General features: G+C 53.7%; 2 protein-coding genes, 1 long non-coding RNA gene and 1 other non-coding gene across 16 annotated transcripts; 2 read left to right on the top strand and 2 right to left on the bottom strand.

Moving 5' to 3' along the window:
- The first annotated feature begins 1,297 nt into the window (after positions 1-1,297).
- On the top strand, positions 1,298-14,535 carry LOC138915947 (uncharacterized). The gene is made up of 5 exons (XR_011422462.1): positions 1,298-1,542; positions 3,765-3,924; positions 4,996-5,272; positions 5,561-5,697; positions 10,593-14,535. It is a non-coding gene; the product is annotated as an uncharacterized lncRNA (long non-coding RNA).
- Positions 14,536-15,761: 1,226 nt separating this feature from the next.
- On the bottom strand, positions 15,762-20,090 carry LOC100067485 (kallikrein-4). 7 transcript variants are annotated; one of them, XM_070224766.1, is made up of 7 exons: positions 19,782-19,836; positions 19,129-19,200; positions 18,590-18,671; positions 17,645-17,801; positions 17,022-17,272; positions 16,799-16,935; positions 15,762-16,199 (listed from the first exon to the last, which is right to left on the bottom strand). In XM_070224766.1, the coding sequence occupies exons 4-7, from the start codon at positions 17,785-17,787 to the stop codon at positions 16,047-16,049; spliced, it is 684 nt and encodes a 227-aa protein (XP_070080867.1). In that variant the 5' UTR covers positions 17,788-17,801; positions 18,590-18,671; positions 19,129-19,200; positions 19,782-19,836; the 3' UTR covers positions 15,762-16,046. The 7 variants fall into 7 exon arrangements, 6 of the variants coding, with proteins under 6 accessions (XP_070080867.1, XP_023506040.2, XP_070080866.1 ...); XR_011422461.1 differs by lacking the exon at positions 18,590-18,671 and having other exon boundaries at positions 16,353-16,935; positions 19,782-20,052; XM_023650272.2 differs by lacking the exon at positions 18,590-18,671 and having other exon boundaries at positions 19,782-20,090.
- A 13,696-nt stretch (positions 20,091-33,786) lies between these two features.
- Positions 33,787-38,115, top strand: LOC100067532 (kallikrein-4). Of its 4 annotated transcripts, none has more exons than XM_070224768.1 (7): positions 34,033-34,087; positions 34,667-34,738; positions 35,042-35,279; positions 36,068-36,224; positions 36,598-36,848; positions 36,935-37,071; positions 37,672-38,115. In XM_070224768.1, the coding sequence occupies exons 4-7, from the start codon at positions 36,082-36,084 to the stop codon at positions 37,822-37,824; spliced, it is 684 nt and encodes a 227-aa protein (XP_070080869.1). In that variant the 5' UTR covers positions 34,033-34,087; positions 34,667-34,738; positions 35,042-35,279; positions 36,068-36,081; the 3' UTR covers positions 37,825-38,115. The 4 variants fall into 4 exon arrangements, with proteins under 4 accessions (XP_023506036.1, XP_023506038.1, XP_070080869.1 ...); XM_070224769.1 differs by having other exon boundaries at positions 36,050-36,224; XM_023650268.2 differs by lacking the exon at positions 35,042-35,279 and having other exon boundaries at positions 33,787-34,087.
- Positions 38,116-40,214: 2,099 nt separating this feature from the next.
- On the bottom strand, positions 40,215-52,583 carry LOC102147584 (uncharacterized). 4 transcript variants are annotated; one of them, XR_011422465.1, is made up of 6 exons: positions 52,405-52,583; positions 51,471-51,525; positions 50,021-50,180; positions 48,673-48,949; positions 48,213-48,349; positions 40,215-43,307 (listed from the first exon to the last, which is right to left on the bottom strand). It is a non-coding gene; the product is annotated as an uncharacterized protein (transcript). The 4 variants fall into 4 exon arrangements; XR_011422463.1 differs by having other exon boundaries at positions 51,108-51,525; positions 52,405-52,556; XR_011422464.1 differs by having other exon boundaries at positions 51,363-51,525; positions 52,405-52,550.
- Between the last annotated feature and the right edge of the window lie 3,713 nt (positions 52,584-56,296).

Raw genomic sequence — 56,296 nt, 5'->3', positions numbered from 1 at the left:
GTGCTGTGACTGTTGAAGTAGCAACCTGTGCACATGTCAAGTGAATTTCAGCTTAAAGGGCTGTCCATGTCAGTACCTAAGTTTGGAAGGCTGGTTGCTCATGTATGCACGTCCATGAACCAGTATGGCCACATTCATGTCATTGTATGACACTGAGTTTGGCTGAGATGTCCAGACTCTGGGACCAAGTCTGTGTGTCATAAATACTAGCGGCCACATCTGTTTATTATCTGTGACAGACGGGTGGCCTTGAATGACCGGTACCAAGTGACCACATGTCTGAACCTGTATCCAGTGTCCTTGCCTCCCTCCCAAATCACAGAAAACTCCTTACCCTCTTCTTTGCCACCCTCTCTCTTTAGGGACCTATAGCAAAGGAGCTGGGGAGACAAAAGGAGTACAGTTCTGCAGAAAAGATAAGTTTTCAAAGAAAGAGGGCAACGTTGAAAAAACTCATCAGGGACTCCTAGAGAAATTGAAGGAAAGGCATAGGTGAAGAATATGTAGGCAGAGCGGGGCGTAGCAAGGAGACAGAGGGTGAGGAAAAGGACCCTGTTCTCTGGGTTCCTGTACTCTTCTCCCAGTGGCACAAGACAGACAGGTCTGGGGAGGTGAGGAGTGTGTGCCGCGCTCTCAGCCTCGCCGCGGCCCTCTTGAATGTGTCAGTTTCAGTTGCGGTCCCTCCCTCCCTTTCCCACACTGGATGCTGTCTGAAGCCCACTGCCAAACCTGGTGTGACGGCAGGGCTCAGAGTCCCGAAGGAATGTGGCTGCGAGTGGGAACTCCTGGGTTCTGGACTGGGGGACGTGGAGGTTTGGGAGCCCAGACTCCGGGATCTTGGGGGAGGTAGAGGGTGAGAGTCTGGACTCCTGCATTTGAGTGGGTCCTGGGAGAGGGTCCCAGACTGCTGTATCCTGAGGAGGCAAGTGCTGCAGCCTGGGGCTAGAACAGCGTGTGTGCGAGCGTGCGTCTGTGTGTGTGTTTGCGCGCACGTGTTGGAACGCTTCTGTATCTGAGAGGTAGGAGCAGGGACTATCGGTTCCAGGCTGATAAGAGGTAGTAACTGGACGTCCAGGTTCCCCGACAGCGTGGGGACTCAAGGTTGCCCACTCTGGTCTTTCCAACTACTATGCACGCTCCGCGGGAAACCACGCACCTGCTCAGCTCCCCGCGGACTCAGCCAGGCCAGCACAAACTGCGCAAGCGCAATGGCTCCAAACACCCGCGCACCCTGTAGCGCATGCTCTGATGTCTGCGTTGTTAGCCTCATCCTGCCCCGCCATGACGTCATGTCGTCGCGACTAGCCACGCCCACAGCCTCACGACACGTGCGCGCCTCGGCGCTGCCCCCGTCTGCCCCCTTGTGGGCGTGGCGTGCGTGCCGTCTGACGTAGCCACGTGTCAGGTGAGGCGCCCGGAAGCGCTGCCCTGGGCGCGCCGGTAGCAGGGTGCTGGAGACCGACGAGACGACCGCCGGGGCTTCGGGACGGAGGGGACAGTGGCCTGAACGTGTGGTCTGCTGTAGGTCCTCCGCGCTGCCCAGTGAGTCTCCTCCACGTGTTGCGTTTTTGCCAAGGCCAGCGTGATCGCGGCCACAGCTTGTAACGAGGACCCCCCGGGCGCCTGATGGACACCGGGGTGTGTCCAGGCGTGGAGGGCGGGGCAGCGACTGCCGTGCGGTCGGAGCCGAGAGGGGGTTCCCAGGGATGAGAGAGGGATGTGGCGGGTTCAGGAGCGGGATGGGCTTGGGTTTGGATTTCGTTGGTCCAGGGAAAACGCCGGAGATAGGGTTAGGGGATGGAGTAGGAAGAGCAGTCAGAATGGGGGTGGAGTTGTGGTTGTGGTTGGAACTGGGAACAGGGCTGAGTAGAGTTGGATTGGCCCGGCCTGGATGATGTGGGGGCTGTTGTGGGAGGGCATGGTCCGGGGTTTGGTTTGATTTGGGATGGGAAGTACATGGGAGTTGAATCGGGAATGGTAGTAGTCTTGGAGATTAGGATCGGCTTGTGTGGCGATGGGAGGATGGGTTTGGGTTTGTGTTGCTTTTGAATGGGGAGGCTGTGGGGTTGTCTTGGGTTAGGTTAAGTTGGATGGGTTCACTTGCCTTGGCTTGGAGTTGTGTGGCATTATGGTTGGTTGGGTTGAGTTTAGTGGGTTGAATTGTTCTAGATGTTGGTTGATGTTGGGGAAGAGGATTAGGATGGGAATGAGGAACTGGATCCAGGGATTCTTCACGAAACCTGAGGCACATTTGTCCCCACAGGGTGACACTGGAGAACCTGGTCTGTGTGTGTGTGGGGAGAGGGGGTTCAGACCACTGACTGAATAGATTCCTTTGCCTCATTCCTTATGGGCTTAACTTGTGAGTGTCTGTGACCACTCTGTCTCTCTCACTGGGAGCTTCTCCTGTTCCTCAGCCGGGAGACGGGGAAGATCTGATCAATGGCTTGACATGGCGGGTGCTGGACCCACGTGAGCTGCTCTGGTTTTACTGAAAAAACTGAGATACCCAACTTATTGGAAACCTAGTATCTTATGCATTCAGGCTATTTCATTCCTTCCGTAGCCTTGGGGGTGGAGGTGAGGCATGTCCACATCCTGGAATCATGGGCAGGGCCTTGGCCAACATCCGGGTGTTGGTAGGGCAGGGGCGGGACCCTGGGGGTGTGAGACCATTTAAAGGCTCCCCAGGGAGGCTCCCCAGCTCCGAGCTCACTGCCTGCTCACCACGTGGTTCCTGGCCCTGTGCCTGGCTGTGTCCCTGGGATGGACTAATGAGTATCAGGAGATGCAGGAGTGGAGCGGCACTGAGTCTCATGCTGGTCTCACCTCCCCGTAAGTCCTTCCCCTCTCAGCTGGCACCCCAGCCTCATGCCACGCAGCCCACCATCCACCCTAGACCAGTGTACCAGGCTCTTTTCTATCTCTCCCATCCCCAGCCCAAAACATTCTGCCGCTCTCCACGCTGTCACATTCCTCACTCCCACACTGGGTCCCTGCTTCCTCCCAGTTACTCCCAGAACATTCTCCTTTACCAGACAGGCAGAGCCTGGGCCATCTCTGTGTTTCTCTTTGGGGTTCTCCAGTTCTTCCAAGGACGCGCCTCCTCCCTGGACCCTGGGACCTTGATCATCCCCTCCTGCCTCCTAGTTCTCTGGGGCCCAGTGCTCTGGCTCCTGAGCCCCCAAGTCCTTCCATGCCTCGGTGACGTTTCCCATCCAGCAGTCAGTTCTCAACACTGTCCCTTAAATATTGAGGCCTCCTCATGACCCTAAAACCCCACCCCGGGCATAGATGATTTCCCAGCCTGAGACTCCTTAAAACGCCCCAAATCCTTCTTCTCCCAGCCAATGGCGCTCTCCCTTGGGGTCATTAACACTGGTTTCTAGAACCCCTTCCCCCTCTCTGAACCCACACCTCCCCCACAGCTGCCTGTCCCCCAGCCAAAGGCCCCAAATCACCGACCCCCACCCTCGATGCCTGCCCCAGTGCTGTCCTGTCATCTCCTATCCTGATCCCTGGGGTCAGCTCTGCTGTCAGCATCAAGTCTCCCCACCCAGGACCAGCCGCCCACCCCCCAATCCCAGGGACGGCTCCAGAATTCCGGGTCCTTCCCAACACCCCTTGCCCATGTCCCCAGACCCCCAGCCTGGTCCTCTGCCCCCGTGTCACCCCAACCCCACAGCACGGCTGCCTCTCCTAGCCCAGTCCCCTGGCCCCGTAGGCAACACCCACCCTTCTGACCAAGGCAATCCCCTCTACAGATGTCGTGGGCCTCGTCCAGTCCCGGGTCATAGGAGACTGGGAGTGTGAGAAGCGTCCGAGACCCTGGCAGGTGGCTGTGTACTGTCACACTGACTTCCAGTGCGGGGGTGTCCTGGTGCATCCCCAGTGGGTGCTCGCAGCCGCCCACTGCAAGAGCGAGTGAGTAGGATCAGGGGGTCTGGCGGGGGGAGCGTCTGTGCTCCCACAGGAATGGTCAGCCAGGGCCGTTCTCCTGGGATAACCTCAGGGGAGGCTGGGGGCTGAGGGAGAGAAGGATGGCACTGGTCCAGGGCCCAGGGAGAGAGGCGGGGCTGGGACTGGACGGCCCCGGGGAAGCCCTGCCATGGCTGCCTGGTCTCTCTGTGTCTCCCCGTGCAACCGGCTCTCTGTCTTCCTGTGTCTCCCTCTGTCCTGTCTCTGTGTCTCTCAGTAACTGACTTTGTTGTGTGTCTCTCTGTGTGACTTTGATTTGTCTCTATCTCCCCCTCTCTTCTGTCTCTCCCTGTCTCTGTCCATCTCTGGGTCTCTCAGCTGCCATCCCTGTCACTGTGTGTCTCACCCTCCATCTCTCTGCCTCACTCCCTCTCTCCCATCACTGCTGAGCACGCTCACCCCCAGGATGGGACTGGGGGGGACCCCCAGAGAAAAGGAAGGGATCATCCCCAGCAGGTGGGATATGGGGGTGCTTCTCACGCTGCCCAGCCCCTCCCTCCAGGGCGTCGTTCATCCAGGGGGACACAGGGAAGGGCTGGTTTCAGCTGGCACTGGGTGGGGGCAATGGAGGAAGGTGGAAGGAGAAGGAGAAAGGGAGAAGGTGCTGGGGAGGGAGGGGACGCTGGCCTTGGGGGGGCCAGGCCACCCAGCTGCTGGGGAACCAGCCCCACAGCCCCAGCTGCCGCTGAGCCGCCTCAGGCCTCCCCTCCTCCCCTGCATCACCTCCTGCCCCCCCCACTCTGACTCCCCCTCCCTGGCCTCCTCTTCTCTGTTTCTCACTTGTTCTTTTTTATTCTTTTTCTGTCTGTATTTTTAACATTGTCACATCCCTTTATTTTCTCACTCACTGTCTGTTTTTTCTGTGACTCTGTATCTTTCTGGCTCGCTCTCTCTGTCTCTCTGTGTCTCTGTTTCTCTTTCTTGCTTTGGACCCTCCCCCAGGCTCCCCGGCCCCATCTCCCTTCCCCCTTCCCCCCCTCATTCCCTCCGTCCCCCTCTCTCCCCGGCGATGACCAGGTCTGGCTGGGGTGCTGTGACTCGTTTGAGGATAAAGACACAGTCCAGTTCCTCCAGGTCAGTGACAGCTTCCCACACCCTGACTTCAAGCTGAGCCTCTTGAAGCAGAACATCTTCATCCCAGGAGACGACTGCAGCCACGACCTCATGCTGCTCCGCCTGGTGCAGCCCACTCGGCTCACAGCCGCCGTGCAGGTCCTGGCCCTGCCCGCCCAGGAACCCGCACTGTGGAGCCTCTGCTGTGCCTCCCGCTGAAGCGGGACTGGATCAGATAAGTGTATGTTGGGGGCCAGACCTGCAGCCTGGAGCCCAGACTCCTGGGTCTGAGGGAGGAGGGGCTGGGGGCCTGGACCACTGGGTCTGAGGGAGGAGGGGCTGGGGCCTGGACTCCTGGGTCTGAGGGAGGAGGGGCTGGGGCCTGGACTCCTGGGTCTGAGGGAGGAGGGGCTGGGGGTTGCACTCCTGGGTCTGAGGGAGGAGGGGCTGGGCCTGGACTCCCGGGTCTGAGGGAGGAGGGCTGGGGACACATGGGTCGGCCACAGCACTTTATCTCCCTGGTTCATAGTGATGTACCCAGATGAACTTCCGTGTATGGACCTCACACTCCTGTCTAATGATGTGTGTGCCAAAAGCTCCCTCGAGATGGTGACAGAGTTCCTGTCGTGTGCTGGGCCCTTGGAGGTTGGCAAGGAAACCTGCGTGGTGAGCAGCCTCTCTCCTTGTGTGTCAGGAGGTGAGGGAGCTGTGGGGGCGGGAGGAGAGAGAGCAGAGCCAGGGAGGTGGCCGGTGTGATGAGAGGGGTGACCTCGTGTGGAAGGTGAGGCTGGGCAGACACCTGCGGCAGGTGAGGGTGAGCCACGTGCTGTCTGGGGGAAGAGCAGAGGGAACAGCAGAGGCCCCGAGGGATGTGGGCCTGGTGTGTGTGAGGACCAGTGAGGCCAGTGTGGGTGGAGCCCAGCGAGCAGGGGAGAGGGCGGGAGGTGACAGCTCGGGGAAGAAAGGGCCGGTCCTGCGGGGCCTCCTTGGGGCCAGGGGAGGACTTTGCTCTTCCTCTGAGGGACCCGGGAGGGGTGGGTGGTACTGAGCAGGAGCAGGACAGGGTCTGGGTTGGGTGTTCACAGGCCTCTCTGGCGTCCTTGTGGGGTCAGTGTCCAGGGGTGAGGAGAGGCAGCGGGCCTGGTAGGGTGTGAAGATGAGGCTGAGCACGGTGGTGGCAGAGACGAGGGGAAATGGGGTCCACTCTGGGTACCTCGAAAGGGAGCCCACAGGATTCGCTGACGGAGTGTCAGTGGGAGTGAGAGGCGGCGAGGACTAAGGATGATCCTGAGCTTTGGTCTGAGTGTCAGCTGAGCAGCCCCAAGGAGATGTCTACACCCCTCACCACACACACACACACACACACACACACACACACACTCTCACCAAGTCCTACTTGAGCCCAGCGTTTCCCACCCAACCTGCTCCTTCTCCTCCCCCTGGTTCCTCCGTCCACCAGCAGCTCTCCCTCTGGTCCCTCCCTCCATGCTCGTCCCTCCTGCCCCCTGACTCTCACTGACGTCCCTGCTTTCTGTCCCATCCTCCCAGCCCCAGATCAGGCCTTGTTCCCACCTGGACCCTCACCCCAGCCTTCTTCACACGCTCTCGGCCCTCAGTCTCTCTGTCCAGTCCGTCCCCACCTGGCCCAGGGGGTCATTCTAATCTCAGAACTGGCCTTGCCCCTCCCCTGCTCACCCACCTTCCATGGCTCCCCAGTGCCCTGGGGAGAGGAGGGTGTCATCAGAGAAAGCTTCCTGGGAGGGATGACAGCGGAGATGAGCCCTGAGGGAGGAAGTGTCCCGGAGATGGATCCTGTTCCTCCTCCCCCTGACCCGTCTGCAGGGACCATCCATGGGCAGAACCTGGACCCTGCATCCCATCCCCAGTGGCCAGGACGTGAGCCGCTCTCCCTTCCCTTGAAATCCCTGCCTACCTTCTCTGGGAGTGGTCTCTGGAGACAGCCGTCTCTTTCCCCATAGCTGGGGACTCGCCATGTATGATCTGTGAGCCCAGGTCTGAAAGCTGGGGTCCCACAGGCAGACCCCGGGTCCCCACTGACTCTTCTCGCTCTGTCTGCCCGCCTTGTGCAGTAGGGTGGCCCAGGGAGTGTGCTGGTCTGCAACGGGGTCTTTCTAGGAAACTATGCAACTGGGCCAGCCCCTAGATACCCCTTCTGTGAGCACAATCAAGTGCCCTACAGAAAACGCTGGAAACACTGGAAGGCTGCCTCTGGGGAGTGGACTGTGGGGACGAGCGGGAACACATGAGTTATTCGTTGAGGGTGTGAGTCAAAGCCTGAACATGTGAATGTGAACGGCGTGGAGGGGCCCGTCATGGAATGCTCACTGAGAGGTCCGTGAACTCGGGAATAAGGTTAACTCAGCCCTCGGCCCCTGAGGTCCAAAGGAGAGAATGAAGGGGGAAGTGAAACAGAAAGACACAGACGTAGAATGAGAGATACCAGGCAGAGAGCAGAGGAAGCTGAAGACAGCACAGCGCAGACCTGCAGAAACAAAGAGACGGAAGAGTGTGAAAGAGACCAAGACACTTGCAAGGGGGACAGAGAGAACAGGGAGGGCAGAGGGAGCCGTTGGGGAGCATCTGCGGCCTCTGGTTTGGGTCAGGTCCCCTCCCTGGGTCCATGGTCCCTGCTCCTGCTCCAGGAACCCTGTACGGGGCTGTGATCAGGCTGCCCGTGACACCCCACCCAGTGTGCCTGCTGTCCCCAGGCTAGGGATGCTCATAAGGCCCCCGGAGCCCCCACAGGAAGAGGCAGGCCGTCAGCCCCGCCCCGGACTCTGGAGCTGGCAGGTCGGGTGCTCTCTGCCTCCCACACCCGCTTTGTCCCAGCCTGGCTCTGAGGTCCCTGAAGGCCCCCTCTGCCGTCCTCTCCCCAACGCCCCCTCATTCTGTGCTGTCTCTCCGCCTCTCCCTCTCTGCCTACCCCTGCCGTTCTGTCTCCGTGGTCTCTGCCTCTCGGTCTCTGTGTCTGTCTCTGTCTGTCTGTCTCTCTCTCTGCCTCTCTGAGTCTCTATCCTTCCTCCGTCCACACTCATTTTTAACACCTGGCATGGACATCCTCCACATGCCCCTCCTCAAGGCTCAGTCTCTGTAGCTGCCCCTCTCCTGCCTGTCACTCTTGCTGCCCCACTTTCTTCCCTGAGTCTCCGGCCCCCACGTTCTAGGGCTGTCCTCTGAGATCTCAGAGCCAAGAGGGAGCATCCTGTTCCACGGCCCCTCCCTGCCCAGTATCTTCCGCGGGACCAAAGAAACAGACAAAGGGAAGAGTGGACATTCTTTGGGTCACAGTCCCCAAATTAGCCTGCGTTTCCGTGCTCATCTCCCGTGCGAACGTGAGGGCCACAGTTCTGTAACCTCCAGACCTGCATTCTGGGGGCTCTTATTCTCTGGCACGGGTATATGAGTGTGAGCTAGTGTGTGTGAGCATGTGCTCGTGTGTGCCCAGTGGTATCAGTTTTTGGCTTATGTTACGCCTAGATTCCCGTGTTCTTTTTCCAAAAGTTGTCTTGAAGTATGGTTTTTACAAATATTTGTTCTTCTTTTTTGAGGAAGATCAGCCCTGAGCTAACTACTGCCAATCCTCCTCTTTTTGCTGAGGAAGACTGGCCCTGAGCTAACATCCGTGCTCATCTTCCTCTACTTTATATGTGGGACACTTGCCACAGCGTGGCTGCCAAGCACTGCCATGTCCTCACCTGGGACCCGAACCAGCAAACCCCAGGCCACCAAAGCAGAACGTGTGCGCTTAACCGCTGCGCCACCGGGCCGTCCCCTAAATATTTGTTCTCTTCATTGCTTTGACTTCATTTATTCCTTCCCTCTCATGGATTCCAATGATATATATGTTATCTTTGCTGATCTTTTGTATCTGTCATTTCCACTCAAATATACTTAAAACATTTTTTTTTTAAAGATTTTATTTTTTCCTTTTTCTCCCCAAAGCCCCCCGGTACATAGTTGTATATTCTAGTTGTAGGTCCTTCTGGGTCTATGTGGGACACTGCCACAGCGTGGCTGGATGAGTGGTGCTAGGTCCACGCCCAGGATCTGAACCAGCGAACACCGAGCTGCTGGAGTGGAGCGTGCAAACTTAACCACTCAGCCACGGGGCTGGCACCCTCAAATATACTTTTAAAAAATCTGTTTCAGGGCTGGCGCCATGGCTGAGTGGTTCATGCACTCCACTTTGGTGGCTCAGGGTTTCGCCGGTTCGCATCCTGGGCGCGGACATGGCACCACTTGTTAGGCCACCTGAGGCAGCTTCCCACATGCCACAACTAGAAAGACGCACAAGTAAAATATACAACTATGTACTGGGGGGGATTAAAAGCAGAAAAAGAAAAAAGGAAGATTGGCAACAGTTGTTAGCTCAGGTGCCAATCTTTACAAAAAAAAAATAGTTCTGTTGCTGCCCAGCCTTAATAGAAGAGAATGAAAAAGAGATTGCAAAGGAAGGGCCAAGGGTAAGTAAAGTTAAACTTCTTGAGAAATCTGACCTATTTACCCTGAAGTTGCACGAGTGATGGAGTGATTCTGTCTCAAGAAACATATAAAGCCAAGAGGCTGTCTGAAGCCCCTGTGCTCGGGGACGGTGGCATTGCGAATGGGCTGCATGGCCCGGAGGTGGCAGGGCAGGAGAAGTTGGAAAGCTGCCTAAAGCTGTGGTTAAGAGGGTGTCCTGGTGCTGTCACCCACCAGCTGTGTGTCTTAGGTGCCCTTCCGCTGAAGCAAACCTGAGATTTGGCTTCTTGTGAAAGATATCCTTGTGAGGGGCCGGCCTCGTGGCCAAGTGGTTAAGTTCGCGCACTCTGCTTTGGTGGCCCAGGGTTTCACTGGTTCAGATCCTGGGCCTGGACATGGCACCGCTCATCAGGCCATGCTGAGGCGGTGTCCCACATAACACAACCAGAAGGACCTACAACTAGAATATATAACTATGTACTGGGGGGCTTTGGAGAGAAGAAGAAGAAAAAGAAGGAAAAAAAAGAAGATTGGCAACAGATGTTAGCTCACTTGCCAATCTTTAAAAAAAAGTATGTTATTACAATAGAGAGGCAGAGTAGGTAGCTCAAGAGAAGGATGCAATGTCGCCGAGCAAGGATACAGGGTGTTCTTGGCTTGAGTCCGCTCCAGCCTGAGCCCCGGGGAGCCCTGGAGGAGGAGTTGCACCCCCGGGTTGTTTCCACCTTGAAGAAGGGGGCTCTGCTTTTGTTCCCCGGGGCCCATCCGTCAGCCGCTGGCCGCCTTCAAGGGGGTGGGCGTCATCTCCTGGGGAGGGGTCACCACCAGCAGCACTACCGCGTGGACCCGGGATTGCGTCTTAGGCAGTCTGGGCCTCAGTTTCCCGAACTCGCAGATGGGAGATAATACCACTGTATTTCATCCGGTCTCCGACTTCCTTTTCAACATCTATGAAACTGGATGTGTTTGAGTTCAATAGCACGTTGTAGTTTCACTGGAAGCATTCTCTCCCTTAGTGGGGCCGGATGGGGTGGGCTGCGTCTCACAATGCTGTCTCACACCTCTTTTATTCTTCACAGCCCACCCCCTGACGGCCTCATCCTCATCTCCATTCTCACCTGGATTGCAGCCCCATCTCAATTCCATCCTCAAGCCCAACTGCATCTTCAGTTCCAGCTGCAGACCCATTCCCAGTCCAGGCCTGCTCTCCAACTTTGTGCCAAGCTCCTTTTCACAGGTGAAGAAAACGCGCTGCTTTTCTATTCAGGCCCGGTCCCCAAGATGAAGCGCCGCCCCCGAAATGAAGCCCCGCCCCTGAGCTGAAGCTCTGCCTCCGGTCCTGCCCGACCCAGGAAGGCCCCGCCCTGAGTCAGGCCACGCCCCCAGCCCTGCGCTCGCAGCAAAAGGCAGTGTGCACCCCTTGGGGATGCAACAGGAGCCGCACAGTGGAGTCCTTCTTCCTGCAAACGGCCATCTGCCAGGGCTGGCAGGGCGGGCTGCTCTCCGTGCCATTAATGATGAGAGTTTTCCCAGCATCGGCCTGGACTCCTGGAGGCGAAGTCAGAGCTCAAAGGGGAGGAATCAGGGCTTTGGGGCGGGGCCAGAGCTCAAGGGTCAGGATGAGGACCCAGGAAGCTTCAGGAGGGCGAGGTAGGGACAGAGTCTCTGGTCAAGAGAATGACCAGCGGGGACCCCTCTTCTGGACCTCGCCCCCTCCACACTTCATCTCTCTGCGCCCTCAGACACGTAGTTTCGAAACTCACCCCACTGCGCACATCATCTCACATTCACACCTTTCCCTCTTCCAGACCGGTCCTGCCGCTCAGGCGGGAGTTGTGGGAAGTCTCCCAGTCCACCGAGTCCTCAGGTGAGGCCAGGCGCATTGGCCAGGTCGGCCCACCCTCCCTCTCACTCCTTTCTCCCACTGTCTCCCAGGAGATCTCTGGGCAGGGAAAGGGCACCTCATCCTCGGCTCCGAGATTTTGGCCCTGAGACATGGAGCCTAGGGACGTAGAGAACGGGAGTGGGACACAGCCAGGAGGAGATGATAAAGAGTCAACAACAGGAAGTGGCAGCAGTGGGAAGATGGAGTGACGGTGACAAAAAAAAAAAATCAGAAAAACATGGAGTAAAACTCGGAAACATGGACACTAGGGGGGAGAGGGAGAGAGAGAAAGCAAAAGCGTCCAAGCTAGGCAGAACCAGGTGATGGCGACACAGCTTGAGAGGAGAGCTGGCAGGATGCTGAGTCTGGAGGGTACAGAGACAGAGAGGGACAGACTCAGAGACTCACAGACGGAGACACAGACGTCAGACACCCAGAAGGTGAGATGGGGGGCAGAGAGGCAGGACACAGCCACACACTTTCACTCACTCATGTGGCCCATCTGGCCTGGGCTGAGCTGCCATCTGCCACCAGTTCTTGGAGCCACACGGAGCTCCACGCGGAGTTATAAGCATCTCTTTGCCGGGCTGTCCCACCCCTAGGGCTGGTGGCCACATGCCTTAGCGGTCAGACAGTGCAATCTTTCGGTCCACGCTCCTCCGCCTACCACCTCCAGATCCGGGTGCCCAGAGCAGGGGTTGGGGCCAGGCACTGAGGGACTTCTGGCCCAGAACCCCAGGCTGCCCTCACCTCCAGCTAACACCCCATTCTTGATTCCTGGAGGTCTCCCCATCTCAGTGTCTCCTTTGCGTTAGGTTTATTCTCTGACACAGTGGCTCATTTATATTCATCCATTCTTCTTTTCTAATATCATCGTTTAAAGCTATAAATCTGTTGCTTTCCACAAGTTTTGCTGTGTAATATATATATATATATATTTTATCATTCAACTCTCAACATTTTAAAATTTCCATTAGGAGTTTTTCCAATATGATTTAATTTTCATCGTGAATTATTTAGAGAGGTGGTTGTGTTTTAACTTCTGCGTGTGTGGATATTCTGTCAATGTGCTCACTGAATTTTAATTTTCTTGCATCGTGGTTGGAGAATGTGACTATGACACGGAATCCTTTTTATGATACATAACTGTGTTGAAATCTCACACTTTTTGTGTGTGGTTTTTTTCCCCAAATCCCCCCAGTACATAGTTGTATATTCTAGTTGTGAGTGCCTCTGGTTGTGGCATGGAGACGCCGCCTCAGCGTGGCTTGAGAGCGGTGCCACATCCATGCCCACGATCCGAACCAGTGAAACCCTGGGCCACCGAAGCGGAGTGCACGAACTTAACCACTCAGCCACAGCACCAGCCCCATTTTTTTTTTGTTTAAATCTCACATTTTTAATGGGTGAATCAGTCCATTTGCCCCTGTAGTCTTACCAGTTTTTATATTAAGTACTATGAAGCTATTTTATTAGGAATATTCAGGTTTAGAATTGTTATATTTGTTATAAAGAACTTTTTATTGTTTTGTAGCAATCCACTATGTCTAATAATGGTTTCAGTGCGAATGCCTTATTTGACTGACATTAGTAAACCTACGGTACTTTTCTAAGGGGTAATATTTCTTTTCTTTTCATCCCTGCTTTCAACTTTTCTATGAGCTTTTAGTGTGTCTTTTGTAAACAGCATATAACAGTCTTTTAAATTGTAATCTGGGGGCTTGCCCCATGGCTGAGTGGTTAAGTTCACGTGCTCTGCTTTGGGCGCCCAGGGTTCAGCAGTTCGGATCCCGGGCGTGGACCTACACACTGCTCATCAGGCCATGCTGTGGTGGCATCCCACATGGAAGAACTAGAATGACTTACAACTATGTACTGGGGCTTTGGGGAGAAAACAAAAAGAGGAAGATTGGCAACAGATGTTAGCTCAGGGCCAATCTTCCTCACCAAAAAGCATACTAAAAAAAAAAATTCTAATCTGAGTTTTAACCACTTGCATTTATTGTTATTATTGATATATTTAGCACTATTGATATTATCTTACTTTTAAATTACTATTTATCCTGCTTTTTCCATGCATCCTAGCTTTTCTGGGTTATTTGATTTAGTGGGATTTTTCCCCCCTTATTTTATTTTTCTCTTTCTGCTTGTTTGGAATTTATTTCCCTATTTCTATTCTTTAGTGTTACTCTTGCTATTTTATCATGTTGTGTTTTCCTTATCATGTAATTCACAATATTTTCTAATTTCCGTTATGATTTCTTGTTTGAGCTGTGGTTTATTTAGAAGCATATTTTAAAAGCGAGAACACATGGGGCTTTTCTGGTTATCATTTTGTCACGATTTCTAGCTTAATCACAATCTGGTCAGACAACATCCTGTGCATATTGTAACTTTGAACTTGGTTGCGACTTGCTTCGTAGCTCAGTTTTCGTAAGGGCTGTGTGAAGTTTTTTATCGAGGGGTCATTTTTTATGAGGCAGACACAGTGTGGTGTGCAGGTTTCAAGTGTCCCCTTCGGGAGTTCTGACAGATGCATGCCCCCACGTAGTCCCTCACTCCTGTCAAGTTACAGAACATTTCCGCCACCTCAGGAAGTTCTCTCGTGTCACTTCCAAGTCTGTCTCCACAGCCACCCATCTCTTCCTGTCCCAGTAACCAGGCAACCTAGATTAGTTTTGCCTGTGCTCGAATTTCCTCTATAAATGGAATCGTACAGTGTACAGTAATGCATTACTTAACGACGGGGATAATTCTGAGAAACGCGTCACTAGGCGATTTCGTCGTTGTGCAAACATCACAGAGTGTTCTTCCACAAACCTAGATGGTATAGCCTACTGCACACCTAGGCTCTTTGGTGCTGATCTCATGGGACCAGCATCGGATATGTGGCCTGTCATTGACCGAAACATCACCCTGGGGCGCATGAGTGTATAATAGCTTGTGTCTGGCTTCCGTCACTCAGCACAATGCCTATGAGATGCTCCTATGTTGTCGTGCACATCAGGAGTTTACTTCTTCTTATTACGGAGGAGCATTCTGTTATGTGGATATGTGATGGTTTGTCCACTCACCCTTTCCTGGACATTTGGGTTGTTTCCAGTTTGGCTGTTGTGGATGAAGCTACTTTGAACATCCTTGGCAAGTCTATTTTTTTTTTCATTGCTCTGCTATAAATATCTAGGAGTGGACTTGCTGGTCGTGGGGTAGACGTATGTTTATCTTTCTAAGAAATTGCCACACTATTTCCCAAAGCGGTTGTACCATTTTACACTCCCCCCAGCACGGTATGAGAGCTGCAGCTGCTCGACGTATTAGCCAACACTCGGTGCCGTCATCCTTTTGATTTTAGCCATTCTGGTAGACGTGTGTTTCAGAAAGATTGCATATTCTTCAGATGCTGGGTGCAGTGTGCTACATATGACCATTAAGTGAAGTTTGTCAATCCTGTTGTTCAAATCATCTATGTCCTTATTCTTTTTTTTTTCCCCTGAGGAAGATTTGCCCTGGGCTAACATCTGTGCCAGTCTTCCTCTATTTTGAATGTGGGTCGCTGCCACAGCATGGCCACCAAAGAGTGGTGTAGGTCCATGCCCAGGAACCGAACCCAGGCCACCGAAGGGAGTGCACTCAACTTAACCGCTAGGCCACAGGGCCGGCCCCTCCTTATTCATTTTCATCTTGTGTGTTCTGCCATTTGCTAAGAGGCATCTTAAAATCCTCTTCTATGAACGGGGATTTGTCTATTTCCCTTTCAGTTATTTCATCCCTTATTTTTGAATATTTTTGAATATCCCTTATATTTTGAAGATAAGAGGTACATAAAAATGTGAATATCTTCTTACGAGTAGATTCATAAATAATATATTTATGAATGTATTCTTGAATATTAGTTCTTACCAGTATATTCTTATTAATATAATTTATCGATGAAGAGCATAATAACAATTCCTCGTGTTCTTGGGCCCTCAGTCTCCCCCATCTCTGCCCCTTGCTCTCCCTCTCTCTCACCCACAGCAGCTCTCGTCATGATCCTTCCCACCATTCTCCAGCTACAGCAGCAGGGTCCTGAGGCAGATATAAATTAAAAATTCTTAAAATGCCTTTAAGAAGACGAAACCAAAATTGGTCAACTAAACCCCATTAATTTGCCCTTGTCCGACTTGCCTTTTCAGAAATTGGACAACGTGCACAGAATCCATTTCTCTTAACCTCCTTGGTATGTCTCCTTCCTTTGGGACCCTGGGGCCCTTCTGGTCAAGACTCCCATTTCCCAGATGGGGAAACCGAGGCCCAAGGAAGAAAAGCTATTTGCTGGAGTCCTTTGAATGGGAATGGAAGCAAGGAAGACAGTTCGAACGGAGCCCGTGCTTCCTTAGACTTTATTTCTGGACTTAGGGGAAGGAACAAAAAAAGGTGAAAAACCAACTTTCTCTACCACTGGCAAGGCTGGTCAACATTGTGCCACCAGGGGGCGCTGTGGACAGGAAAAGACTTGGTGGGATTGGATTCCTGGGGCTGAGCGAGGAGGGGGCTGGGGGTCTAGACTCCAGGGTCTGATGGAGAAAGGCACTACGAACTCAGGTTCCTGAATTCCTTCAGCTGCATATATTCGGGCGTTCAGTTTCAGGGGTCCCAGCCTCAGGAGTTAACTGGCCTGGATGGTTTTCTGGATCCAGTCCGTGAACTTGCAGAGGTTGGTGTAGACACCTGGAACGTAGGGTTGGCCACACTGGGCTTGTCCGAAAGACACGAGGCCCTGCAGGTACCCGTTGCAGACCACGGGGCCCCCAGAGTCACCCTGTTGTTGGAGAGGGAATCCAAAACACGAGAGGTGGAGAGATGTGAGATGAGAGAGGAACCAAAGGAGACGGAGAGACAAAGACAGAAAAAAAACCTCAAAAAAGATAGCAACACACCCCTTAGGGGTTCCATTCCACAGCCCTGACCCCACCTGATTCTGCTCCTCTCGGTCCTAACAGCTGGCCGGTTCTCTTGGGTTTGCTGTTTTGTCTCTGTTTGTGTCTCTCCTCTGTCTGCCCCTCTGGATTGTTTCTCTGTCTCATCGACTTCCAGACTCTCTGTGCCTCTCTGCGTCTCTTTGTAGATTCTGTTTTTTTCCTATTTCTCTTTGCATTTCATCTCTGTGAGTCTGTCTGTCTCTCCGGGTGTATTCCTCTCTCTGTCTCTCTGTGTTCCCGCCTCCCTGTGTCTATTTCTGTTTCTGTCTTTCTCGGCTCCTCTTTATTCCTGTGTCTCTCTGTTCCTCCCCATCTCTCTCGCATTGTCGCTATCCCCCCGTGTCTCTGTTTCTCACTGCATGTCCCCTCGTGTCGCTGTCACCTTCCCTTCTCCGTCTGTCCCTGGGTCTCCCCGCTCTCCCCTTCCCCCATCTCTCACTTTGCAGGAGTCCTTTTGGTCCTGTCCTCCGCCAGCGCAGAACATGCTGGGGTGGTACAAGGCGTCATAGTGCGCACTGCAGCTCTCATCCGACACCACCGAGATATTCACGCACTGGAGCACGTTGGGCTGGCTGCCTGGGACGCAGAGCTCCGGGTCAGCCCCTCTGGCTGGGCGCAGAACCCTTCAGGGAGGGCAGACACACTCACCCTCCTCAGCTCACCGTTCTTCAGCAGACCCCAGCCCGAGACGAGGCAAGAATCCCCAGGGGTGGGGCACTGGGAGGCGATGCTGATGTTGCGGATGGTGGCCGACTGGATCACCGATTCTTTCAACTTGATGAGCATGAGGTCGTTGGCTAAAAAGGGCTTGTTGTACTCTGGGTGCTGTATGGAGAGGTTGGCGTCCATCATGCAGCTGCCTTCTTCGTGGTTGTCCTCAAGGCTGTGCAGGCCGAGCCCGATGGTGTAGGAGCTGAGGGCCACGGGGGGACGGGTGGGTTTGTAGCAATTACACCTTTATCTCCTTTCTGGCCCTCAACCACACCCCATCCTCCTTGCTAACAGCTCCTCGCCATGATCTCAAATCCTTGCTCACTGTCAATAATCCAGGGGCAAGGACGTGCCTTCATTTGCTAGTGACGCAGCAGCTGAGCTGGGATTTCAACCCAGGACTCGGAGTCTTTCCAAAGCAACAGCCTCCACCTCCCTCGCAGAGCCTTCCTTCACGGCGATTTGCACATTAGCACCCGGAGGCTGAGCCTGATGTTAGGGGCCCTCCCCTCACCTAACGTAACATCCAGGTCCCCCCAGGCCCCGCCCCCACCCCATGCTGCCCCGCACTCACTTCTGAAAACAGTGCGCGGCCGACAGCACCCATTGCGGGTGCACCAGGACGCCCCCGCAGAAGAACTCCTCTTCCGTGAACAGTGCGGCCTGCCAGGGCTGCGAGTAAGGGCTGCAGTCTTCGCCGTTTATGATCCGGCCCATGGAGGCCAGGCATCCTGGGGGCGGAGTCAGGGCTGGGGGCGGGCTCAGGGTGGAACCGGGGCTCCTGGGGGCGTGGTCACAATGCAGGGGCGTGGTTGGGGCTTCGTGGACAGTCAGGGCTGGGAGGTGGGCTCCGGGTGGAGCCAGGCTTTTGGGGGCGGGGTTATGGTGTAGGGGCGTGGTCAGCGCTGCATGGACAGAGACAGGACTGGGAGACGGGCTCAGGGTGGAACCAAAGCTTCTGGGGGTGGAGTCTCGATTCAGGGGGGCGTGGCCCAGGCTAGCGGGGAAGGCTCAGGAGGCGGGACTAAGGCTCCTGGGGGGGCGTCACAGCACAGGGGGCCTGACCAGGGCATGGTGCGGGGGCGTGGCCAGGGCCCTAGGGGTGGAGTCTGGGATCCTGAAGGCAGAGACCGGGTGTTTAGTGCTGTTATCCGGAATGGGGAGGCGTGCTCAGGGGATGAGGCCAGATCTCCTGGGGGCGGGTCAGGTTCCTTGGGGTGGGTTGGGACACAGGAGGCGGAGATCAGGGTACAGGAGATAGGGTCACTTGTCAGGGGGAGCGTGAGCTTTGGGTCTGTCACCCACCTCCGGGACCCACGTGCCATGTCTCTCTCTCTCTCTCTCTCTCTCACACACACACACAAGCAGCATGCCAGGCTCATGATCGTTGGGGCCACAGTCCCCCAGCACAAGCAGACCCCTTCACACAGGGTGGCAGAGGCAAGGGTGACACAGCCGGCTGCTCAAGGGGACAGTGTCGCTCCCTGTGGCCCTCAGAGTCGCGTCTTCCCCGTCTCACCTCCTCCGCAGTCGCACCTGCTACAAGCGGGCTCACACAGAGACCCCAGACATCGTCCCAGGACGTGAGTCCCCGAGGGGCCCTGGAAGCAGGCACAGATTCCCAGCAATGGGTGACTCTCCTAGAAGCACCGTCTCCCTTTGAGCGGCACCCTGGGGTTCCCACGTCCTCACAGCGCCCTCACACCAGTTGTCACTCCGCCAGATGCTCAGAGGCACAGACTGTCAGCGTCGTTCACCTAGTAATGCACCGACTCTCACAGTCGGTGATCGTGCACAGGTACGACCACATGCCCCGTCACACTGTGTCACACAGAGAGGCGTACAAAGCCACACATACACACAGGACACAGGTGGCACACATGCAAGCTCCCTGTGATACAAGGAATCACACATGTGCGACTGGAGAGCAACGGCCACACAGTGCAGTCACACACGCAGCTTTAGTCACAGCCGGGAGGACACTGAGTCACGCCTGCACAGTAACAAACACTGTGCCCTCAGGCACAGACAGTCACACACACACACACACTCAGATACCTGTGACACTGAGGAGTAGGCACCCCAGGAACCAGCCCCAGGGGCTTCCTGCTGTGGTCATCCTGTCGGCACCTGGGCATGAGGGTCATCTCAGGTGAGTCTGGGGGTCCTATAGCCCTTGTCTCTCCATCTGTCTCTTTCTCCCTCCCTCCCTGTCCCCCTGGGATATTATCGGGCAGACAAGGACCTATACCAACCCCCACCCCCACCCCAACATACACATTATAGGGGCTAGGGTCCTAGCCCAGAGATCCAGAACTTAGAGAGATGCAGAGACCAAGAGAGGAAAAAAGAGGGGAGAGAGAAGTAGAAAGAGAGAACAAGGTGGGGAGGAAGCGACAGGGAAAGTGTCTCTCCATCTGTAAATGGGGAGAGGTGGGAGGATGGAGACATGGCCCCTCGGGGATGGAGGGAAGATGGAGACAGGGCAGCTGAGAGAGACAAACAGAGAGTCAGAGTCCTGGAGAGAGAGATTCAGAGAAAGAGAGACTAGGGGAGACAGAGAGAGAATTGGAGAGATGCTCCTAACTAGAGAGAGGGTGAGAGGCTTCTGGAGAGGAGATGCAACATCCAGAGGCTGAGAGGCATAGTGACGTGGAACTGGAGGGAGAGTCGCTCTGGGGGCAGTGGGTGGGGACCACCGGGATGCTCACCTGGCTGCCTCGGGGCTCCTGGATGCTGCGCCCAGCTGAGCTCCCGCCTGCTGCCTCCTACCGGGTCCCCGTGGGGCTTATAAGCATCCCCAGCTGGGCCGGCCTGCCCCCAGGGACACATTCCTGGGGTCAGGTGCTGGGAGCTTCCAGCTCGGCGCTCAGGCTGCCTCGGGGCCAGGGGGCCAGAGGGGCTGGGAGGGGCTGGGAGCAGGGACCCAGCGAGGAGACCCTGGGCTCACTCCCCTTCTGTCTTGGTTCTTCGTTCTCTCTCAGCTTCCCCTCTCTCGCGCGCTCTCTCTCTCTCCCCCCTCCCCCTCCCTCCCTCCCTCCATCTTTCTCCTCTCTCTCCCTCTGTATTTCTTCTCTGTCTTTCTCTCTCCATCTTTCTTTCTCTCTCTCTCCCTCCATCTTTCTCTTTCCATCTTTCTTTCTTCTCTCTCTTTCCATCTTTCTCTTCTCTCTCCATCTTTCTCTCTCCCCCTCCATCTTTCTCTCTCTCTCCATCGTTCTCTCTCTCTGCCTCCATCTTTCTCCTCTCTCTCTCTTTCTCCTCTCTCTTTTTCTCCCTGTCTCTTTCTCTCTCCATCTTTCTTTCTCTCTCTCTCCATCTTTCTCCCCTCTCTCTCCCTCCATCTTTATCCTCTCTCTCTCTCCATCGTTCTCCCTCTCTCTTCGTCTCATTTTTCTCTCTCTCATTCAATCTCTCATTCTCGCTACCCCCCCCCCCAACACACACACACACTGTGCTTCCCCACCAAACTTTCCTGGCTTCAAATCCTGCATCGCCTTCAGCCGTGGAACCTCGGGTAGGTGGCTGCACCCCTGTGGGCCTCCACTTCCCCCTCCATAAAATCTGGATAGCCTTCGTTCCTCTCTCCCAAAACGCATCCGAAGAGATAACACGGGGAGGTGCCTTGACACAGTGTCAGGTGTGTGGGGGCGCCTGGTCCCTGGGAGCGTGACCAAGTCTTCACTAGTAAAGAATGGTCATCTCCCCGCTTTGCCCCGAGCTCTGCTGTCCACCCTCGACACACAGGAAGGAACAAGCAATTCTGGCGCTCCTGGGGCTCCCGTCCTAGTCAGGGAGACAGACAAACAGAAAAACTACAGGACAAGCAAATATCTGGTAGTCATGCGTGTGCAGAGAACACGGGTGATGTTAGAGAGTGACCAGGCCTGGGGGTGGGGTGACCATAGATAAGGTGGGGGTCCGGGAGTCTCAAAGGAGGGGACATTTGGGCTGAGAGCCATCATGCCCGCGAGCCTTGCAGGAAAAAGAGAGAACTCAGTGTGCGTGAGGCAGAGCGAGGTGGGGGCCGGGGAAGATCCTGCAGGATTTGCACGCCAGGGCGAGGAGTTTGTTCTTACTTTAAGTGCAATGGCTTTTAAGCACAGGGTAGGGAGGGAGACAGGATCTTATTGACTTTTGAAAAACATCCCCGAGTGGAGAATGATTGCAGGGGGCGAGATGGAGGCAGGGAGACCAGCGCAGAGGTGGGAGGCAGCCACAGCCCAGTGGGAGAGGCTGTGGTCCAGGGAGGAGGGAAATGAATGGGCACAGGGCTCGTTTTGGGGGTGGAGTCGAGGTCCAGACTGCTTGATGGGTGGAAATCAGGGGAGGGAGGGGGGAGGGAGGCAAGGGGGGCGCGAGGCTTGGTCTGTTGATGGCCCCTTTGGGGCCCGGCTTGTGGCCCCGTTTGTGGAGACAGAGCAAGGCAGCATGGAGACACCTGTGAGGAGCCAGGCGGTCAGATACAGGATGCGGAGGGCCAGGGAGAGGTCAGCGCAGGTGAGAAACCTCAGCCAGTCACCAGGGGGAGGCGGTGTTTAAGGCCATGGGGCCGGTGAGATCATCTGAGCAGCAGGTGTGGATGGCGCTGATGAGGGTTTGTGTGGACAGAAGATGAGATGAGGGGCTGTGGGGACAGGTGACGTGATGATGAAGCATGAGTGTCTGCGCCTCTCTCTGTCTCTCTCGGGCCTCATCCCTGTCTCTCTGGCCTGTTCCTGTCTCTCTCACTCTCTCTGATTTCTCTGTCTCCGGCTCTTTCTCAGTGTCTGTCTGTTCTCTGGCTCTGAGTCCATCTGTCTGCCTGTGTTCAGTCTCCTGGTGGCACAGACCACCCCTCCTCCCACACCCCTGCCCTGTTCCCGGGACCAGCTGCTCTGACCACAAGGACGGAGGAGGCCAGGGGCGTGGGGGCTGCGGGATGGGCTCAGGTCTCACAGCCGCCCAGACGTGACTAAGGTCTGGACGGTGGGAGGAGGCTGGTTGGGGCCAGTGTTGGGGGACAGGGCTGGGCAGCTGGAAGGAGGGAGAAGGGAGTGGCGTGGCGTCCCTCTGACCCTGTTCTGTGGCCTCTCCTGTGTCCTGTCCTGCCTGAGGCCAGGCAGACGGGACCCAGTTATCTGGGGATGGGTCCAGGACAGAGCTGTGGGGGAGTCACACCGTGGAGATGCTTCCAGCCTGGCCGGTGGGAATGGTTTGGGGTATGGCTCCTGGAATGGGACTCCAGAGTCAGAACCCAGGCTGGGGTTGGGAGTGGAGGGAGGCGGAGATGGAGAGAGACAGACGTGAACGAGGAGGCTGGGGCCAGAGATAGAGAAATAAAGTCACAGAAGGATGTAGATAGAGACAGAGAGAGATGGAGGCAGAGACAGGGGGACAGAGAGGAACAGAGACACAGGGGAGAAAACAGGGAGAAGAGACAAGGACAGAGAGAGACAAGAGACACAGAGAGATGAGAGACACAGAGAGATATAGAGACAAGACAAAGAAAGACAGACGCAGAGAGACAAGAGACAGAGATACAGAGAAACAAGGGACAAAGAGAAACAGAGACACAGAGACAAGAGGCAGAGACACAGAGACATGAGACTGAGAGACAGAGACATGAGACTGAGAGACAGAGATGGAGATGGAGAGGCACAGAGACTGACAGGAAGAAGGGATAAAGACAGAGAAAAACAGAGATAGAGACGCAGAATGAGACAGAGACAGATCAAGACACAGAGGGAGACAGAGATAGAGACAGAATAGAGAAGGACAGAGAGATGGGCACAGACAGGGGCAGAGACGGAGAGACAAGGACAAAGAAAGATTATTAAGCATTCTGGAAGTCACTTTAAAAATGGTGACAAAACATAGTTTTAATTTCCCGCAACTTGACTCAAACCCAGCCCCCAGGCCCCCCTCTTAATAAGTGGTACCCCACTCACGGCTCCCCTTTGAGTCTTCTCTCAGCCATGCCGGCCCATCTGCAGGTCCTTTGGGTGGCGCCTCCCCAATAGAATTCACACCTAGCCGGGCCTCCCCTCCACCCCGCCCCCCCCCCCCCCCCCCCCCCCGTCCAGCCTCTCCCTCCTCCACTTCGTCCCCCTCAGTCTGTTTCCCAGAGGGATGTGGCTTCTGTGAATGGCTCCAAGCCCCCTCCTGGCCTCCCTCCTCCTCTAGGCCGCCCCGTGGTCTGTTCCATGCACCTCCAACACTCTTCCCCTCACTCTCTCCCTCGACGACGCCCACCCCTCCTTTTAGCTCAGCTCAAATGCCATGGCCTCAGTGACATTCAGGGCTGCCCCTCTCCTGGGGGTGTTGGGTGTGTTTGTTTTCCTCTCACAGCATCCTTCACGTTTCTTCACCTTGGTACAACTGGAACCCACGTTATTGTTTGGGTGTTTATTTTTCTAACATGTGCCTCTCTCAGGAGCCTGGGAGCTCCTCGGGGACAGGCCCCTGTCTGTCCTGGTGACCGCTGAGAACTCGCTGCCTCTCGTGGGGAAGGCATCCAGTACGTATGCGCTGAACGGATGGATAGAGAGAGAAAGACAGACACGGGGACACAGAGACAGATGGACAGACAGAAAGAGAGAGCAGGAGACGAAGACATGAAGAGAGAAGAATCATAACAAACAACAATAATAGCTTACGGTTAATAATAGCTCTCTCTCCACTGCGACAGGAGCAAGGAACTTATTAACGTGGTTAATTAATTAATGATGTTGAATTAATGATACTTGTGTCAAGAGGTTACTGTGGCCCTATTTTAAGTGCTTGGTAGGTTTTAACTCAGTTTTTCATCACAGCAACACTATGAAGTAGATGCTCTTATTAGCTTTATTTTACAGATGAGGAAACTGAGGCACAGAGAGGTCAAGTCGTCCACCCAAGGTCACGGAAAGACTGAGGCTGTGATGTTTCTCATTGGCTGAGCTGTAGTGTTTCTCATTGGCTGAGCTGTGGAGTTTCCCATTGGCTGAGCTGCAGCGTTTCTCATTGGCTGGGCTGTGATGTTTCTCATTGGCTGAGCTGCAGCGTTTCTCATTGGCTGAGCTGCAATGTTTCTCATTGGCTGAGCTGCAGCGTTTCTCATTGGCTGAGCTGTGGTATTTCTCATTGGCTGGCCTGCAGTGTTTCTCATTGGCTGAGCTGCTGGACTGTTGCCAGGTGGGAGAGAAATCGTCCTTCCATAATAGTTTTACTTCCTCCCGAAGATGCAAGAGTATGTCTCTTCCTGTTTGGAGTAATTGACATATATGATAGGGCATGAGAGCTCCTCCTACAGGCCTTCTTAACTCCAACTTAGTTAAGGTTTCTTTTATTAATTCCCACAAATGGCATATTATTCAGCCTTAAAAAAGAAGGAAATCCTGCCATATGCGATAACATGGACCAACCTGGGGACATTATGCTAAGTGAAATAAGCCAGTCCCAGAAAGACAGACACCACATGATTACACTTATACGAGGTGTCTAAAGTAGTCAAACTTGTAGAACCAGAGAGTAGAATGGTGACCTCCAGGGTTTGGGTGAGGGGGAAATGGGGCATCGCTACTCAACAGGTATAAAGTTTCAGATATGCAGCACAAATAAGTTCTGGAGATCTGCTGTTCAGCATAGTGCCTGTGGCAACAATGCAGTATCGCACACTTAAACGTTTGTTGAGAGAATAGATCACATGTTAAGTGTTCTTACCACGATTTAAAAAAAATGCCCAGACTCTGCAAAGATTCTGCAGCGTGTATTTGGCTCAAGTGCTGTCTGTGGGTTGCCTGGGGCAGAGATTCAAGGGGATTGCAATGAATTTTACTCCATAACCAGAAGAGGCAGGAAATGACATGTTCCTTTTATGAAACCAGAAGCAATAAGGCCCTCCCCTCCCCTTTCAGAAAGCAAATCTGAAGCACGGCTTTCCCCTTTAAGAGAGGGATCTACTTTTAATCAAGTCGGCAGCTGGATCTGTTAAGCAAGGATGATGAAGTCGAGACTCGGTTTTGAACTAAGTTCTATGTCTTGTATTTTCTCACTTCTGGAGTCCGTGGTGCCCAAGGTGAATACCATCAGAATCCTCCGAGGTGTTGCTGCATCTGTTTTCACCTATTTCGAACTAGCCACGAACCCCCCATGTTTGGGTTAGCACCACATTTTGTGAAACATTGTTTCAGCTATTTGCAAAATAGTATCAATAAGAACAACAAAAGCAAACACTTAGGAAGGGCTTCCTATGAGCCAGCCACAGTTCTAGCTGTTTTATATTATTAACTCATTTAATCCTGCCAATATTCCATGAAACAAGTGCTGTATTTATTCCTATTTCACAGATGAGAAAGTGAGGCACAGAGAGACTCAGTAACTTGTCCAAGATCACCCAGATAGTGAGTAGCTGAGCAAGGATTTGAATCCTGACAGCCTGGGTTCCAGAGTCCGTCTCTTAGTCAGTGTAAAATCCAACTGACAGATTCATAATTGTTTCTATTACCATAAATGAATTGTTAGCAAGGGCATCAATACTTCCCTCCTCGGGGGCATTTGTTCACTCAGTGAATATTTACTGACCGCCTACTATGTGTCAGGTATTGTTCTTGGCACTGGAGATACAATGGTGACCGTGACAGGGATGTTTTGTCCTCATGGAGGAGTTTATGTTCCAGTGGAGGAGAAAAACACAAGGAACAAGTGAATCTTTAAATATGTCGCCTCGGGGCCAGCCCCGTGGCTGAGTGGTTAACGTTCTGCATGCTCAACTTTGGCGGCCCAGGTTCGTGGGTTCGGATCCCGGGCGTGGACCTTCTCTGCTCATCAGCCTCTCTGCTCATCAGCTATGCTGTGGTGGCGTCCCACATACAAAATAGAGGAAGATGGGGATGGACGTTAGCTCAGGGCGAATCTTCTTCTTCAAAAAAGAAATGTGTCGTGATTTTGTGGTAGATAAAATCATGCCCACCACCAAAGATGCCCTGGGAATATGTGATCTTCCTTGGGGACTTTTCAGCTATGATGAAATTAAAGATCTTGAGGTGGGGAGATTATCCCGGATTATCCTGGTGGGCCCAGCGTAACCACAAGGGTCCTTATAGGACAGGCAAGAGCATCAGAGTTAGACTAGCTGATGTGATGACAGAGCAGAGGTTGGAGTGATACATTTGCTGGCTGTGATGATGGAGGAAGGGGCCGCAGGCCAAAGGACACAGGCGGCCTCCAGAAGCTGGACAAGGCAGGGGAATGGGTTCTTTCCTAGCACCCCCAGAAGGAATCAGCCCAGTGAGACCGACATTGCCCTTCTGACCTTCAGAACTGTAAGAGAATAAATTTGTGTGTTTTTTTGTTTTCTGGTGAGGAAGATTGGCCCTGAGCTAACTTATGTGCCAGTCTCCCTCTATTTTGTACGTGGGATGGTGCCACAGTATGGCTTGATGAGCGGTGTGTAGGTCCGTGCCCAGGATCCGAACTGGTGAACCCCAGACCACCAAGTGGAGTGTATGAATTTAACCACTACACCACCAGGCCAGCCCCAAATTTGTGTTGTTTTAAGCCGGTAAATTTGTGGTGATTTCTTATAGCAGCAATAGGAAATTAATACAGATTTATATACTGATAAGTTTTATACTGATGATCAAGGAATATATACTGATAATAAGAGTATATATCAGGTTATATATCATATATAGATAATAGATATATAAGAGTACATATAATCAGAGTATATATGCTAATAATAAAGGTGAAGAAATGGAGCCGCTCTAGACAGGGGGTGGGGAGTGGGAGCCAGGGAAGGCTTCTCTGAGGAGGGGACATTTAAGAAGAAACCTGAATAAGGGCTGAGACTGGTAGATATCTAGGCAAAGAGCATTCTGGGTGGGAGCAGCAGCCAGTGCAAAGGTCCTGAGGTGGGAACATGCTCCACATGTCTAAGAGGCGGCAAGGAAGCAGGTGTGGCTGGAGTGAGCAAGGAGGAGAGGGTGGAAGATGAGATCAAAGCAGGAACAAAGGGGGACAGATGGTGCATGTGTGGGCCTTGGCAGCATGGAGAGGATTCTAGCTCCCACTCTGAGTGTGATCAGAAGTCCTTTGGATCAGTTTATATGGTAAATAGGTGTCTCCTCCAGCCCCCAACCAGTTTGCAAAGTGATTCCGGCAGTTTCCACTAAAGACACAATATCGCTTAAGCTTTTTTGTTTTGTTAATCTTTGACTCCTAATTCCTCCAGATCAGCACTGTCCAATCAAAATATAATGTGAGCTGCATAAGTAATTTTAAATTTTTTGGTAATAGCATTAAAAAAGGAAAAAGAGATAAAATATCACCTCACACCCACCAGAATGGCTACTATTAAAAAGACAAGAAACAACCAGTGTTGGAGAGGATGTGAAGAGACGGGAACCCTCTTACACTGCTGGTGGGAGTGCAAACTGGTGCAGCCACTATGGAAAGCAGTATGGAGTTTCCTCAGAAAATTAAGAATAGATCTACCATATGATCCAGCTATCCCGCTGCTGGGTATTCATCCAAAGAACATGAAAACACAAATGCATAAAGATACTTGCACCCCTATGTTCACTGCAGTATTATTCACAATAGCCAGACTTGGAAGCAACCTAGGTGCCCACCAAGGGACGAATGAATAAAGAAGATGTGGTATATATACACAATGGAATACTACTCTGCCATAAAAAATGATGAAATCTGGCCATTTGTGACAACATGGGTGGACCTCGAGGGTGTTATGCTGAGTGAAATAAGTCAGACAGAGAAAGACAAATACTGTATGATTTCACTTGTACGCGTAAGACAAATCAACAACAAACAGACACACAGATACAGAGACTGGATTGGTGTTTACCAGAAGGGGAGGGGGTGGGGGGAGGAGAAAGGGCTGATTAGGCACCTGTGTGTGGTGATGGATGGTAATTAGTCTCTGGGTGGTGAACATGATGTAATCTTTACAGAAATCGAAATACAATGATGTACACCTGAAATTTATACAATGTTATAAACCAATGTTACCTCAAAATTTTTAAATATAAATCAATAAATAAAAGACACTGGAATAGGTTAAAAAAAAGGAAAAAGAAACAAGTAAAATTTTAATTTTAGCAGTATATTTTATTTTAACCCAATATATCCAAATTATGATCATTCCAGCAGGGAACCCATCTAAAATTACCCAGAAGAGAGTTTGCATTCTGTTTTTAGACCAACTCTTGAAAATCCAGCGACTATTTCACACCCACAGCAGCGTCTCCATTCGAAGGGGAAATTTCCGTCGGAAATACTTGATCTCTAGTTAGAGTCTATAAAACCCAAAGTTGAAAGAGTGGATTCACGGACGCAGATCGTCCCAAACGTACTTAAAACTTTTCCAATAACGGGATCGAGTGACAGTGTTTGCATTGAAATTAGTTTCAATTAAGTAAAATTTAGAAGCCGGTTCCTTGGTCACACTTGCGACGTTTCAAGTGCCCCGTGGCTGGTGGCTGCTGTATGGGATGGTGCAGGTCTCAATCCGCCTCACGGGAATGTCCCTGTCATTTCGGGGGTCCCCCATCTTCCTCCGAGGAGTGATGACAGATAACTGGGCTTAGTTGGTGCTAGAAAAATGGGGCAATGTCCAAGCCTTTGGTCCATGGGGGCTGCTGTCTTAACTCCTGCTCCTCTGACATTTGCTGAGTCCCCCAGACCCCATTGCTGCAGACAGGCTGGGAGATGCCCCCACCGTAGTCCCCACGGCCACCGCCCATCTTGCCTGTGGTCAGACCACGTCCTCCGTGGCTCCCCAGCCTGGAGCGGGCTCCAACCGTCTCTCTCCCGTAAACCCTCCCCAAGGCCCCCCCTCTCCATCCTCCCGTTCTGGGTGGACCCCGGGATGCCCCACGCGGGGCTGGCCTCTCTCCCCTGGGACAGGAGCCCCGGGAGGGGAGACGCCCACATCAGGCTTTATGGGGCTTTTCCTACTGAATCCTCGGTTGCCCCTAATAAGGGAGGAAAACACCTCTCTCTGGGTCATACAGTCCGTCCCGGTGTAGCTTTAGGTGTTGAGTGAGACGGGGCGCGGTGTTACCCGCAGCGCACAGGCGTTTCTGGACTTCCACAGGCCAGTTCTCTAGCGGCCGCGCTGGACATTCCCGCTAAAACGTGGCCGAGCCACCCTGGGGCTTGGGGAGGATGACATTCCTAAGCAGGCGGCCTCGTTCCACTGCGCCTGGGAGATTTATGACGCTCTCTTGGGTTCATCCACCCCCGGGGGGTGGGAGGGAGGAGGGGCTCGCTCTTCCTGTCGTGCAGTCAGAGTGGACGCCCCGGGCTGGGGGCGGCCTCACATCATCCCCTCCTCAGCAACGCTCCGTGTCGTCTGTGGCCGAGGCTGCATGGTACCTGCAGGTGGGGGGGAGGGCAGACGGCTCAGGTGAAGAGCAATGGACCCAGGTGCATCCTGGGCGCCCATGACCTATGTTCCCCCAGAGATGGCGCAGCTGTCCCTCTGCTTCAGCTTCTGTTTCTTGACTTGCAGGAGGGAGGTGGCATAGCAGAGAGCTCAAGATGTGGTCTCTGGAGCCAGGAGCCCCGATTCACGGCCACTTTGCTGTGTGACCTTGGTTAAGTTGATTGACCTCTCTGTGGCTCTATTTCCTCTTGCATAAAATTTGGCATAATAATGAGTAGCTCACACGGTTATGAGGATTAAAACTAGTCAACATGCATAAAGCGGTTGTGATGGCACCTAGTAAAAGTGAGTAATATATAACCGTTCGATCTTTTATTATTTTTTAATTATGATCCCTAGCTCCTGAGATGTATGTCTGTTTCAGTGAGTACTTATCTTTAAGGCCTCCCCTTTCACTATGTTTCCAACTCTCTCCTGCCCTTTATCTGTCCATCTCTGTCTGTTTGTCCATCTCCATCTCTTCCAGCTTCAGTCTTTCCGTGACCTTGGGTGGACGACTTGACCTCTCTGTGCCTCAGTTTCCTCATCTGTAAAATAAAGCTAATAAGAGCATCTACTTCATAGTGTTGCTGTGATGAAAAACTGAGTTAAAACCTACCAAGCACTTAAAATAGGGCCACAGTAACCTCTTGACACAAGTATCATTAATTCAACATCATTAATTAATTAACCACGTTAATAAGTTCCTTGCTCCTGTCACAGTGGAGAGAGAGCTATTATTAAGCGTAAGCTATTATTGTTGTTTGTTATGATTCTTCTCTCTCCATGTCTTCGTCTCCTGCTCTCTCTTTCTGTCTGTCCGTCTGTCTCTGTGTCCCCGTGTCTGTCTTTCTCTCTCTATCCATCCGTTCAGCGCATACGTACAGGATGCCTTCCCCACGAGAGGCAGCGAGTTCTCAGCGGTGACCAGGACAGACAGGGGCCTGTCCCCGAGGAGCTCCCAGGCTCCTGAGAGTGGCAGATGTTAGAAAAATAAACACCCAAACAATAACGTGGGTTCCAGTTGTACCAAGGTGAAGAAACGTGAAGGATGCTGTGAGAGGAAAACAAACACACCCAACACCCCCAGGAGAGGGGCAGCCCTGAATGTCACTGAGGCCATGGCATTTGAGCTGAGCTAAAAGGGGGGGTGGGCGTCGTCGAGGGAGAGAGTGAGGGGAAGAGTGTTGGAGGCGCATGGAACAGACCACGGGGCGGCCTAGAGGAGGAGGGAGGCCAGGAGGGGGCTTGGAGCCATTCACAGAAGCCACATCCCTCTGGGAAGCAGACTGAGGGGGACGAAGTGGAGGAGGGAGAGGCTGGACCGGGGGGGCGGGGTGGAGGGGGGGAGACCCGGCTAGGTGTGAATTCTGTTGGGGAGGCGCCACCCAAAGGACCTGCAGATGGGCCGGCGTGGCTGAGAGAAGACTCAAAGGGGAGCCGTGAGTGGGGTGCCACTTATCAAGAGGGGGGCCTGGGGGCTGGGTTTGGGTCAAGTTGTGGGAAATTAAAACTATGTTTTGTCACCATTTTTAAAGTGACTTCCGGAATGCTTAATAATCTTTCTTTGTCCTTGTCTCTCCGTCTCTGCCCCTGTCTGTGCCCATCTCTCTGTCCTTCTCTATTCTGTCTCTATCTCTGTCTCCCTCTGTGTCTTGATCTGTCTCTGTCTCATTCTGCGTCTCTATCTCTGTTTTTCTCTGTCTTTATCTCTTCTTCCTGTCAGTCTCTGTGCCTCTCCATCTCTGTCTCTCTTTGTCTCTAAGTCTCATGTCTCTGTGTCTCTGTTTCTCTTTGTCCCTTGTCTCTCTGTATCTCTGTCTCTTGTCTCTCTGCGTCTGTCTTTCTTTGTCTTGTCTCTATATCTCTCTGTGTCTCTCATCTCTCTGTGTCTCTTGTCTCTCTCTGTCCTTATCTCTTCTCCCTGTTTTCTCCCCTGTGTCTCTGTTCCTCTCTGTCTCCCTGTCTCTGCCTCCATCTCTCTCTGTCTCTATCTACATCATTCTGTGACTTTATTTCTCTATCTCTGGCCCCAGCCTCCTCGTTCACATCTGTCTCTCTCCATCTCTGCCTCCCTCCACCCCCAACCCCAGCCTGGGTTCTCACGCTGGAGTCCCATTCCAGGAGCCATACCCCAAACCATTCCCACCGGCCAGGCTGGAAGCATCTCCACGGTGTGACTCCCCCACAGCTCTGTCCTGGACCCATCCCCAGATAACTGGGTCCCGTCTGCCTGGCCTCAGGCAGGACAGGACACAGGAGAGGCCACAGAACAGGGTCAGAGGGACGCCACGCCACTCCCTTCTCCCTCCTTCCGGCTGCCCAGCCCTGCCCCCCAACACCGGCCCCAACCAGCCTCCTCCCACCGTCCAGACCTTAGTCACGTCTGGGCGGCTGTGAGACCGGAGCCCATCCCGCAGCCCCCACGCCCCTGGCCTCCTCCGTCCTTGTGGTCAGAGCAGCTGGTCCCGGGAACAGGGCAGGGGTGTGTGTGGGGGGGTGGAGGGGTGGTCTGTGCCACCAGGAGACTGAACACAGGCAGACAGATGGACTCAGAGCCAGAGAACAGACAGACACCGAGAAAGAGCTGGAGACAGAGAAATCAGAGAGAGTGAGAGAGACAGGAACAGGCCAGAGAGACAGGGATGAGGCCCGAGAGAGACAGAGAGAGGCGCAGACACTCATGCTTCATCATCACATCACCTGTCCCCACAGCCCCTCATCTCATCTTCTGTCCACACAACCCCTCATCAGCGCCATCCACACCTGCTGCTCAGATGATCTCACCGGCCCCATGGCCTTAAACACCGCCTCCCCCCGGTGACTCGCTGAGGTTTCTCACCTGCGCTGACCTCTCCCTGGCCCTCCACATCCTGCATCCGACCACCTGGCTCCTCACAGGTGTCTCCATGCCGCCTTGCTCTGTCTCCACAAACGGGGCCCCAAAGGGGCCATCAACAGACCAAGCCTCGCGCCCCCCTTGCCTCCCTCCCCCCTCCCTCCCCTGATTTCCACCCATCAAGCAGTCTGGACCTCGACTCCACCCCCAAAACGAGCCCTGTGCCCATTCATTTCCCTCCTCCCTGGACCACAGCCTCTCCCACTGGGCTGTGGCCGCCTCCGCTGGTCTCCCTGCCTCCATCTCGCCCCCTACAATCATTCTCCACTAGGGGATGTTTTTTAAAAGTCAATAAGATCCTGTCCCCCTCCCTACCCTGTGCTTAAAAGCCATTGCACTTAAAGTAAAAGCAAATTCCTCTTCCTGGCGTGTGAATCCTGCAGGATCTTCCCTGGCCCCCCTCCTCGCTCTGCCTCACGCACACTGAGTTCTCTCTTTTTCCTGCAAGGCTCGCGGGCATGATGGCTCTCAGCCAAAATGTCCCCTCCTTTGAGACTCCCGGACCCCCACCTTATCTATGGTCACCCCACCCCCAGTCCCGGTCACTCTCTACATCACCCGAGTTCTCTGCACACGCATGACTACCAGATATTTGCTTGTTCCGTAGTTTTTCTGTTTGTCTGCCTCCCCAACTAGGATGGGAGCCCCAGGAGCGCCAGAATTTGCTTGTTCCTTCCTGTGTGTCGAGGGTGGACAGCAGAGCTCGGGGTACGGCCAGTATACGACTGCTTTTTGCTAGTGAAGACTTGGTCATGCTCCCAAGGACCGGGCGCCCCCCACACGCCTGACATTGCATCAAGGTGCCTCCCCGTGTTATCTCTTCGGATGTATTTTGGGAGAGAGGAACGAAGGCTATCCAGATTTTATGGAGGGGGAAGTGGAGGCCCACAGGGGTGCAGCCACCTACCCGAGGTTCCAAGGCTGAAGGCGATGCAGGATTTGAGGCCAGGAAAGTTTGGTGGGGAAGCACAGTGTGTGTGTGTGGGGGGGGGGGTAGCGAGAATGAGAGATTGAATGAGAGAGAGAAAAATGAGACGAAGAGAGAGGGAGAACGATGGAGAGAGAGAGGATAAAGATGGAGGGAGAGAGAGGGGAGAAAGATGGAGAGAGAGAGAAAGAAAGATGGAGAGAGAAAGAGACAGGGAGAAAAAGAGAGAGGAGAAAGAGAGAGGAGAAAGATGGAGGCAGAGAGAGAGAACGATGGAGAGAGAGAGAAAGATAAAGGGAGAGAGAGAAAGATGGAGAGAGAAGAGAAAGATGGAAAGAGAGAGAGAAGAAAGAAAGATGGAAAGAGAAAGATGGAGGGAGAGAGAGAGAAAGAAAGATGGAGAGAAAGACAGAGAAGAAATACAGAGGGAGAGAGAGGAGAAAGATGGAGGGAGGGAGGGAGGGGGAGGGGGGAGAGAGAGAGAGAGAGAGCGCGCGAGAGAGGGGAAGCTGAGAGAGAACCAAGAACCAAGACAGAAGGGGAGTGAGCCCAGGGTCTCCCGCTGGGTCCCTGCTCCCAGCCCCTCCCAGCCCCTCTGGCCCCCTGGCCCCGAGGCAGCCTGAGCGCTGAGCTGGAAGCTCCCAGCACCTGACCCGAGGAATGTGTCCCTGGGGGCAGGCCGGCCCAGCTGGGGATGCTTATAAGCCCCACGGGGACCCGGTAGGAGGCAGCAGGCGGGAGCTCAGCCGGGCGCAGCATCCAGGAGGCCAGAGGCAGCCAGGTGAGCATCCCGGTGGTCCCCACCCACTGCCCCCAGAGCGACTCTCCCTCCAGCTCCACGTCACTATGCCTCTCAGCCTCTGGATGTTGTATCTCCTCTCCAGAAGCCTCTCAGTCTCTCTCTAGTTAGGAGCATCTCTCCAATTCTCTGTCTCCCCTAGTCTCCCTTTCTCTGAATCTCTCTCTCCAGGACTCTGACTCTCTGTTTGTCTCTCTCAGCTGCCCTGTCTCCATCTTCCCTCCATCCCCGAGGGGCCATGTCTCCATCCTCCCACCTCTCCCCATTTACAGATGGAGAGACACTTTCCCTGTCGCTTCCTCCCCACCTTGTTCTCTCTCTTTCTACTTCTCTCTCCCCTCTTTTTTCCTCTCTTGGTCTCTGCATCTCTCTAAGTTCTGGATCTCTGGGCTAGGACCCTAGCCTCTATAATGTGTATGTTGGGGTGGGGGTGGGGGTTGGTATAGGTCCTTGTCTGCCCGATAATATCCCAGGGGGACAGGGAGGGAGGGAGAAAGAGACAGATGGAGAGACAAGGGCTATAGGACCCCCAGACTCACCTGAGATGACCCTCATGCCCAGGTGCCGACAGGATGACCACAGCAGGAACCCCCTGGGGCTGGTTCCTGGGGTGCCTACTCCTCAGTGTCACAGGTATCTGAGTGTGTGTGTGTGTGTGTGACTGTCTGTGCCTGAGGGCACAGTGTTTGTTACTGTGCAGGCGTGACTCAGTGTCCTCCCGGCTGTGACTAAAGCTGCGTGTGTGACTGCACTGTGTGGCAGTTGCTCTCCAGTCGCACATGTGTGATTCCTTGTATCACATGGAGCTTGCATGTGTGCCACCTGTGTCCTGTGTGTTTGTGTGGCTTTGTACGCCTCTCTGTGTGACACAGTGTGACGGGGCATGTGGTCGTACCTGTGCACGATCACCGACTGTGAGAGTCGGTGCATTACTAGGTGAACGACGCTGACAGTCTGTGCCTCTGAGCATCTGGCGGAGTGACAACTGGTGTGAGGACGCTGTGAGGACGTGGGAACCCCAGGGTGCCGCTCAAAGGGAGACGGTGCTTCTAGGAGAGTCACCCATTGCTGGGAATCTGTGCCTGCTTCCAGGGCCCCTCGGGGACTCACGTCCTGGGACGATGTCTGGGGTCTCTGTGTGAGCCCGCTTGTAGCAGGTGCGACTGCGGAGGAGGTGAGCCGGGGAAGACGCGACTCTGAGGGCCACAGGGAGCGACACTGTCCCCTTGAGCAGCCGGCTGTGTCACCCTTGCCTCTGCCACCCTGTGTGAAGGGGTCTGCTTGTGCTGGGGGACTGTGGCCCCAACGATCATGAGCCTGGCATGCTGCTTGTGTGTGTGTGTGAGAGAGAGAGAGAGAGAGAGAGACATGGCACGTGGGTCCCGGAGGTGGGTGACAGACCCAAAGCTCACGCTCCCCCTGACAAGTGACCCTATCTCCTGTACCCTGATCTCCGCCTCCTGTGTCCCAACCCACCCCAAGGAACCTGACCCGCCCCCAGGAGATCTGGCCTCATCCCCTGAGCCCGCCTCCCCATTCCGGATACCAGCACTAAACACCCGGTCTCTGCCGTCAGGATCCCAGACTCCACCCCTAGGGCCCTGGCCACGCCCCCGCACCATGCCCTGGTCAGGCCCCCTGTGCTGTGACGCCCCCCCAGGAGCCTTAGTCCCGCCTCCTGAGCCTTCCCCGCTAGCCTGGGCCACGCCCCCCTGAACCGAGACTCCACCCCCAGAAGCTTTGGTTCCACCCTGAGCCCGTCTCCCAGTCCTGTCTCTGTCCAAGAAGCGCTGACCACGCCCCTACACCATAACCCCGCCCCCAAAAGCCTGGCTCCACCCGGAGCCCACCTCCCAGCCCTGACTGTCCACGAAGCCCCAACCACGCCCCTGCATTGTGGCCACGCCCCCAGGAGCCCCGGTTCCACCCTGAGCCCGCCCCCAGCCCTGACTCCGCCCCCAGGATGCCTGGCCTCCATGGGCCGGATCATAAACGGCGAAGACTGCAGCCCTTACTCGCAGCCCTGGCAGGCCGCACTGTTCACGGAAGAGGAGTTCTTCTGCGGGGGCGTCCTGGTGCACCCGCAATGGGTGCTGTCGGCCGCGCACTGTTTTCAGAAGTGAGTGCGGGGCAGCATGGGGTGGGGGCGGGGCCTGGGGGGACCTGGATGTTACGTTAGGTGAGGGGAGGGCCCCTAACATCAGGCTCAGCCTCCGGGTGCTAATGTGCAAATCGCCGTGAAGGAAGGCTCTGCGAGGGAGGTGGAGGCTGTTGCTTTGGAAAGACTCCGAGTCCTGGGTTGAAATCCCAGCTCAGCTGCTGCGTCACTAGCAAATGAAGGCACGTCCTTGCCCCTGGATTATTGACAGTGAGCAAGGATTTGAGATCATGGCGAGGAGCTGTTAGCAAGGAGGATGGGGTGTGGTTGAGGGCCAGAAAGGAGATAAAGGTGTAATTGCTACAAAACCAACTCGTCCCCCCGTGGCCCTCAGCTCCTACACCATCGGGCTCGGCCTGCACAGCCTTAAGGACAACCACGAAGAAGGCAGCTGCATGATGGACGCCAACCTCTCCATACAGCACCCAGAGTACAACAAGCCCTTTTTAGCCAACGACCTCATGCTCATCAAGTTGAAAGAATCGGTGATCCAGTCGGCCACCATCCGCAACATCAGCATCGCCTCCCAGTGCCCCACCCCTGGGGATTCTTGCCTCGTCTCGGGCTGGGGTCTGCTGAAGAACGGTGAGCTGAGGAGGGTGAGTGTGTCTGCCCTCCCTGAAGGGTTCTGCGCCCAGCCAGAGGGGCTGACCCGGAGCTCTGCGTCCCAGGCAGCCAGCCCAACGTGCTCCAGTGCGTGAATATCTCGGTGGTGTCGAATGAGAGCTGCAGTGCGCACTATGACGCCTTGTACCACCCCAGCATGTTCTGCGCTGGCGGAGGACAGGACCAAAAGGACTCCTGCAAAGTGAGAGATGGGGGAAGGGGAGAGCGGGGAGACCCAGGGACAGACGGAGAAGGGAAGGTGACAGCGACACGAGGGGACATGCAGTGAGAAACAGAGACACGGGGGGATAGCGACAATGCGAGAGAGATGGGGAGGAACAGAGAGACACAGGAATAAAGAGGAGCCGAGAAAGACAGAAACAGAAATAGACACAGGGAGGCGGGAACACAGAGAGACAGAGAGAGGAATACACCCGGAGAGACAGACAGACTCACAGAGATGAAATGCAAAGAGAAATAGGAAAAAAACAGAATCTAAAAAGAGACGTAGAGAGGCACAGAGAGTCTGGAAGTCGATGAGACAGAGAAACAATCCAGAGGGGCAGACAGAGGAGAGACACAAACAGAGACAGAACAGCAAACCCAGAGAACCGGCCAGCTGTTAGGACCGAGAGGAGCAGAATCAGGTGGGGTCAGGGCTGTGGAATGGAACCCCTAAGGGGTGTGTTGCTATCTTTTTTGAGGTTTTTTTTCTGTCATTGTCTCTCCGTCTCCTTTGGTTCCTCTCTCAACTCACATCTCTCTCCACCTCTCGTGTTTTGGATTCCCTCTCCAACAACAGGGTGACTCTGGGGGCCCCGTGGTCTGCAACGGGTACCTGCAGGGCCTCGTGTCTTTCGGACAAGCCCAGTGTGGCCAACCCTACGTTCCAGGCGTCTACACCAACCTCTGCAAGTTCACGGACTGGATCCAGAAAACCATCCAGGCCAGTTAACTCCTGAGGCTGGGACCCCTGAAACTGAACGCCCGAATATATGCAGCTGAAGGAATTCAGGAACCTGAGTTCGTAGTGCCTTTCTCCATCAGACCCTGGAGTCTAGACCCCCAGCCCCCTCCTCGCTCAGCCCCAGGAATCCAATCCCACCAAGTCTTTTCCTGTCCACAGCGCCCCCTGGTGGCACAGTGTTGACCAGCCTTGCCAGTGGTAGAGAAAGTTGGTTTTTCACCTTTTTTTGTTCCTTCCCCTAAGTCCAGAAATAAAGTCTAAGGAAGCACGGGCTCCGTTCGAACTGTCCTCCTTGCTTCCATTCCCATTCAAAGGACTCCAGCAAATAGCTTTTCTTCCTTGGGCCTCGGTTTCCCCATCTGGGAACTGGGAGTCTTGACCAGAAGGGCCCCAGGGTCCCAAAGGAAGGAGACATACCAAGGAGGTTAAGAGAAATGGATTCTGTGCACGTTGTCCAATTTCTGAAAAGGCAAGTCGGACAAGGGCAAATTAATGGGGTTTAGTTGACCAATTTTGGTTTCGTCTTCTTAAAGGCATTTCAAGAATTTTTAATTTATATCTGCCTCAGGACCCTGCTGCTGTAGCTGGAGAATGGTGGGAAGGATCATGACGAGAGCTGCTGTGGGTGAGAGAGAGGGAGAGCAAGGGGCAGAGATGGGGGAGACTGAGGGCCCAAGAACACGAGGAATTGTTATTATGCTCTTCATCGATAAATTATATTAATAAGAATATACTGGTAAGAACTAATATTCAAGAATACATTCATAAATATATTATTTATGAATCTACTCGTAAGAAGATATTCACATTTTTATGTACCTCTTATCTTCAAAATATAAGGGATATTCAAAAATATTCAAAAATAAGGGATGAAATAACTGAAAGGGAAATAGACAAATCCCCGTTCACAGAAGAGGATTTTAAGATGCCTCTTCGCAAATGGCAGAACACACAAGATGAAAATGAATAAGGAGGGGCCGGCCCTGTGGCCTAGCGGTTAAGTTCAGTGCACTCCCTTTGGTGGCCTGGGTTCGGTTCCTGGGCATGGACCTACACCACTCCTTGGTGGCCATGCTGTGGCAGTGACCCACATTCAAAATAGAGGAAGACTGGCACAGATGTTAGCCCAGGGCAAATCTTCCTCAGGGGAAAAAAAAAAAGAATAAGGACATAGATGATTTGAACAACAGGATTGACAAACTTCACTTAATGGTCATATGTAGCACATTGCACCCAGCATCTGAAGAATATGCAATCTTTCTGAAACACACGTCTACCAGAATGGCTAAAATCAAAAGGATGACGGCACCGAGTGTTGGCTAATACGTCGAGCAGCTGCAGCTCTCATACCTTGCTGCAGGGAGTGTAAAATGGTACAACCGCTTCGGGAAATAGTGTGGCAATTTCTTAGAAAGATAAACATACGTCTACCCCATGACCAGCAAGTCCACTCCTAGGTATTTATAACAGAGCAATGAAAAAAAAATAGACTTGCTAAGGATGTTCAAAGTAGCTTCATCCACAGCAGCCAAACTGGAAACAACCCAAATGTCCAGGAAAGGGTGAGTGGACCAACCATGATATATCCACATAACAGAATGCTCCTCCGTAATAAGAAGAAGTGAACTCCTGATGTGCACGACAACATAGGAGCATCTCACAGGCATTGTGCTGAGTGACGGAAGCCAGACACAAGCTATTATACACTCATGCGCCCCAGGGTGATGTTTCGGTGAATGACAGGCCACATATCCGATGCTGGTCCCATGAGATCAGCACCAAAGAGCCTAGGTGTGCAGTAGGCTATACCATCTAGGTTTGTGGAAGAACACTCTGTGATGTTTGCACAACGACGAAATCGCCTAGTGACGCGTTTCTCAGAATTATCCCCGTCGTTAAGTAATGCATTACTGTACACTGTACGATTCCATTTATAGAGGAAATTCGAGCACAGGCAAAACTAATCTAGGTTGCCTGGTTACTGGGACAGGAAGAGATGGGTGGCTGTGGAGACAGACTTGGAAGTGACACGAGAGAACTTCCTGAGGTGGCGGAAATGTTCTGTAACTTGACAGGAGTGAGGGACTACGTGGGGGCATGCATCTGTCAGAACTCCCGAAGGGGACACTTGAAACCTGCACACCACACTGTGTCTGCCTCATAAAAAATGACCCCTCGATAAAAAACTTCACACAGCCCTTACGAAAACTGAGCTACGAAGCAAGTCGCAACCAAGTTCAAAGTTACAATATGCACAGGATGTTGTCTGACCAGATTGTGATTAAGCTAGAAATCGTGACAAAATGATAACCAGAAAAGCCCCATGTGTTCTCGCTTTTAAAATATGCTTCTAAATAAACCACAGCTCAAACAAGAAATCATAACGGAAATTAGAAAATATTGTGAATTACATGATAAGGAAAACACAACATGATAAAATAGCAAGAGTAACACTAAAGAATAGAAATAGGGAAATAAATTCCAAACAAGCAGAAAGAGAAAAATAAAATAAGGGGGGAAAAATCCCACTAAATCAAATAACCCAGAAAAGCTAGGATGCATGGAAAAAGCAGGATAAATAGTAATTTAAAAGTAAGATAATATCAATAGTGCTAAATATATCAATAATAACAATAAATGCAAGTGGTTAAAACTCAGATTAGAATTTTTTTTTTTAGTATGCTTTTTGGTGAGGAAGATTGGCCCTGAGCTAACATCTGTTGCCAATCTTCCTCTTTTTGTTTTCTCCCCAAAGCCCCAGTACATAGTTGTAAGTCATTCTAGTTCTTCCATGTGGGATGCCACCACAGCATGGCCTGATGAGCAGTGTGTAGGTCCACGCCCGGGATCCGAACTGCTGAACCCTGGGCGCCCAAAGCGGAGCACGTGAACTTAACCACTCAGCCATGGGGCAAGCCCCCAGATTACAACTTAAAAGACTGTTATATGCTGTTTACAAAAGACACACTAAAAGCTCATAGAAAAGTTGAAAGCAGGGATGAAAAGAAAAGAAATATTACCCCTTAGAAAAGTACCGTAGGTTTACTAATGTCAGTCAAATAAGGCATTCGCACTGAAACCATTATTAGACATAGTGGATTGCTACAAAACAATAAAAAGTTCTTTATAACAAATATAACAATTCTAAACCTGAATATTCCTAATAAAATAGCTTCATAGTACTTAATATAAAAACTGGTAAGACTACAGGGGCAAATGGACTGATTCACCCATTAAAAATGTGAGATTTAAACAAAAAAAAAATGGGGCTGGTGCTGTGGCTGAGTGGTTAAGTTCGTGCACTCCGCTTCGGTGGCCCAGGGTTTCACTGGTTCGGATCGTGGGCATGGATGTGGCACCGCTCTCAAGCCACGCTGAGGCGGCGTCTCCATGCCACAACCAGAGGCACTCACAACTAGAATATACAACTATGTACTGGGGGGATTTGGGGAAAAAAACCACACACAAAAAGTGTGAGATTTCAACACAGTTATGTATCATAAAAAGGATTCCGTGTCATAGTCACATTCTCCAACCACGATGCAAGAAAATTAAAATTCAGTGAGCACATTGACAGAATATCCACACACGCAGAAGTTAAAACACAACCACCTCTCTAAATAATTCACGATGAAAATTAAATCATATTGGAAAAACTCCTAATGGAAATTTTAAAATGTTGAGAGTTGAATGATAAAATATATATATATATATATTACACAGCAAAACTTGTGGAAAGCAACAGATTTATAGCTTTAAACGATGATATTAGAAAAGAAGAATGGATGAATATAAATGAGCCACTGTGTCAGAGAATAAACCTAACGCAAAGGAGACACTGAGATGGGGAGACCTCCAGGAATCAAGAATGGGGTGTTAGCTGGAGGTGAGGGCAGCCTGGGGTTCTGGGCCAGAAGTCCCTCAGTGCCTGGCCCCAACCCCTGCTCTGGGCACCCGGATCTGGAGGTGGTAGGCGGAGGGGCGTGGACCGAAAGATTGCACTGTCTGACCGCTAAGGCATGTGGCCACCAGCCCTAGGGGTGGGACAGCCCGGCAAAGAGATGCTTATAACTCCGCGTGGAGCTCCGTGTGGCTCCAAGAACTGGTGGCAGATGGCAGCTCAGCCCAGGCCAGATGGGCCACATGAGTGAGTGAAAGCGTGTGGCTGTGTCCTGCCTCTCTGCCCCCCATCTCACCTTCTGGGTGTCTGACGTCTGTGTCTCCGTCTGTGAGTCTCTGAGTCTGTCTCTCTCTGGCTCGTATCTCTCCCTCTGTCCCTCTCTGTCTCTGTACCCTCCAGACTCAGCATCCCGCATGCTCTCCTCTCAAGCTGTGTCGCCATCACCTGGTTCTGCCTAGCTTGGACGCTTTTGCTTTCTCTCTCTCCCTCTCCCCCCTAGTGTCCATGTTTCCGAGTTTTACTCCGTGTTTTTCTGATTTTTCTTTTTGTCACCGTCACTCCATCTTCCCACTGCTGCCACTTCCTGTTGTTGACTCTTTATCATCTCCTCCTGGCTGTGTCGCACTCCCGTTCTCTACGTCCCTAGGCTCCATGTCTCAGGGCCAAAATCTCGGAGCCGAGGATGAGGTGCCCTTTCCCTGCCCAGAGATCTCCTGGGAGACAGTGGGAGAAGGGAGTGAGAGGGAGGGTGGGCCGACCTGGCCAATGCGCCCGGCCTCACCTGAGGACTCGGTGGACTGGGAGACTTCCCACGACTCCTGCCTGGGCGCCAGGACCGGTCTGGAAGAGGGAAAGGTGTGAATGTGACATGATGTGCGCAGTGGGGTGAGTTTCGAAACTACGTGTCTGAGGGTGCGGAGAGATGAAGTGTGGAGGGGGCGAGGTCCAGAAGAGGGGTCCCCGCTGGTCATTCTCTTGACCGGAGCTTCCGGCCCTGCTTCACCCTCCTGAAGCTTCCTTGGTCCTCATCCCGCCCCTTGAGCTCTGGCCCCGCCCCAGAGCCCTGATTCCTCCCCTTTGAGCTCTGACTTCGCCTCCAGGAGTCCAGGCGGACGCTGGGAAAAGTCTCATCATTAATGGCACGGAGAGCAGCCCGCCCTGCCAGCCCTGGCAGATGGCCGTTTGCAGGAAGAACGACTCCACTGTGGGGTTCCCGTTGCATCCCCAAGGGGTGCACACTGCCATTTGCTGCGAGGGCAGGGCTGGGGGCGTGGCCTGACTCAGGGCGGGGCCTTCCTGGGTGGGGCAGGACCGGAGGCAGAGCAGCATCTCAGGGGCGGGGCTTCATTTCGGGGGCGGCGCTTCATCTTGGGGGCGGGGCCTGAATAGAAAAGCAGGGCGCTTTTCTTTGGCTGTGAAAAGGAGTTTGGCACAAAGTTGGAGAGCGGGCCTGGACTGGGAATGGGTCTGCAGCTGGAACTGAAGATGCAGTTGGGCTTGAGGATGGAATTGAGATGGGGCTGCAATCCAGATGAGAATGGAGACGAGGATGAGGCCGTCAGGGGGTGGGCTGTGAGGAATAAAAGAGGTGTGAGACAGCATTGTGAGAAGCAGCCCACCCCATCCGGCCCCACTAAGGGAGAGAATGCTTCCAGTGAAACTACAACGTGCTATTGAACTCAAACACATCCAGTTTCATAGATGTTAAAAAGGAAGTCGGAGACCGGATGAAATACAGTGGTATTATCCCCCATCTGCGAGTTCGGGAAACTGAGGCCCAGACTGCCTAAGACGCAATCCCGGGTCCACGCGGTAGTGCTGCTGGTGGTGGCCCCTCCCCAGGAGATGACGCCCACCCCCTTGAAGGGGGCCAGTGGCTGACGGATGGGCCCTGGGGAACAAAAGCAGAGCCCCCTTCTTCAAGGTGGAAACAACCCGGGCGTGCAACTCCTCCAGGGCTCCCCGGGGCTCAGGCTGGAGCGGACTCAAGCCAAGAACACCCTGTATCCTTGCTCGGCGACATTGCATCCTTCTCTTGAGCTACCTACTCTGCCTCTCTATTGTAATAACATATTTTTTTTTAAAGATTGGCACGTGAGCTAACATCTGTTGCCAATCTTCTTTTTTTTTCTTCTTTTTCTTCTTCCTCTCCCCAAAGCCGCCCAGTACATAGTTATATATTCTAGTTGTAGGTCCTTCTGGTTGTGTTATGTGGGACGCGGCCTCAGCATGGCCTGATGAGCGGTGCCATGTCCAGGCCCAGGATCTGAACCAGTGAAACCCTGGGCCACCAAAGCAGAGTGTGTGAACTTAACCACTCGGCCACAAGGCCGGCCCCTCACAAGCGTATCTTTCACAAGAAGCCAAATCTCAGGTTTGCTTCAGCGGAAGGGCACCTAAGACACACAGCTGGTGGGTGACAGCACCAGGACACCCTCTTAACCACAGCTTTAGGCAGCTTTCCAACTTCTCCTGCCCTGCCACCTCCTGGCCATGCAGCCCATTCGCAATGCCACCGTCCCCGAGCACAGGGGCTTCAGACAGCCTCTTGGCTTTATATGTTTCTTGAGACAGAATCACTCCGTCACTCGTGCAACTTCAGGGTAAATAGGTCAGATTTCTCAAGAAGTTTAACTTTACTTACCCTTGGCCCTTCCTTTGCAATCTCTTTTTCATTCTCTTTTATTAAGGCTGGGCAGCAACAGAATTATTATTTTTTTTGGTAAAGATTGGCACCTGAGCTAACAACTGTTGCCAATCTTCCTTTTTTCTTTTTCTGCTTTTAATCCCCCCCAGTACATAGTTGTATATTTTAGTTGTGGGTCTTTCTAGTTGTGGCATGTGGGACGCTGCCTCAGTGTGGCCTAACAAGTGGTGCCATGTCCGTGCCCAGGATCCGAACCGGCGAAACCCTGAGCCACCAAAGTGGAGTGCATGAACCACTCGGCCATGGGGCCAGCCCCGAAAAAGATGTTTTAAAAGTATATTTGAGGGGGCCAGCCCCGTGTCTGAGTGGTTAAGTTCACACGCTCCGCTGCAGGCGGCCCAGTGTCTCGTTGGTTCAAATCCTGAGCGCGGACATGGCGCTGCTCATCAGATCACGCTGAGGCAGCGTCCCACATACCACAACCAGAAGGACCCACAACAAACAATATACAACTATGTACCGGGGGGCTTTGGGGAGAAAAAGGAAAAAATAAAATCTTTAAAAAAAAAATGTTTTAAGTATATTTGAGTGGAAATGACAGATACAAAAGATCAGCAAAGATAACATATATATCATTGGAATCCATGAGAGGGAAGGAATAAATGAAGTCAAAGCAATGAAGAGAACAAATATTTAGGGGACGGCCTGGTGGCGCACCGGTTAAGTGCGCACGTTCTGCTTTGATGGCCTGGGGTTTGCTGGTTCGGGTCCCAGGTGAGGACATGGCAGTGCTTGGCAAGCCACGCTGTGGCAGGTGTCCCACATATAAAGTAGAGGAAGATGAGCACGGATGTTAGCTCAGGGCCAGTCTTCCTCAGCAAAAAGAGGAGGATTGGCAGTAGTTAGCTCAGGGCTGATCTTCCTCAAAAAAGAAGAACAAATATTTGTAAAAAACATACTTCAAGACAACTTTTGGAAAAAGAACACGGGAATCTAGGCGTAACATAAGCCAAAAACTGATACCACTGGGCACACACGAGCACATGCTCACACACACTAGCTCACACTCATATACCCGTGCCAGAGAATAAGAGCCCCCAGAATGCAGGTCTGGAGGTTACAGAACTGTGGCCCTCACGTTCGCACGGGAGATGAGCACGGAAACGCAGGCTAATTTGGGGACTGTGACCCAAAGAATGTCCACTCTTCCCTTTGTCTGTTTCTTTGGTCCCGCGGAAGATACTGGGCAGGGAGGGGCCGTGGAACAGGATGCTCCCTCTTGGCTCTGAGATCTCAGAGGACAGCCCTAGAACTTAGGGGGCCGGAGACTCAGGGAAGAAAGTGGGGCAGCAAGAGTGACAGGCAGGAGAGGGGCAGCTACAGAGACTGAGCCTTGAGGAGGGGCATGTGGAGGATGTCCATGCCAGGTGTTAAAAATGAGTGTGGACGGAGGAAGGATAGAGACTCAGAGAGGCAGAGAGACAGACAGACAGACAGAGACAGACACAGAGACCGAGAGGCAGAGACCACGGAGACAGAACGGCAGGGGTAGGCAGAGAGGGAGAGGCGGAGAGACAGCACAGAATGAGGGGGCGTTGGGGAGAGGACGGCAGAGGGGACCTTCAGGGACCTCAGAGCCAGGCTGGGACAAAGCGGGTGTGGGAGGCAGAGAGCACCCGACCTGCCAGCTCCAGAGTCCGGGGCGGGGCTGACGGCCTGCCTCTTCCTGTGGGGGCTCCGGGGGCCTTATGAGCATCCCTAGCCTGGGGACAGCAGGCACACTGGGTGGGGTGTCACGGGCAGCCTGATCACAGCCCCGTACAGGGTTCCTGGAGCAGGAGCAGGGACCATGGACCCAGGGAGGGGACCTGACCCAAACCAGAGGCCGCAGATGCTCCCCAACGGCTCCCTCTGCCCTCCCTGTTCTCTCTGTCCCCCTTGCAAGTGTCTTGGTCTCTTTCACACTCTTCCGTCTCTTTGTTTCTGCAGGTCTGCGCTGTGCTGTCTTCAGCTTCCTCTGCTCTCTGCCTGGTATCTCTCATTCTACGTCTGTGTCTTTCTGTCTCACTTCCCCCTTCATTCTCTCCTTTGGACCTCAGGGGCCGAGGGCTGAGTTAACCTTATTCCCGAGTTCACGGACCTCTCAGTGAGCATTCCATGACGGGCCCCTCCACGCCGTTCACATTCACATGTTCAGGCTTTGACTCACACCCTCAACGAATAACTCATGTGTTCCCGCTCGTCCCCACAATCCACTCCCCAGAGGCAGCCTTCCAGTGTTTCCAGCGTTTTCTGTAGGGCACTTGATTGTGCTCACAGAAGGGGTATCTAGGGGCTGGCCCAGTTGCATAGTTTCCTAGAAAGACCCCGTTGCAGACCAGCACACTCCCTGGGCCACCCTACTGCACAAGGCGGGCAGACAGAGCGAGAAGAGTCAGTGGGGACCCGGGGTCTGCGTGTGGGATCCCAGCTTTCAGACCTGGCCTCACAGATCATACATGGCGAGTCCCCAGCTATGGGGAAAGAGACGGCTGTCTCCAGAGACCACTCCCAGAGAAGGTAGGCAGGGATTTCAAGGGAAGGGAGAGCGGCTCACGTCCTGGGCACTGGGGATGGGATGCAGGGTCCAGGTTCTGCCCATGGATGGTCCCTGCAGACGGGTCAGGGGGAGGAGGAACAGGATCCATCTCTGGGACACTTCCTCCCTCAGGGCTCATCTCCGCTGTCATCCCTCCCAGGAAGTTTTCTCTGATGACACCCTCCTCTCCCCGGGGCACTGGGGAGCCATGGAAGGTGGGTGAGCAGAGGAGGGGCAAGGCCAGTTCTGAGATTAGAATGACCCCCTGGGCCAGGTGGGGACGGACTGGACAGAGAGACTGAGGGCCGAGAGCGTGTGAAGAAGGCTGGGGTGAGGGTCCAGGTGGGAACAAGGCCTGATCTGGGGCTGGGAGGATGGGACAGAAAGCAGGGACGTCAGTGAGAGTCAGGGGGCAGGAGGGACGAGCGTGGAGGGAGGGACCAGAGGGAGAGCTGCTGGTGGACGGAGGAACCAGGGGGAGGAGAAGGAGCTGGTTGGGTGGGAAATGCTGGGCTCAAGTAGGACTTGGTGAGTGTGTGTGTGTGTGTGTGTGTGTGTGTGTGTGTGTGTGGTGGGGGGTGTGAACATCTCCTTGGGGCTGCTCAGCTGACACTCAGGCCAAAGCTCAGGATCATCCTTAGTCCTCGCCGCCTCTCACTCCCACTGACACTCGGTCAGCGAGTTCTGTGGGCTCCCTTTCGAGGTATCCAGAGTGGACCCCATCTCCCCTCGTCTCTGCCACCACCCTGCTCAGCCTCATCTTCACACCCTACCAGGCCCGCTGCCTCTCCTCACCCCTGCACACTCACCCCACAAGGACGCCAGAGAGGCCTGTGAACACCCAACCCAGACCCTGTCCTGCTCCTGCTCAGCACCACCCACCCCTCCTGGGTCCCTCAGAGGAAGAGCAAAGTCCTCCCCTGGCCCCAAGGAGGCCCCGCAGGACCGGCCCTTTCTTCCCTGAGCTGTCACCTCCCGCCCTCTCCCCTGCTCGCTGGGCTCCACCCACACTGGCCTCACTGGTCCTCACACACACCAGGCCCACATCCCTCGGGGCCTCTGCTGTTCCCTCTGCTCTTCCCCCAGACAGCACGCGGCTCACCCTCACCTGCCGCAGGTGTCTGCCCAGCCTCACCTTCCACACGAGGTCACCCCTCTCATCACACCAGCCACCTCCCTGGCTCTGCTCTCTCTCCTCCCGCCCCCACAGCTCCCTCACCTCCTGACACACAAGGAGAGAGGCTGCTCACCACGCAGGTTTCCTTGCCAACCTCCAAGGGCCCAGCACACGACAGGAACTCTGTCACCATCTCGAGGGAGCTTTTGGCACACACATCATTAGACAGGAGTGTGAGGTCCATACACGGAAGTTCATCTGGGTACATCACTATGAACCAGGGAGATAAAGTGCTGTGGCCGACCCATGTGTCCCCAGCCCTCCTCCCTCAGACCCGGGAGTCCAGGCCCAGCCCCTCCTCCCTCAGACCCAGGAGTCCAGGCCCAGCCCCTCCTCCCTCAGACCCAGGAGTGCAACCCCCAGCCCCTCCTCCCTCAGACCCAGGAGTCCAGGCCCCAGCCCCTCCTCCCTCAGACCCAGGACTCCAGGCCCCCAACCCCTCCTCCCTCAGACCCAGTGGTCCAGGCCCCAGCCCCTCCTCCCTCAGACCCAGGAGTCTGGGCTCCAGGCTGCAGGTCTGGCCCCCAACATACACTTATCTGATCCAGTCCCGCTTCAGCGAGAGGCACAGCAGAGGCTCCACAGTGCGGGTTCCTGGGCGGGCAGGGCCAGGACCTGCACGGCGGCTGTGAGCCGAGTGGGCTGCACCAGGCGGAGCAGCATGAGGTCCTGGCTGCAGTCGTCTCCTGGGATGAAGATGTTCTGCTTCAGGAGGCTCAGCTTGAAGTCAGGGTGTGGGAAGCTGTCACTGACCTGGAGGAACTGGACTGTGTCTTTATCCTCAAACGAGTCACAGCACCCCAGCCAGACCTGGTCATCGCCGGGGAGAGAGGGGGACGGAGGGAATGAGGGGGGGATGGGGGAAGGGAGATGGGGCCGGGGAGCCTGGGGGAGGGTCCAAAGCAAGAAAGAGAAACAGAGACACAGAGAGACAGAGAGAGCGAGCCAGAAAGATACAGAGTCACAGAAAAAACAGACAGTGAGTGAGAAAATAAAGGGATGTGACAATGTTAAAAATACAGACAGAAAAAGAATAAAAAAGAACAAGTGAGAAACAGAGAAGAGGAGGCCAGGGAGGGGGAGTCAGAGTGGGGGGGGCAGGAGGTGGGGCAGGGGAGGAGGGGAGGCCTGAGGCGGCTCAGCGGCAGCTGGGGCTGTGGGGCTGGTTCCCCAGCAGCTGGGTGGCCTGGCCCCCCCAAGGCCAGCGTCCCCTCCCTCCCCAGCACCTTCTCCCTTTCTCCTTCTCCTTCCACCTTCCTCCATTGCCCCCACCCAGTGCCAGCTGAAACCAGCCCTTCCCTGTGTCCCCCTGGATGAACGACGCCCTGGAGGGAGGGGCTGGGCAGCGTGAGAAGCACCCCCATATCCCACCTGCTGGGCATGATCCCTTCCTTTTCTCTGGGGGTCCCCCCCAGTCCCATCCTGGGGGTGAGCGTGCTCAGCAGTGATGGGAGAGGGGGAGTGAGGCAGAGAGATGGAGGGTGAGACGCACAGTGACAGGGATGGCAGCTGAGAGACCCAGAGATGGACGGAGACAGGGAGAGACAGAAGAGAGGGGGAGACAGAGACAGATCAAAGTCACACAGAGAGACACACAACAAAGTCAGTTACTGAGAGACACAGAGACAGGACAGAGGGAGACACAGGAAGACAGAGAGACAGTTGCACGGGGAGACACAGAGAGACCAGGCAGCCATGGCAGGGCTTCCCTGGGGTCGTCCAGTCCCAGCCCTGCCTCTCTCCATGGGCCCTGGACCAGTGCCATCCTTCTCTCCCTCAGCCCCCAGCCTCCCCTGAGGTTATCCCAGGAGAACGGCCCTGGCTGACCATTCCTGTGGGAGCACAGACGCTCCCCCCGCCAGACCCCCTGATCCTACTCACTCGCTCTTGCAGTGGGCGGCTGTGAGCACCCACTGGGGATGCACCAGGACACCCCCGCACTGGAAGTCAGTGTGACGGTACACAGCCACCTGCCAGGGTCTCGGACGCTTCTCACACTCCCAGTCTCCTATGACCCGGGACTGGACGAGGCCCACGACATCTATAGAGGGGATGCTGGGTCAGGCGGGTGGGTGTTGCCTATGGAGCCAGGGGACTGGGCTAGGAGAGGGAGCTGTGCTGTGGGGTTGGGGGAACACTGGGGCAGAGGACCAGGCTGGGGGTCTGGGGACATGGGCAAGGGGTGTTGGGAAGGACCCGGAATTCTGGAGCCGTCCCTGGGATTGGGGGGTGGGCGGCTGGTCCTGGGTGGGGAGACTTGATGCTGACAGCAGAGCTGACCCCAGGGATCAGGATAGGAGATGATAGGACAGCACTGGGGCAGGCATCGAGGGTGGGGGTCGGTGATTTGGGGCCCTGGTCTGGGGGACAGGCAGCTGTGGGGGAGGTGTGGGTTCAGAGAGGGGGAAGGGGTTCTAGAAACCAGTGTTAATGACCCCAAGGGAGAGCGCCATTGGCTGGAAGGAGAAGGATTTGGGGCGTTTTAAGGAGTCTCAGGCTGAGAAATCATCTATGCCTGGGGTGGGGTTTTAGGGTCATGAGGAGGACTCAATGTTTAAGGGACAGGGTTGAGAACTGACTGCTGGATGGGAAACGTCACCGAGGCATGGAAGGACTTGGGGGCTCAGGAGCCAGAGCACTGGGCCCCAGAGAACTAGGAGGCAGGAGGGGATGATCAGGGTCCCAGGGTCCAGGGAGGAGGCGCGTCCTTGGAAGAACTGGAGAACCCCAAAGAGAAACACAGAGATGGCCCAGGCTCTGCCTGTCTGGTAAAGGAGAATGTTCTGGGAGTAACTGGGAGGAAGCAGGGACCCAGTGTGGGAGTGAGGAATGTGACAGCGTGGAGAGCGGCAGAATGTTTTGGGCTGGGGATGGGAGAGATAGAAAAGAGCCTGGTACACTGGTCTAGGGTGGATGGTGGGCTGCGTGGCATGAGGCTGGGGTGCCAGCTGAGAGGGGAAGGACTTACGGGGAGGTGAGACCAGCATGAGACTCAGGGCCGCTCCACTCCTGCATCTCCTGATACTCATTAGTCCATCCCAGGGACACAGCCAGGCACAGGGCCAGGAACCACGTGGTGAGCAGGCAGTGAGCTCGGAGCTGGGGAGCCTCCCTGGGGAGCCTTTAAACGGTCTCACACCCCCAGGGTCCCACCCCTGCCCTACCAGCACCCGGATGTTGGCCAAGGCCCTGCCCATGATTCCAGGATGTGGACATGCCTCACCTCCACCCCCAAGGCTATGGAAGGAATGAAATAGCCTGAATGCATAAGATACTAGGTTTCCAATAAGTTGGGTATCTCAGTTTTTTCAGTAAAACCAGAGCAGCTCACGTGGGTCCAGCACCCGCCATGTCAAGCCGTTGATCAGATCTTCCCCGTCTCCCGGCTGAGGAACAGGAGAAGCTCCCAGTGAGCGAGACACAGTGGTCACAGACACTCACAAGTTAAGCCCATAAGGAATGAGGCAAAGGAATCTATTCAGTCAGTGGTCTGAACCCCCTCTCCCCCACATACACACACAGACCAGGTTCTCCAGCGTCACCCTGTGGGGACAAGTGTGCCTCAGGATTCGTCAAGAATCCCTGCATCCAGTTCCTCATTCCCATCCTAATCCCCTTCCCCAACATCAACCAGCATCTAGAACAATTCAACCCACTAAACTCAACCCAACCAACCATAATGCCACACAACTCCAAGCCAAGGCAAGTGAACCCACCCAACTTAACCTAACCCAAGACAACCCCACAGCCTCCCCATTCAAAAGCAACACAAACCCAAACCCATCCTCCCATCCCCACACAAGCCGATCCTAATCTCCAAGACTACTACCATTCCCGATTCAACTCCCATGTACTTCCCATCCCAAATCAAACCAAACCCCGGACCATGCCCTCCCACAACAGCCCCCACATCATCCAGGCCAGGCCAATCCAACTCTACTCAGCCCTGTTCCCAGTTCCAACCACAACCACAACTCCACCCCCGATTCTGACTGCTCTTCCTACTCCATCACCTAACCCTATCTCCGGCGTTTTCCCTGGACCAACGAAATCCAAACCCAAGCCCATCCCGCTCCTGACCCCGCCACATCCCTCTCTCATCCCTGGGAACCCCCTCTCGGCTCTGACCGCACGGCAGTCGCTGCCCCGCCCTCCACGCCTGCACACACCCCGGTGTCCATCAGGCGCCCGGGGGCTCCTCGTTACAAGCTGTGGCCGCGATCACGCTGGCCTTGGCAAAAACGCAACACGTGGAGGAGACTCACTGGGCAGCGCGGAGGACCTACAGCAGACCACACGTTCAGGCCACTGTCCCCTCCGTCCCGAAGCCCCGGCGGTCGTTTCGTCGGTCTCCAGCACCCCGCTACCCCCGCGCCCAGTGCAGCACTTCCGGGCGCCTCACCTGGCACGTGCCTACGTCAGACGGCACGCACGCCACGCCCACAAGGGCGCAGACAGGGGCAGCGCCAAGGCGCGCACGTGTCGTGAGGCTGTGGGCGTGGCTAGTCGCGACGACATGACGTCATGGCGGGGCAGGATGAGGCTAACAGCGCAGACATCAGAGCATGCGCTACAGGGTGCGCAGGTGTATGGAGCCATTGCGCTTGCGCAGTTTGTGCTGGCCTGTCTGAATCCGCGGGGAGCTGAGCAGGTGCGTGGATCCCCGCGGAGCGTGCATAGTAGTTGGAAAGACCATAGTGGGCAACCTTGAGTCCCCACGCTGTCGGGGAACCTGGACGTCCAGTTACTACCTCTTATCAGCCTGGAACCGATAGTCCCTGCTCCTACCTCTCAGATACAGAAGCGTTCCAACACGCGCGCGCAAACACACACACAGACGCGCGCTCACACACACGCTGTTCTAGCCCCAGGCTGCAGCGCTTGCCTCCTCAGGATACAGCAGTCTGGGACCCTCTCCCAGGACCCACTCAAATGCAGGAGTCCAGACTCTCACCCTCTACCTCCCCCAAGATCCCGGAGTCTGGGCTCCCAAACCTCCACGTCCCCCAGTCCAGAACCCAGGAGTTCCCACTCGCAGCCACATTCCTTCGGGACTCTGAGCCCTGCCGTCACACCAGGTTTGGCAGTGGGCTTCAGACAGCACCCAGTGTGGGGAAGGGAGGGAGGGACCGCAACTGAAACTGACACATTCAAGAGGGCCGTGGCGAGGCTGAGAGCGCGGCACACACTCCTCACCTCCCCAGATCTGTCTGTCTTGTGCCACTGGGAGAAGAGTACAGGAACCCAGAGAACAGGGTCCTTTTCCTCACCCTCTGTCTCCTTGCTACGCCCCGCTCTGCCTACATATTCTTCACCTATGCCTTTCCTTCAATTTCTCTAGGAGTCCCTGATGAGTTTTTTCAACGTTGCCCTCTTTCTTTGAAAACTTATCTTTTCTGCAGAACTGTACTCCTTTTGTCTCCCCAGCTCCTTTGCTATAGGTCCCTAAAGAGAGAGGGTGGCAAAGAAGAGGGTAAGGAGTTTTCTGTGATTTGGGAGGGAGGCAAGGACACTGGATACAGGTTCAGACATGTGGTCACTTGGTACCGGTCATTCAAGGCCACCCGTCTGTCACAGATAATAAACAGATGTGGCCGCTAGTATTTATGACACACAGACTGGGTCCCAGAGTCTGGACATCTCAGCCAAACTCAGTGTCATACAAGGACATGAATGTGGCCATACTGGTTCATGGACGTGCATACATGAGCAACCAGCCTTCCAAACTTAGGTACTGACATGGACAGCCCTTTAAGCTGAAACTCACTTGACATGTGCACGGGTTGCTACTTCAACAGTCATAGCACAGACTTCACATGTATATGTAAATATGGATGGTTAAGGTGGGTGCATGCACACACACACACACACATATGCATGGAGCTTTGGACATAAAAGCGCAGACATAAATTCACAGTCTCCAGTGGATGTCTGGACAACCAATGTCGCAGATGCACACACTTGTACACAGGGTCCAGGCGTATAAGGTGGGGTCCTTAATAACACAAGGGAGAGGCATCATTATGCACTCAGGCCCCTAAAGACATGTTCACAAACATGAGTCTATAATATGGTGGTTATAATCCAGAATTTGTCTTCAGGGTGCTTCTGTTTCCTTATCTGTTAAATGGGAGTTGTTGTAAGGGTTAAATGGATGTGTGTGTGTTTGTGTGTGTGTGTGTGTGTGTGCGCGTGTGTTATAATGCCTGGAACATAGTAACTGCTTAACAAGTTTAGTTACTTTAATCAAGAATACATGATATTTTATGAGACATGTATTTGGATTTTTATGTTGTGGGCAGAAATACGGCCAAAGTCAGACATACATGATAAGATAGTTAAGGTCAAAACTTGATTCATCCACAAGCCGCTTAGTGGTGATTCAAAGTTGCAGGCACAAACCCAGAAGCCGAGCATTCAGATGTGGACCCTGGACACAGGGCTGGCCGTGAAGGTGAAACACACATAGCGAGAGACACAGGCAGCCAGGACGGGACATATCCATCCATCTCTAGATGAGCCCTCACATCAGACACTTGGTGTTCAAAGTCACTCATTGGGTTTCACCTATGGGGACACGGTTCACACGTGCAGGCAGGTAGTAGACAAGTAGAGCCTTGCACATCTACCACCCACACACACACATAGGACTGGACTATGCACAAGAACCAAAGAGATTTTCAAGGTCAAAGGACTATGAGCTTCTGTTCTGGGAAATATGGGGGTATCCTCTCAAGGTCAAAGCCACATTTACACACACATACAGCAACATTAGGGCAGGAATTGCACATAGAGATCAAATGACCACATTCTGCCCCCTGTTGTTGGAAACTGCACCTAGGACAGCAGTGAGCAGGGGACACAGATGTGGTGGGTGAGGGGTATGAGGGAGAAAGAGTGAGATTGTCTTGCGGGGAGAGGTGAAGGCTGGAAGCCAAATGACTTTGGGAGAAAAGTCTCCGTGGGTCTGTCACGTGTCTTCAGAGCAAAGGATGAATACATTTTCACTCTGGACTGTCTATCAAGGTTGTTTGTCTGTCAAGCAGCCTTGCATGGTGGTATCGCCCCCAGAGAAAGCTTGTTTACTGTCCAAGATAATAAAGATAATATCTCCCCACAAAAGATCTGTTTACTGTCCAGGACAATAAATATAATATGTCCCTCCACAGCAGTTTTGTTTGTGGCCCAGGATAATAAGATATTATCTCCATCGGGGGACAAAGGTTAGGAGACCTTGCTGGCAGCCCCCTTACAAGATTGATTCCTAAGCTCAAATGCTCAGCTGTGGCACAAACCACAGAATCCAACTTGGCTGCTCCGATCACCCCTGTGGGTTGGCTGGGCAGGGTTCCACCGGGATGGTTCATCTCTGCATGAGTGTTGACTGATTTTGCTCGGGAAGTTGAATTAGGCTGGAGGGTCCTCAATGGCCTCACTCACACATCTTAGCCCTTCAGCCGGGATATTTGGAAAGCTGGGGCTTCTTTCTGCTCAGACCCTTTCATCCTCGGTCTCATCACATGGTCTTCCCTGCAGACAGTTAAACTTCTTTGTTTTTTTTTTTTAATTGAGTTAATGATAGGTTACAATCAGTTGACCTTCTTTTACATGGCAGCTCAGGGCTCCAAAAGGAGGAAAATGGAAGCCACATGGCCCCCTAAGGGCTATTCTTGGAAACTACACAATGTCACTCCCAGCCATATTAGCTTGGTCAAAGTAAGATACTTTCATTTCAGCCTAAACGACCCCCTTTAGCACTTCTTGTAGAGTAGCTCTCCTAGTAATAAACTCCCACATCTTTTGTTTACCTGGGAGTGTTTTAATTTCACCTTCACTTTCGAAGAATACTTTTGCCGTGTATAGAATTCTTGATTGACTTTTGCTTTAAAGGCTCTAAATACATCATTCCACTGTCGTCTGGCCTTCATGGTTTCTGATGAGAAATAGACAACTAATCTTATTGAGGATCTCTCGGATGTGATGAGTGGCTTGTCTTTCTACTTACAGGATTCTCTCTTTGTCTTGGGCTTTCAACAATTTGACTAAAATGTGTCCTGGTGTGAATCTGTTTGAGTTGATCTTGCTTAGAATTCACTGAGCTTCTTCGATGTACAAATTCATGTCCTTCACCAATTTGCAAAGTTTGGCCATTATTTC

This window comes from Equus caballus, chromosome 10, assembly GCF_041296265.1.
Source record: "Equus caballus isolate H_3958 breed thoroughbred chromosome 10, TB-T2T, whole genome shotgun sequence".
Taxonomy (NCBI): Eukaryota; Metazoa; Chordata; class Mammalia; order Perissodactyla; family Equidae; genus Equus; species Equus caballus.
Note: the sequence above shows the minus strand (reverse complement) of the source record. Positions and strands in the feature narration are given on the sequence as shown.

What these genes read in the sequence shown, in the direction of transcription:
- LOC100067485 (XM_070224765.1), bottom strand. Translation starts at nt 19,902, where the DNA reads ATGTGTCCCTGGGGGCAGGCCGGCCCAGCTGGGGATGCTTATAAGCCC. An exon ending in AGGAGCCCCGAGGCAGCCAG is followed by an intron (nt 19,201 to 19,781) that starts GTGAGCATCCCG and finishes CCTCATGCCCAG; the next exon opens with GTGCCGACAGGATGACCACA. An exon ending in CCTACTCCTCAGTGTCACAG is followed by an intron (nt 17,820 to 19,128) that starts GTATCTGAGTGT and finishes GCCCGCCCCCAG; the next exon opens with CCCTGACTCCGCCCCCAGGA.
- LOC100067532 (XM_023650268.2), top strand. Translation starts at nt 33,967, where the DNA reads ATGTGTCCCTGGGGGCAGGCCGGCCCAGCTGGGGATGCTTATAAGCCC. An exon ending in CTGGGGTCTGCTGAAGAACG is followed by an intron (nt 36,849 to 36,934) that starts GTGAGCTGAGGA and finishes TCTGCGTCCCAG; the next exon opens with GCAGCCAGCCCAACGTGCTC. An exon ending in ACCAAAAGGACTCCTGCAAA is followed by an intron (nt 37,072 to 37,671) that starts GTGAGAGATGGG and finishes CTCCAACAACAG; the next exon opens with GGTGACTCTGGGGGCCCCGT.